Source organism: Pituophis catenifer, unplaced genomic scaffold (assembly GCF_029215685.1).
Source record: "Pituophis catenifer annectens isolate HBS135680 unplaced genomic scaffold, rPitCat1.0.hap2 SCAF_2, whole genome shotgun sequence".
NCBI lineage: Eukaryota > Metazoa > Chordata > Lepidosauria > Squamata > Colubridae > Pituophis > Pituophis catenifer.
In genome coordinates this window covers 33,162,932-33,234,842 of record NW_027256882.1, presented here as the reverse complement: position 1 = coordinate 33,234,842, position 71,911 = coordinate 33,162,932, and the positions used below count along the sequence as shown (strand labels likewise).

General features: G+C 43.7%; 2 protein-coding genes across 2 annotated transcripts in view; one reads left to right on the top strand and one right to left on the bottom strand.

Moving 5' to 3' along the window:
- Window positions 1-5,795, top strand: part of LOC139310084 (vomeronasal type-2 receptor 26-like) — a 14,539-nt gene extending 8,744 nt beyond the window's left edge. Inside the window, exons 5-6 of the mRNA XM_070934241.1 lie at window positions 1,254-1,380; window positions 4,894-5,795. Of these exons, the coding sequence (XP_070790342.1) occupies window positions 1,254-1,380; window positions 4,894-5,795 (1,029 nt within the window). The remainder of the gene's footprint in view (window positions 1-1,253; window positions 1,381-4,893) is intronic.
- A 23,479-nt stretch (window positions 5,796-29,274) lies between these two features.
- LOC139309327 (E3 ubiquitin-protein ligase TRIM11-like) lies at window positions 29,275-53,277 on the bottom strand. The gene is made up of 8 exons (XM_070933383.1): window positions 52,864-53,277; window positions 50,815-50,910; window positions 50,006-50,236; window positions 38,453-38,683; window positions 36,338-36,360; window positions 33,288-33,409; window positions 32,282-32,314; window positions 29,275-30,380 (listed from the first exon to the last, which is right to left on the bottom strand). Exons 1-8 carry the CDS (start codon window positions 53,275-53,277, stop codon window positions 29,866-29,868), a joined length of 1,665 nt encoding a protein of 554 aa, XP_070789484.1. The 3' UTR covers window positions 29,275-29,865.
- Window positions 53,278-71,911: the final 18,634 nt, after the last annotated feature.

The window sequence follows — 71,911 nt, the reverse complement described above, 5'->3', positions numbered from 1 at the left end:
AATCTAAAACAGTGGGGTGTCAAATTCATGTCGTCACGTCATCGTCACGTGACATATCACAACTTCCCCCCCCTTTGGTAAATGAGGGGTGGGTGTGGTCAGCCCATGACGCATCCGGGCCGTGGGCCGGAAGTTTGACATCCCTGATCTAAAACATCACTGAAGCAGACAGGGGACGTAGGGAAAGGTAACAAAGAATGTTACACTGTTGCACTGGCTCCCGGTGGTCTTCCTGGTGCGATTCAAGGTGTTGGTGACCACCTTTAAAGCGCTCCATGGCTTAGGACCGGGGTATATACGAGACCGCCTTCTGCCACTAACAGCCTCCCACTGGCCAATACGCTCCCACAGAGAGCGGCTCCTCAGGGTGCCGTCGGCCAAACAATGTCAACTGGCAACACCCAGGGGGAGAGCCTTCTCTGTGGGGGCACCAGCTCTCTGGAATGAGCTCCTCCTAGAGCTTCGTCTTAGCCCCGACCTGCATATCTTTCGCCGCACCCTGAAGACTCTTCTGTTCCAGCAAGCTGGACTGGCCTAATATGAATTTTATAAGGGGTGTATGTATGTTTTAATTTTTGAGCCAAATTCTATATATTTGATTTTAATTGGTTTTAAATTTTGTAAATCTATGTGTTTTAATATGGCTGTACACTGCCCTGAGTCCTTCGGGAGAAGGGCGGTATAGAAGTCTAATTATAAATAAATAAATGAATAAAATTAATTAAAAAAATTAACTAACTAACTAACTACCTAACTAACTAACTAATTAATTAATTAATTTCAGGGCTAGTTTATATAGGTAGCCCTCGACTTGTGACCACAATTGAGCCCAAAATTTCTGTTGCTAAGTGAGACATTTGTTAAGTGAGATTTGCCCCATTTTACAACATGTCATGCCATCTTTGTTAAGTGAATCACTGCACTTGTTAAGTTAGTTCACCCGGTGGTAAGTGAATCTGAAGTTCCTTCATTGACTTTGCTTATCGGAAGGTCTCAAAAGGGTATCGCATGACCCTGAGACACTGCATCTGTCATAAGTATGAGTCAGAGTCTGAATCTTGATCACGTGACCATGGGGATGCTGCGATGGTCGTAAATGTGAAAAATGGTCATAAGTTACTTTTTCCAGTGTCATTGAAACTTTGAACGGTCATTAAATAAGTTGTGGTAAACCAAAGATTGTCTGTATTAAGCCAAATCAGATAAATAGCTGTTAATATATTTTCCTTGATCTTCTTTGCTTGTGTGATTAGTTTCTGCCTCCCTCTAGGTGTGGAAAAAGTTGTCTCCCTGGATTTGTTAAAGTAGTTCAAGAGGGGAAGCCAGTTTGCTGCTATGATTGTGTTCCATGTGCAGAAGGGACCATCTCAGTTCACGAAGGTGAGTGACTCCAAAGTAGAAGGCTGTCTCAGGGGTTGCCACAAAGAAGAAGGAGTCAAACTATTTTCCAAAGCACCTGAGGGTAGAACAAGAAGCAATGGGTGGAAACTAATCAAGGAGAGAAGCAATTTAGAACTAAGGAGAAATTTCCTGACAGTTAGAACAATTAATCAGTGGAACAACTTGCCTGCAGAAATTGTGAATGCTCCAACACTGGAAATTTTTAAGAAGATGTTGGATAACCATTTGTCTGAAGTGGTGTAGGGTTTCCTGCCTAAGCAGGGGGTTGGACTAGAAGACTTTCAAGGTCCCTTCCAACTCTGTTATTCTATTCTATTCTATTCTATTCTATTCTATTCTATTCTATTCTATTCTATTCTATTCTATTCTATTCTATTCTATTCTATTCTATTCTATTCTATTCTATTCTATTCTATTCTATTCTAATAGACTTCTCCACCTCTTTCCGAGACAAGAATTCTTTAAAAGGACTTTGATCCCTTTCCTGCCATTTTATTCTCAACATTTATTCCCTAAATTGTGTTCTAAAAAATGATTTTAATAGAGAGTCTGATTGAATTGACCAGATCAGTGGTGGGATTCAGCCGATTCGCACTGGCTCAGGCGAACCGGTTGTTAAATTACCCACCCTCCCGCTATCAAAGTGGATCCTGGACGTTGCACTGAGCACAATGGAGAAAGGGGCAATGGAGTGGCTGGCGCGAGGGAAGGAGAAGGCAGCTTTCCCTCCTCCTTCCCTTGTGCTGGCCGCTCCGTTGCCCATTTCTCCATTGCAGCGCAGCGCAACACCCAGGATCCACTTTGATTGCAGGGGAGGGGGTAATTTAACAACCGGTTCACCCAGGGTCAGGTTGGCCATTGCGGGAGGCTTGTCCCTCATGTGTGGTGGAGCTGGAGAATGGGGATGGGCCACACCTCCCATGACAGCCAACCTGATCCCGGGCTAACCGGTTGTTAAATTATTTGAATTACCACTGGACCAGGTGCAGCTTTCCTCAATGCATCGTTTACTTTATCAACTGCAGAAATTTCTTTATGTTTAAGTGGCTAGGATCATGCATTTTCTCAGTGCAGGGACAAGTGTCATAGTAGAAATTAATTTGAGAAAGTTATAGAATCCTAGTATTGGAAGGAGCTAATCAACCAATTAGGGCCAGAATCCAAATGGAAACATCCATGACAGATGATGGTTTGACTCTTGCTTAAGTGCAGGAGGGCTTTGAGCTGGCTCCTCCTATTTAATGATGAATGAAGAAGCTGGATTAAGTACACAGAGTCCCAGGTTCTTTCCATCCTCATCTCTCTGGGGGATTCTGGTCAATCACCCTCTCAGCCCCAAAACAAGGTGATGTAGAGGTATAAAAACTGGAGTAGAAGCAGGAAGACCTAGGGCAGTGATGGCTAATCTTTTTGTTGTTCTGTGCCAAAAGTGTGTGTGCGCATGCGCAACAGCATGTCCGTGTGCAGGCACCCATAATTCAATCTGCGCACTCCCCCATGTGCCCCACCCCCCTGTGCATGTGTGCATGACCCCCCCTTGCTCCCCCCCTGCTCATGTACACATGAAACCCCCCCACCCCGTTTTGGGCCTAGTAGGCTTCCCTGCAGCCTCCTGGAACCAAAAACAGGCCGTGAGGGGGCACTCCACTCCCCCTCGTGCCCTGTTTTAAGCCTAGTAGGCCTCCCTGCAGCCTCCTAGGATCAAAAATGGGCGACAGCACCTCCTGTGCTCCCCCTGTCCCCCGCCCATGCGTGCGTAACCCTCTTGCACATGCACACATGTCTCCTGCATGTGCCCCACCCACGCGCTTGCACGGCAGAGACCTGAAAATCAGCTGGCCGGCGGGAGGCACGTATGCATGCGCGGTGGAGCTGAACTGGGCGATGGCTCGCATGCCCGCAGAGAGGGCTCTGTGTGCCAGCTGTGGCACCCATGCCATAGGTTCGCCATCATGGACCTACGGTCAAAAAGTTCCTTGAGGGGATCTGGGATAGTTCCTTCCTCACAGATTAAAAGCCAGTGTGGTGTAAGTGGAGGAGTTGGACCAGAAGTAAAGAGGTCCAGTTTCTAGTTCCTCCCTCATGTGAGCCGTTTGAGATAGACTAGACTAGGAAACCAAGCTCATGGGTACTAATCAGGGCCGGATTTTCCTATAGGCTAACTAGGCTTCAGCCTAGGGCCTCAAGATCAAGAGGGGCCTACATTCAAATTGTTAGCAAAATTAAAATTACACTTTCACTATAGGTGAAAGGGCCTCATAAGTGGAATAGCCTAGGGCCTCTTTTCATCTAAATCCAGCCCTGGTACTAATATACTTTTATTCTAAGGTTACTATAACAGAATCTTGCAAATCTGAGTGCACCCCCCCCCCCTTGTGAGAATTAGGGAGGGTCACGTTTGAAACACCTTTTCAAATTAAATCTCTATCTCCAGATCAAATTTGTTTTGGCTGGTTGTGTGGCTCTTCCCCTTGCTTCTTAAAGTTATTTCAGGTGTCCAATACACGTCAAGTATGAAAGTTCCCAGGGGAGTTTAACATTAATTGCTTTTTCTTAGTTAAATCCATTTTAGTTCAGATAGGAAAAATTGATTTTAGATTGTACTTAGTTCTAAGTATAAAACGATAACATTGCTAATGCTCGGTTAATGCTAGGGATACTGCATATTAATGACATTGGTTGTGGCATAGTGGTTAGAATACAGCGTTGCAGGCTAACTCACTGCTCACTGCCAGGTGTTTGTTTCTCACTGGTTCAAGGTTGACTCAAACTTCCATCTGTCAATGATCCGACTAATGAGCACAAGCCAATCAGAACTCTGACTAGAATCTTCCTCAAAGAACTTCTTTATTGAGTACATCATATCGGCACTGCTTAAAGAAAAACCAACTGTAAATAATTCCCGCGATTTCATTATAATTAAAATAGGAAATAATCCCATCCCCAAGGATCACAGGACACGTTGGCCAATTAGGTTAATTGGCGGGCTCTCCAGGCACTCCTTCCCCGACCTTATCTGTTACCAGTAGAGATGACTTTGGTTCCCAAGAGAAAGCTCTCTATTGTGTCTAGTAAGGCATTCCAACTTCCTTCTCCCCTGTGTGGCAACTGAGGAACAGGAAAATGGCTTCCGCCATGTTCGGTTTGAAGTTGACACCATCCTTCTGAGGTTGGTAAAATGAGGGCCCAGATTGTTGGGGGCAATATGCTGACTCTGAAAACCATTTAGAAAGGGCTGTAAAGCATTGTGAAATGGTATATAAGTCTAAGTGTTGTTGCTATTGCTATTTGGAAGTCATGGCTGTTGAGGACAGTAGGGTCAATGTTGGCGATTGGGGCATGGGATGAATATTATTATGCAGAATTTTTGTCCCCCCATATAATTAGCTGTGGGTTTTTTCCCCCCTGACTTTTGGTATCATTATAAATTATTGAATGGGGTGGAAAAAACCATGCTGTGACATGGTTCAGATCTAACACTTACTCTTTCAGATGCTGAAAAGTGCAACAAGTGTCCAGAAGATCAACATCCGAATAAGGACAGTGATAAATGTATTTCCAAACTTAAAACCTTCCTTTCTTATGAAGGACATTTGGGCATCATCCTAGCTGCCTTTGCCTTATTCCTTTCCTTAACCACTGGGTTTGTGTTGGGAATCTTCATCAAATTTGTAGAAACTCCAATAGTCAAGGCTAACAATCAAGATCTCTCCTACATTCTCCTTGGCTCTCTCCTGCTTTCCTTCTTGTCTTCCTTTTTCTTCATTGGCCAGCCAAGAAGAGCCACCTGCCTTCTGCGACAAGCAGCCTTCAACATCATTTTTTCAGTGGCCATCTCTTCTCTCTTGGCCAAAACCATCATGGTGGTGCTGGCCTTCCTAGCCACCAAGCCAGGCAATAGCATGAGAAGATGGCTGGGGAAGTCTTTGGGCAATTCCATTGTCTTTTCTTGTTCTGTTGTTCAAATTATGATCTGCACTATCTGGTTGGGCACCACTCCCCCCTTCCCTGATTTGGATATGCATTCCCAGGCTGCAGAGATTGTAGTGCAATGCAATGAAGGTTCAGTCACCATGTTTTACTCTGCTCTTGGCTACATGGGCTTCCTTGCTGTTGTCTGCTTCACAATTGCTTTCCTAGCCCGAAGACTACCTGCAGCCTTCAATGAAGCTAAGCTGATCACCTTCAGCATGCTGGTTTTCTGTAGTGTTTGGATCTCCTTTGTGCCCACCTATCTGGGCACCAAGGGCAAGTACATGGTGGCTGTGCAGGTCTTCTCCATCTTGGCCTCCAGTGCTGGCTTGTTGGGCTGCATTTTTTTCCCCAAGTGCTACATTATTTTGCTCAGGCCGGAGCTGAATACAAAGGAGCAGCTAACCATGAAAGTAAAATAAATCACCTCATGGATGCTAGCAACATGGAGCTATACTAGCAATATTGCTGCTGTGGTGTACCATGAATATTTATAGACTTTTTAATAGAGTTTTTATTTTTATTTCATGGTTTGGGGTTTTCTGTTGTTTGTACTACTCAAGATTGTTGCTGCATATTAACAGCTATATAATGTAGGAGATGACCAGGCTAAGCCTGAGGGAGGAGTCAAACACATCATACGTCACCAGTTCCTGTTCACCTCCAAGAAATCTAGTCTTGAATTCCTTTCTGTCCTTAATTCCTGCGAATTTCCCTTGACTGTTAATTGGCCAGATTTTTGTAGAGAGCTTAAGTTTACAATAAATGAATTGCCTGGATCTCCTAATTTTCCCGGCTCTTGACAAATATTTTAAAATAGATAAATAAATGCCGAATACGAGGGAGAACAGAAATTTTCTGCAGTCTTCCCAACAGAACCACAAACAAAATCTCTACTGGGTATTGTACAATTTCTAGCAAGGATGGGGTAGTTTACAATCTATTTCAGATGCATTTGGAATGAATGTGCTTTGGCCTGATCATGAGTGGTGGAATAAATTCCAACGCATATTTTTTATTTAACACTAAAGCTTTATCCTATGTTCTATCTTCTTAATTGTCCATTTGATGATAAGATGTTTGTTTACAGTTGTGCCAGTTTTTATTTTTCATTTATTTATAAAATGTATAGGCCGACCTTATTTATTTATTTATTTATTTTATTTGATTTCTATACCGCCCTACTCCCGAAGGACTCAGGGCGGTGCACAGCCAAACAATAAAACACATACATACAAAATTTAAAAGTAGAATAAAATCAAATTAAATAATTTTGGCCCCAACAAATTTAAAACCCCAAACTTTTAAAACCAATTTAAAATTGAATGTATAAAATACTAAAAGATATTTAAAAATTAAAAATCTTTTATAAAAGAGGGAGAAAATTAGGCCAGGCCCGCCTGGTGAAATAGTAAGGTCTTTAAAGCGCGGCGGAAGGTGCGCAGATCCGGGATCCTCCGTATCTCTGGGGGGAGCTCGTTCTTACCTTAAGATAATTCTATCTGCCAAAGTTGTATCAATTATCCCAAATATCAATAAAATGTATTCATTTAGTGGGAATAAATAGATTCAAGGATGTGTAATGATTGCCATCTTACTTCTATTTCTTCTGCAGATGAAGATGTTCAGCTTGTTAAAATAACAGACTCTTGGTGCCTCTTGTATATCAAAGCTGCTATACTACATTTCAAATGTTACTGTAATATCCTTATATTTAGAGCCGTGTTTCTCAGCCTCAGAAATTTTAATATATGTGTACTTAACAAATCTAAAATTGCTGAGGTTGAGAAACACTGATTTAGAATAATGTATATATCTCCTTCCCTTATTAGCTGTTTCTTCTTCACATTTGGGGATCTTCACAATATATATATTGTTCTGCAGAGTTTTCACAGGGTTCTATAAGAGGTCTTGACTGAACAAAAAAATTATTCATTGTCTTTTGAATTTCACAGGCTGTACTTTGACCTACAGATATAAGAATTTTTTGGAACATTCTTTCAAAAGTTCCTCCAGTGTAAAATGTTTGAGAAAGGCAAAAGCAGAAAATAACTTTTGACCTTCTGAAAACAATTTTTGGTAACTGACCAGCCAATTTCTGAACGAACAGTTGCCTAAATTTTTCTGGAAGACCAGCAGAATAAATAGGATGCATAATAAACAAAAGTGGTAGTAAGATCATTTCAAAATCTCAATCAAGAGAAAAAGTACGAACAAACAGAAACAGTTACAGGATTTATTAAATCCTGTAACTGTGGGGAGGGGGGTGCTGACCTGGCGGGTATTACGGATACCTGGCTGGGCTTGGAGAGTGGGGTTCCCCTCGTTGAAATGTGCCCACCAGGCTTCCGCACATTCCATCAACCGAGGGCTCAGGGTAAGGGTGGGGGGTTGCGGCTATTATAAAGGAAAGTCTTCTGCCACTGATAGCCTCCCACCGGCCAATACGCTCCCACAGAGAGGGACTCCTCAGGGTGCCGTCGGTCAAACAATGTCGACTGGTGACACCCAGGGGTAGAGCCTTCTCTGTGGGGGCCTCTGGAATGAATTGCCCCCAGAGATACGTATGATCCCCGACCTACATACCTTTTGCCGTGTCCTTAAGACTCTATTGTTTCAACAGGCCAGGCTGGCTTTTTTAATTAAACACCGAATTTTAATTGGGTGTTTTTGGTTTTTTGATACAAGGGCCAAATTATTTAATATGGTTTAAACTGTTTTTTAAATTTTTGGAGATATGTTGTTTTATTGTGGCTGTACACCGCCCTGAGTTCTTCAGGACAAGGGCGGTATAAAAATTTAAATAATAAATAAATAAATAATAAATAAATAAAAATTAAGGTTAGAACAATAAAAAACTAATAAATACTAAAAAAAAGAAAAACAAAATAATAGAAGGTAGAGAAAAAAAAGAAATATATGTATATATAAATGATTTCCCCCTTCATTACAACAAATCTAAACAATTTTAATAACTTGCCACCTTGTCTCAAAATACAACAAATGATCTCTTCTTCCCATATCCAATCTCTTATTTATATATAAAAAAAATCCTTTAAAACCTTAACATTTTGTACTGATTAACAAAAATCCATTAAGGGTTACCAGAGAGAAGAACGTATGTATTTTAACCTGGAACAAATAAATCAACTTTATATTTTTGTTTTCCTTTTTAATAATCTTGATCTTTAGTTGCTTTAAATAATGTCCTAAAACTTGATTTCTTTTCATTTTCTCTTTGTCTCTTCTCACAAAATTCTTCGAAGGTTTCATAAGCCTCTTTTGTAAATCCAATATAAGGACATTATAAAGGCCACTCTCTTGAGGTATTATTTGTATGTCCCTTTTAATTATTTTAACACCAGCTGGTTTCTTTTGTCTGTCCAATGCAGTACAGTATCTTTTTCCTGTATCTTTCTTGTAGCTTGTCATTTTAAAATACATTTTCAGATCAGTCTCAGTCTTTTCTGGTAAAACCTGTCTCTCTTCCATAACATCTTTGAAACACAGTCCATCTATAGAGACAGACAAACTTAAAATTAACATCAGAATCCATGATTCAAAAATAGCATGTCAAATCTATATATATAAAAGCGAAATACCACTCATGCATCATCACGAAATCTGTAGAACCGTAAAGCCTATAAAGTTGAAATTTGGCATGTATGTTCCTATTGGCTTCTAGGTGCTTGCTAAGAAAGGATTTTTCGAAATGACCATCAGATCATTAGTATTTCTTATATTATGATTAACACGTTTTGATGCTAAAGATTTAGACATTCTACTCCCCCTCTCCACCTGAAAAGAGCTCTGTTCCAACTGCCACTTGGGCATGGGTGTTGCCAGAATGTGACTTATCCGACCTGTGGGCTGGGAGTTAGACATTCTACTCCCCACCTGAAAGAGAGAGAAGGGAAGGGAAGAGGAAAGGAGAGACTTCGGTGGGGCAAGTCTGAGGGAGAGAAGGGGAGAGAAGAGGCCGATCAAGCCTGATCACATAGGGAGGGAATCTGGAAGTGGTGCGGCGGCACTGGCTGGGAAAATGCTGGGCTCTGATGAACTTGGCAAAAATCAGCCAGACGAACCGACACTGGGGAGTCTTCAGACCAAAGCTGTCCTGTAGGGACAGTGAAGAAAGAGAGGCAGCTGGGTGTCTAAAGAGGGACAGACAAGTTCCTTGGATAGCCTGAGAAACTCTCTCCGAGCTGGTGATGAGGGGTGGTGATCAGGGTGAATCGCCATGAAGCTGGAGCCTCTGGAGCAAGCGATGTACAGGAGGGAAGATTTGGACAGAGTGCTGGTCTTGGGTGAGTGATTGGCTAACCCACAGACAATAAAAAGAAAATTCTAAATATTTTTAACTACTAAACTATTACTAAAATTAGCCCGGCGTGGAAATTGTGGCTAAATAGCGGCGGGGGGAAATGGCTCACCTGGAGATGCAAGCTAAAATAAGGAAAAATTTCCTGATAGTGAGAAATATTTATCAGTGGAACAGCCTGCCTCCCTGAGTTTTGGGTGCTCCATCACTGAAGGATTCCAATAATAGTTTGGACAACCATTTTGGGGGGATGGTTATGAGGTCTCCTGCCTTGGGTAGAAGATTGGACCAGAAGACCTCCAAGGTCCCTTCCAGCCCTGGGATTCTATGATCTCAACTTCCTGCCTGACCTGTAAGAGTTTGCTGGCTGGCTGCTGAAGCTTCTCTTCTATCTCCTGGATGAGATGGTCAAGAGAGCCCAGTTCCTCCATGTGCTTGGCCAAACCCTTCTCCTTTCTTGCCATAATATCCTTCTCCGTTTCTTCCATTTGAGTCAATAGAAGCTTCTCCTGTCCTTCTAACCAGAGTTGTAGCTCTCTGAATTCAGCCACTACATTTTTTTCACTTTTTCAATGAGATCCTAGAACAAGAAAGAGGAAAAGCAAAAGTCATAATTTTATTTTTTTACTTAATTAATTTTTCTTTTATTTTAATTGTTATAATAATTAAACAGATTTCAGAAGTGAGGTGGGAGAATATCTGAAGGAGACAAAAAACTCATTTGATATTAAAAAGCGTAGGGGGAAAGCGTTTTTTTTTAAAAGGCTCTAGTTTAATGACCTGTCATGAAAATCTTCTTGGCAATCAGGGATTCCAAAAACAGAGATAGAAAAATGTTTGAGTTTGAATTTTTTCAATAGGATGAAATATGGTTTGCATTAATTTATTAAACAAAACAAACCCATTATATAAAACATGGCTCATGGGATAGGGGCACTTAACCCAACTGTGACTCATTCAGTCAATGGTGACACCTTAGTCCCCAGGTTAAGACCAAGTTCTGTACCCTAACACCATCTTTAACTTGAATTTCATTTAAGTCAGAATTTGTACTAAAACACAGGCTGTCTATTATCAAAGATGGCAGACGGTGTTTTCTTTCCTATTAGCTCAGAAGCTCCTCACTGTTGGATCAATACTTACAAGCATCTCCTGCACTGTTTGTTCTGTGTCTCTTTTGTATCTAGCTATTTTTTCTTTCTGCTCCTTCTGAGCCTTCAGGCAATCCTCCACCTTGATCTGAAAAATACAACTTTTAAGTTTCTTTCCCGTAAAGAATTACATCGGAGGGAAGACCCAGTTAGAAGATATATGCAATCGTCATAAATACATGGCAGTTGGCAAGCGTCCAAATTTTGATCATGTGACCACAGAATGCTGCAATGATTATAAGGGTGAAAAACATTATGTCACTTTTTTCATTGACATCGTAACTTGGAACAGTCTCTAAATGAATGGTTTTAAGTCGAGGACTACCTGTAATGGCATTAAAGTGAGCTGCCTGAGTCTCCTGGTTGCAGTCATCTAGAAGCATCACTGAGAAATGAACGTTTGGCCTGATCCAGCAGGAGTGTTTTTCGGGATCTGCACTCAAGACTTTGGAGGAATGACAATTTCGTTCTAGAGCAAATGTGGAAAGGGAGCTGGCAAAGGGAGCCTATTTTGCCCTACAGGCAATTTCCCTTGCTAAGCAAGACAGTTAAGTGATGTTCTTGCTGCAGTTGTTTTTTTTTAAAAATAATATTTATTAAATTTTCAAACATTAAAATATACAGTACAAAAAATAGAAAAGAACAAAAAATAAAAAACTATAACATACAACAAAAACAAACAAAAAGAAACACATCAAAACCTAAGCACTAGTAACAACTTTTCTATATAAGTATCTCTATCCTAATTAACTTCCATATACAAATTCTACTTCTATCTGTCTTAACTTACATCCTTATCTAAGTTACAGTATCTTCTATTCACAATTCGGTTTTGTAACAAAATATCGCTTATATTTTAGATTTACTCTCCAGCCAGGAATGCCATCTATTCCAAATTAAATAGTACTTGGTGTCTTCCCTTTTCTTACGTTCCATAGATAATCTGTTCATTTCTGCGCAGTCATAATTTTTTAAAATTATAAATTGGTCTGGGGGGATATCCGGTTGTTTCCAATTTTGTGCTATGGCAAGTCTACACACAGTTAGTATGTGTAATGTGATATATTGTAATTTTTTTTCCATTTTCCTTTCTTAAATACCGAGGAGGAATAGTTCCGGTTTTTTTTCTATCCTCCACCCAGTTATCTCTTCCAGCCATTTTTTTATCTTCCACCAAAATTTCCTAATCTTAGGGCAGGTCCACCACATGTGGTAGAAGGTCCCTTGGCTATGGCCGTACCTCCAACAATCCGGGGACCTGTTTTGAGAACATCCTTGCCAATCTCGCTTGTGGCAGGTGCCATCGGTAAAACATCTTATAAAGATTCTCCTTGTAAGCTGCTGACATTGTTAGTTTATAGTTTCTCTCCCATAATTTATCCCATTGATCCAAATGAATGTTATAGCCAAAATTTCTTGCCCAGCTAATCATTGTTTCCTTCACGGTTTCTTCTTCCATTTTAAATTTTAACAGAAAATTATACATTTTTGTGATCATTTTTTCTCCTGGTCCTAATAATATCTTATCCAATTCCAATTGTTTTCTGTGTATACCATATTGTTCCCTGTCTTTTTTATATTTTGTCCTAATTTGTAAATATGGCCACCAGTCAATTTTTATTCCTTGTTTTTTTAAATCCTGTTCTGTTTTTTAAAAATTTCCAAGGTCTTGCTAGAGTTGTTAAGTGAATCACTGCAGTTGTTCACTTTTAGTAACACAGTTGTGAAGCGATACTGGCTTCCCAATTGACTTTGCTTGTAAGAAGGTCACTAAATGAATGGTTGTAATTCAAAGACTATGGTAAATCAGCCTTCAAAAAAATTTCAGCCACAGAGGATAAAGCAGGAGGTGAAGGTCTCAGGCTGGAATTAGGGAAGTTTGTTAAAGGAATAGCCGAGGCAGAAAGTTGCAGAGGAGTGTAATAAGACCAGTAACCAATGGGGGGACACATAGACATCAACTTTGGAAACGTCTTATTATAATAATAAAACACACAGCTCTTTTGATAAGAAAGCTAATTAGCACAAATATGCAATGTATGAGGAATGTGAGTAAAGTAGGCCAGGACAAGAACTCAAAAGAAACTCCTGTCAAGGAACCTTAATCTTAACCCTATATTTTGAATTTTTACATCATTCAGGGGTCTTGGCTCCTTTAGCTGCTGAGACCCTTTGCTGAAGTACGTCATTAAAAGTCCCCTGAGCCTCCTCTCCAGTCTGGTTCTAATTTGCATCTGCGCCAGGCTAAACCCAGTTTGTGGACAACAGAAAAAGTAAATTGGTCCAAGGATTGCCAGGAAGACCAAGGATCTGGATGCCCCTCCGCAGCGATTCCTCCTGGCTGACTCCTACCTGGTACTCCGGGAAAGCCTCCTCCGCAGGGATCACCAAGTGGCTCCTGTGCTCTTTGGATCGGTCGCAGACCACGCAGATGAGGGTCTGGTGGTCCTTACAAAAGAACTTGAGGGGCTCCCAGTGCTTCGGGCAGAAGCTCCCTCCTTCCTCGTTCCTAGGACTGCCACATCGCCTGGCCTCTTCCACCAGCTGCGCCAGCTGCCGGATGGGGAGGAGGCTGCGGGGCACAAAGGTCTGCCTGCACTGGGGGCAGGAAGCCTCCGATTCCGACGTCCCCCAACTGCGGGTCAGGCAGCCCCGGCAGAAGTTGTGGCCGCACTCCGGGATGAGCACGGGGTCCTGGAAAAAGTCCAGGCAGATGGAGCAGGTGAGTTCTTCCAGGGAACCTTGCAAGGGCGCTTCAGCCGCCATCGCCGCCTCCTCCGCCGGGACAAAGAAAGAGAAAGTTAAGCTTTGTTTCTTTTCCTCCAAATCAGGTGACCGCCTTTGGGCTCTGCCCACATGGGAAACCGAAATGGATTGCTGTTATTCTTGCGGTCAGCCTCGCTGGCTTCTTAAAGGGGGAAAAAAGTGTTTTATAAACAACAAACTGGAGAGAAGCAAACATTCGCAGGACGGACCCCCGATCAATTATTATTCGCCCAATCAGCTCGTCAAAGGTTTCAAAATAATAATCCTTCTTCTTCCTTTCTTCGTTCTTCCATCTTGGCGATCATGTTGGCTGTTCTGTTCATGGAACAAAGGCTAAAGAAGGGAGGCGAGGCAGGATAAACACTTCACAACATGTTTATTGGCTAACAATAACAGCTAACAGTGACTCGCTCTGATTAGCTAACTACCTTGGAGAGCGAGCAAGGTTTTGAGGCACGGACAGCTCTTTTATACTTCAGCTGTCAGAGGCTGGGCCAATCAGGAGCTGCCAATTTCCCGCCGGCTGCCTGCCGGCGTTTAGACCAATCGGCTGCTCTCTTGGCCACTTGTGCTTGCCGTCCGGACGTAACACCCCTTTCTTCCTGGATGGCACAAATGTACTCAGCGAGATAAGCCGGGCATCTTCTGGTCCTCCCTGATCTGCGTGGCCCCTCGGAGACAGCTGCGGTAGGAGGACCCATGCCTGGCGCCTCTGGAACTCCTGGAGACTGCAGTTCAGCTTCGGATGGCGCTTCGAACGGCAACGTGGGTGCAGTAACAACGGGTAAGTCTGCGGACCCCTCGTTGTCGGTTTGAGCCTCAGGAGGTGACTTGCTTTCAGGAGATGAGGCTCTGGCAGAACTCGGTATGACTAACCCGGATAGGGCTTCGTCTGTGATCGTCCCTTGTGGGGGCAACTGGCGGCGGCGCAGCTGGTCCACGTGCCTCCGCCAGGTACGGCCGTCTCCTAGCTGAACTCTGTATGACCGTGGCCCCGTAACCTCTATAATCTGGCCCGGCACCCAATGGGGATCCCCCCCATAATTTTGGGCATACACCCACTCCCCCTCTTGGAAGGAACGGGCTCCGCCACTTGAATCCCTTGTACTTGATTCCAAATCTCCTGGATCCCAAAACCGGAATGTGATTACCTTGGTAGTCACGAAGCCTAAATGTACAAAAGGATAAACGCTTCCTAGACATCGAGGGCACCAGTCGTTTAAAAGTGCTCCACGAAATTATTGACACAGAAGAGCCAGTGTCGACTTCCATTCTACAAGGTTTACCCTCTAAGAGAACTGTGAGGAAAATTTTTTCCCTCAAGTCCGATTTTGACTGGCCTATAACTATCTCAGGGTGGCAGGCACCCTTGTAAATATTAAAACATTCTTCTTCCCTCCTACTCTGCCTGTTTTGGGGTTGGTAATTTCGGCTAGGTCTAGGAAGACTGTTATAATTATTATTATTATTATTATTATTACTGTTATTAGCCGGTTGGCTAGCTTTACAAACCCTAGCAAGGTGGCCTTTTTGACCACATCGTCTGCAGTCAGCGTTTTTGAATCTGCATGAGGAACGGGAATGATTCCCTCCGCACCCTGCACATGGGGCTTGAGTCCTCAATCCCTCAGAATTCCCACCTTTCTTTTGGGTCGTTTGTAAGCGACTTACATCTTCCTCGCCCTCTGACAGCTGGTCAGACTCGACCTCAATTTCCTCATGGTGAACCATGGTAGTTTTCTGGGCAACTTGCGGGCTGAGGTTCTGCCTTATCTCGGTAGCTGATTTAACTGATAATTCAGAGGCTCTAGCCTCATCTATAGCTATAGCTGTTTGCAATGTAATATCCATTCTAGCTAATAAGCGACGCTGTAAGCGGATATCCCTGACCCCACATATTAACTGGTCCAAAAGGATTTCTTCTAAGTAATCTCTAAAATCACAATACAAAGTGGCTGCCCTTAAGGCTGCCATGTATTGATTAATAGTTTCCCCTTCTGCCTGAAAACGGTGCCGAAATGCAAAACGTCTAGCAACTCTTGAGGGTAGAGGGGCATAGTGGCCTTTTAAAATGGCTAGCAATGTCTCCCAGGGCACATTATGGACTGTCTGAGGTGCTAATAGTGCCCTAGCTGTCTCGAACATATCATGCCCACAGACACTGAGGAAAACAGCTAACTTCCTATCCCCTGGCAGACTTTTATAGTCATTTGCGACCAGGAAACAGTTAAAACGGTTGAAGAATGAATCCCAGGTCTCCACTGCCTGGTTGAAAGGGGCAAATGTAGATAGGGTGGACATCTTCCTGAAGAACAGTGTCAGACCTTAGAATCTGCGATGTCTCGTTGCTGTGGCTCAGCTCAGTGCTTCAGCTCTTCTTCTTTCTTTTTTTTATTGAAAAAGTTTTCAAATACAAATTTTTCCCCCATTTTTCTCCCCCCCTCCCTAACCCCCCCTCACCACCCATCCCCCCGTGACTTCTTCACAACAAAAACCTAATTCATAACAGATTATATAATATTTTACCATCCCCTTACTCCCTCCTCTAAATACTGACCCTTACATGCTAATAATATTATTAATATTATTACTTCCCCCTTTTACCATACATTTCAACATAACATTATATGTTGAACATTATATGTTCTAATTTAGCATAATAATATTATTATAACTCCCAATCTAGCAACAATCTGCCTTTTTTTCTCCTCCCCCATACTTATATATATAACATTTCAAAGCAGCCTTCCCCATAAATCTTAATTTAACATTTATTCAACTCTATCCATTTCCTCCACTCCCCTAAATATATCATTTAAACATCCCTTTTCTTAAACTAAACAATCAGTAAACAACCTATTTCCACCCACTTTCCTACAAAATTGCCATGCACAACAATTCTTAATATCTTTTATCTACTGCCCGCCCTGCTAAAAAAATATATTCCGTTATATAAAAAAAATCAATGACTTTAAATTTATAATCCATATAATATCTTCTTTGATGTCTTTCCACTGGATTGTTGAGTCCATCATCCATATTAGGGTAACATAGCATCCTGGTTGCAACAGTTTGTTCAAAATCCTCAGTCATCATCTGCCCCCATCAGTAATGAATATCCTCATATATATATAAAAAAGGAAAACAACCACCCGAGTGACATTATAATTATATTCCATATAGTATCTGTAATTGTGGCTTTCATCAGGATTATTAATTCCCATCCTCATAATGGGTAACAACCAGATCTTCTGCGTGCCCCAGCGTAGCTCTCTTGCCTTATAGCTCAAGATAAATATAATACATTTATCAATAAAAAAAAGAAATCCGAAATAGATAATTCCAATCCAACAATTTAAGGCTCTTTTCACATCCCAAAGTTACGGCATTGCAGAGGTCCTCAGGATAATGTTAACCAATACTTCGCCTCAACTATCTTTTCATATATTCATTCATTTTTTAAAAATAACTGGCTTCACTGTTGCTTAATTTAGAAATTTTTATTTTTGTGAGACCTATTTCTTTTTTTCTTTTCTTTTTGTGGGTTTGATCTCCATCCTAGTTTCCTTTCTACAAGTTGTATATCAACTGATCAGTTTTCATTCTGCTTTATGACTTGATCTTGTTGGTTTTGCTTTTGTATCTCATATTTCTTTTTTATCAATTGTGTATCAGCTAATTGGTTTCCATGCTTGTCTGTGACTTGATGAATCATCACATTAGAGTCCGATGCCACTTCTCTCATATTTGTAGATAATCCAGCTGAGGTGTCTAAAGAATCCAAAGGCAATTCGTCCACAGCAGCCTCTATAATTTGATGTTTTCCCTTTATTTCCAACTCCTTCTGCTTATCCTGTATTGTGCATAAAGATGTTAAATTCATTTTCAAAATTTTTTGATTAAATTCTTCCGCTTTTTCAACAGTATTTAGTTGGTATCTTTCTCCTTGATATCTCAATATTATGCCAACTGGAGCATCCCACCTGAATAGAATATTTCTTTTTTTAAGTTCAGTCACTAGAAAACCAAATTTCTTTCTTTCCGATAAAATCTTGGGCGGGAGCTCTTTGTAAATCCAAATCTTTCTTCCAAACAATTGCAAAGTAGAGTTGAAGGAATTTTGCACAATATTATTTCTTATTTCTTTATCTGTAAAATAAATCACCACATCTCTAGGCAATTGCCTTTGCTTTGCAGTCCAGGAATTTATTCTATAAACTCTATCGATCCTACAAAATACTTCCTCAGGTTGAACCTTTAAAATCCCAGCCAAAATTTCAGAAGATATTTTCCTTAAATCATCTCTGTTATTTTCCTGCAATCCTCTCAGTCTAATCGCATATTCAGTAAAATTATATTGCATCATTAAAACTTCTCTTTCAATCCGTTGTTGTATGTTTTCTGCATTGTATGTCTTGTATGTCTTTTGATCAGCCTCCATTTTAGGTTTTTCTTCTGAGCTATTGTCTTGAGTATTTGTCAAATCATTTTCAATTTTTTGTATTCTATTGTCCAAATTGTCCTCAATTTCTTCCATTTTAGACTCTAATAAATTAGTATTTGCATCCAACTTGATCATAAATTCTGTAAAACCATTAGCCATTTTTATAATCTTTCGATCCAAAGTATCAAACTTTCATTGCACTAATTCTTTAATTTCCTGCTTAAATTTTTCAAAGTTCTGATTCACAATCTCATCCCTTCTTACAATCTCCTCCAAAAGAAATTCAATTATGTTAAAATCAGTTTTCTGAGACTGGAGATTTAGAACTTGTTCACGTAATTTATTAATGGGGGAATCCCCCCCCCACTGCTTGTTTGTCTGGCTTTGTAAGTTTTAATGCCATGTTTCCACACAGACAAACTTTTTTAGAAAAGAAAAGAGAGGCAAAGAAGAAAAAAAAACTTCTTTCCAACCAAGATCACTATCAGATCTCCAGGAAAAAGAGAACACAAAAGTAGAGCTTTATCTTCAATTGTAGCCAGAGGTATTTATTCTGCTACTTTGTATCTTTTTTTTTTTAAATTTGATTTATATGCCGCCCTTCTCCGGAGACTCAGGGCGGCTTACAATGCGTTAAGCAATAGCCTTCATTCTTTTGTATATTTTATACAAAGTCAGCTTATTGCCCCCACAAACTGGGTCCTCATTTCACCTACCTTAGAAAGGATGGAAGGCTGAGTCAACCTTGAGCCTTGGAGAGATTCGAACCAGCAGAAATTGCAGGCAGCTGTGTTAATAACAGGGTGCACTAAACCCCTGTACTATCAAGGCTCTTAATACTATCTTAATACTATACTTAGTACTATCTTAATAGAAAACGGAACGACTCTCCCTTTCAGCCCCTTCTCAAGCCTCGGCAGTCACCATTTTTAAAAATTCTTTTTTCCTTTTCCTTTTCCTTCTTCAGTAACTGTTATAAAATAAATAAGATACTTGCGATTCAGGGTCACAGGTCCAGCTCACATCCTTTTTAATTATTCTGTTAATTTTGTAGGCTTGTTCTTGTCGCCTAGCTCTGCATAAGCAGAGGTCTCCCAAAGCCCGGAGCGGCGGCGAGGGAAATAGGGAGCTTCGTCTGCTTCGTCCCCAAAAGTAAAAAAAAAACTTTTGGGGCTACGCAGAGAGCTCTACCTGCCCCCGCCAGCTCTATCTCCATTTCCACATGGAAACGGAGTTTTTTCGAGCCGCCTTTCAGTTATAAAGGCGGCTCTTTACAGGCAATGGGGCTGGCGGTCCCGAGGGATCGTCTGGCGGCGGCGAGAAGCAAACCGGAAGCGTGGTTCAGCTCTTGTAGTGGCTTCGCTCGACCTGCCGCCTCAGAGTAATCCCAATCCTTCGTCGCTAGTTGTTCTGTTCATGGAACAAAGGCTAAAGAAGGGAGGCGAGGCAGGATAAACACTTCACAACATGTTTATTGGCTAACAATAACAGCTAACAGTGACTCGCTCTGATTAGCTAACTACCTTGGACAGCGAGCAAGGTTTTGAGGCACGGACAGCTCTTTTATACTTCAGCTGTCAGAGGCTGGGCCAATCAGGAGCTGCCAATTTCCCGCCGGCTGCCTGCCGGTGTTTAGATCAATCGGCTGCTCTCTTGGCCGCTCGTGCTTGCCGTCCGGCCGTAACAAAAAAAAAAAAAAAAAGGACCCCCGATCAATTATTATTCGCCCAATCAGCTCGTCAAAGGGGGGGGGAGTTTTCAAAATAATAATCCTTCTTCTTCCTTTCTTCATTCTTTCATCTTGGCGATCATATTGGCGATCCTATTTTTATCAACAGCCGCACGAAAAAGTGCTGCTTTTTTAAATCTGGGGAGAAGCAAATATTTTTGGGACGGACTCCCAGTCAATTACTGATCCAAGTATCCTGCTAAAGGGAAAGATATTGAAAAATCCTGGGGAGAAAGAAACCTCCATGGGGCTGATTCACCACCAGTTATTATTCAGCCAGCCACTTGTTAAAGGGGAAAATGCTTTTTTAAAAAATGGGAAGAACGAAATATTTATGGGACAGAAATGGAATGGAGTAAAGTTGGCATGGAAGAAACTGGGAGAAACCCTTGATAAAACCCCAAAGCCAATGCTGCAATCGATAGGATGTCTCACAGATAAAGGAGAATGTAGAAATTATAATCCTTCCCCTAACTTCTAATATGAATATCTGGCAAAGGAGGATGTTATGTATGTATCTATTTTGTGCGGAAAATTCAAATGTTCTGTGAGTTGTGATTGGTTAACGGTTGCCCCTGAAAAGTATATAAAGAGGGCTGTTGCCTGTATTCCTTTGCTGAAGTCTCACCCTGAATTAAAGAGCTGTTGTCACTAGCCTGCTTGTGCCTCTCGTTATTCCCGCGCTACAACATTGGCGACGAGGATGGGATTGAGGCCACAAGAAGCAAATCAAAAAGAGCTTGGAGTTTCAGCCAGGGTGATGAGCGAACATGGAGACATGGCAATGTCTGCCTACGTTCCGCCAAAACCCTTCGACCCGGCCTGAGAGAAGTGGGGATCGTATCTGACCAGGCTCGAGTGTTCCCTGGAAGCAAGTGAGATGCAAGGGCTCTCCGCGAACCGAAAAAGAGCCCTATTCTTAAGCCACTGCGGGCCAGATGTATTCGAGATGGCCGAGTCCCTCTGTGAGCCAACCCCAGTCCAGACGGTCCCTTGGGACATCCTTTAAGCAAACCTGAGAGCCCACTACGCTCCAGTTCCTTCAAAATTTGTACAGCGCTACGATCTCCGGCAACGTGTACAAAGAGAAGGAGAACCGGTCAGCGCATATGTGGCCACCCTTTGAAAAGCCACAACGCATTGCGACTACCGGGATCTAGACAATGCGCTACTCGAACAATTGATTTGTAGTGTTAGAGACACTCGTATACAGAGGCGCCTTCTGGTGAAGCCAGATCTAACATTAGCCGGCGCGCTTGACGAAGCCAGAGCACACGAAGCATCCATGAAGGCTTCTGAAGTGCTACAACGGCCACTGCTGAGCAAAGACGGCCCAAAAACAGCCCCCGTTCACAGAGAGGAGGCGCGAACCAGCACGGAGGAAGAGTCAGACAAGGACGTCTTCCACACAGAAAAGAAAAAAAGCGAGTAAAGCCGCCGCCACGAGAACTGTCCTAGCTGTGGCGGATTCACGAGAGACAATCCTGCAAATACAGAGACGCCATTTGCAGGCGTTGTGAGAAGAAAGGCCACCTAGCACGAGTCTGTAGAGCTCAATTTCCACGTAGTCGCAAGCCACGTGACTACCGCGAACAACCAGAACCGGCACGTTCAAAACAGCCAACCAGAGATGACGGCGCGAGAAAACAGTGCGAGATTCAAAAGTGAGAGACCAACAGCATGACAATCGGCCAAGCCAGCATGACTGACAAAGAGAGTCTACACAAAAGTAGAAATCGAAGGGAGACCATGCGAAATGGAAATCGACACCGGGTCTACCCTGTCCATCATATCCTGGACTACACTCAAAGCTCTCCTGCCAAAGATCCAGAAAACCCAGCTGTCATGACAAAAAATTCGCCTCCTCGACTACCAAGGAAACCGAGTTCCTGTGGAAGGCGTGGGCACGTTCCGGGTCACCTACAGCGAGTTCCAGAAAGAGCTTCCCCTGACCATTGTCAGCAAGCCGCTTCCAAGTCTCCTGGGCATGGCGTGGTTCCGAGCTCTCGGCATGGGCTTCACAGGCGTCCACAGCATCGGTGGGCCATCGCTCAAAGAAAACCTCCTTCACGAATTTCGGGACGTTTTTGAGGAGACACTAGCTATCTCAAGCCCGAGTAAGCCGGAATACTTATCAGGCAAGCCAGAGTTCCAGCGCTGCCCCAGCGAGTCGACACTCCCAGCCGGGGATAACCACGCCTCTGGAGAAATCCAGGAGGTTCCATTGGCGGAGCCAGGAGAGATGACCGGCTCGACACCTCTCCAGCAACTGAACTGCGCAGGTCAACCAGAGTAAAGACACGCCCTGGTCACCTGCGTGATTTTGTATGTAAATATGAAAATAGATAGGATAAGTGCCTTCTGGGAGTGGAGGGGTGTTATGTATGTATCTATTTTGTGCGGGAAATTCAAATGTTCTGTGAATTGTGATTGGTTAACGGTTGCCCCTGAAAAGTATATAAAGAGGGCTGTTGCCTGTATTCCTTTGCTGAAGTCTCACCCTGAATTAAAGAGCTGTTGTCACTAGCCTGCTTGTGCCTCTCGTTATTCCTGCGCTACAACAGAAGACCTGCCTGGACTGTTCCTTTCCCAGCCAGCCAATCAGGAAATGGATCAGAAAAGTTCCAAAATTGGGCAAAGACTACCTTGTGGAATCTGCAATATATAGAATGTGGAATGGGATCATTTGCTGTGTGGAAATCTTCAAGTTTGACCAATGAGCTCCCTTAAGGCAAAAGATGGATAGAAAGAGCCATTAGGAGTCTCAGGCCAACCTAGGACAGGAGGACCCATGGGGAGGGAGGGAATCTGGTGGGTGGAGAACATCTTATAGGCCCTTTGTTCAAGGGCTTTTGGGGGAGGCTTCCTTAGTCACAATGGGCTCCCCAAGGGGACATGGACACTCCCAAGCCCCTTCCTTTATCTTGCCATTTCAGAGGTGGCACCTCATTTATGGAATGTCCTCCCCAGAGACCCTCAGTTGGCATCCACAGTGGCCGCATTTTGGCACCAGGTGAAAACCCTTCTGTGTTGGGAGGGAGGGAGGGAGGGGAAGGAAGGAAGGAAGGAAGGAAGGAAGGAAGGAAGGAAGGAAGGAAGGAAGGAAGGAAGGAAGGAAGGAAGGAATCACTAATATGACTGAGGCTACTATGATGCTACTAAACAGATTTAGGGCCTGGAAACTATAGAGACCAAATTTCCATAACATTCACATCTAAATCTCTTTTTGATATCCCATATTTATGTTGCAGGAAAACCTTCAATCTAGGAAGTTTGACACTACACTATCATCTAGTGTGTTAAAGGGAAGTACTGTATAGCAAAATCCTATCTAATTTTTTAAAGTCTGTATTCTAACTAGTAAAATCACTGAAAACATTTCTCTATATCTTGCTGTAGCATCCTTTTTTTTACACTAATGGACACTCTTAGGTAACAATTCTGTTCCTAACTAATTGTTGTCCCCAATTGGGGTCTGAGCCTGGTGCTGAGGCCAATGACGGATGCCAGACACGAGATGCAGGTTTTGATTGCTTTTTATTGGGGTACCCCAAGGAAAAGGGCTCCTGGCCAAAATGCCAAGAGAGCCCAGAACAAAGGATGAAGAAAGCTTTATACATTTTCACTAAAGAAGAAGGCGGGACAAGGCGGGATAGTAAGAAATATCATCTAATAAACATTTTACTAATAATTCTACAATTTGTTCTATTGGTCTCTAGCTGTCCCTATTCCTAAGCCTTGGCTAATGAATGCCCCAGGAGTTATCTAATACCCCTTTGATTTGCTGCAGGCCATCTCTATTCCTAACTTTTAGCTGAGGTCTGTAATTTGCCTAACTCTTGTTACTTTTATCAGCTTTCTAACTACCCAGAATTGTTACAAGCTTTACACATGCATATTTCCTGTGAATCAGCAGCCTTTGTTCTTGCCAGACAGACTCCCCAATTACAGGCTTCCTGACTTACTTTCAAGTGTGTGCCATGACCTGACTTTATTTTAGCAGACGGCCCATCATTTGCCCCCCCTCCCCCTTTGAATCTGAAAACTATTTAATTTTCCAAGATTCACCCAACATCAATATCCCTGTACTGGGAGACCCCATAGCTTGCTTACAGGTGGAAAGGCAAAGCAGAAGGCATTGTAATGCAGAACAGGTGATTAAGAGAACAATGGCTATGCCTGCCAGGGTCATTATTCGGTTCTTAACCAGTTGGAATCAGGCAACCATCCTGTCAGTCAATGTCACCAGCCTTTCCATTCATCCATAGGGGGTGGGGGAAGGAGTTGTAGCTATCTTTGTGATGTGTGCAGTTCAGCTGTGGAATTCCTCTGATTTGTCCATAATCTGCACACAGCATTGTTGTCCAAGTAGGGCACACACACTTCCTTAGGATGCCATATATCTAGAGCCATCCTATTCTGAACTGAACTGTCATTCTCCGAATGGCTTCTTGATCTTTTGCTGCAGCAATAAAGAAACTCCCCAGTCTCATTAGCTAGGATTTCCTCCACTGCCTGTATACGATACATTTATTTATTTATTTATTTATTTATTTATTTATTTATTTATTTATTTATTTATTTATTTATTGGTTCGATTTATATGCCGCCCTTCTCCGGAGACTCAGGGCGGCTTGCAATACGTTAAGCAATAGCCTTCATACTTTTGTATATACCTGCTTAGTAGGGCTTTTGGCCCCCCCAAGCGGTGTTCTTTTTTATACAAAGTCAGCTTATTGCCCCCACAATCCGGGTCCTCATTTTACCTACCTGGGAAGGATGGAAGGCTGAGTCAACCTTGAGCCTGGTGAGATTTAAACTCGCAGTAATTGCAGGCAGCTGGCAGCTAAGTGCTATTTAATAGCACTTTAGTCCGCTGCGCCACCAAGGCTCCTGTAGCTGGCATTATTGAGGGTCCAGAGCCCACTGAACAAAGTAAGAGTTGGTAGTTCTTCAGGTACTTTCTGGATTGTTCAAGGTCCCTCTGGTTTCTAATCTTCCTTTCAGGTAAAGTGGGTATAATATAGGTGGGTGGGAGGAGCACAGTTACATAACAAATCATATGGTCTCATCCTGACAGTAGTTAAGTCTACTTGGTTTAATATCTTAGCCTTCACATACACACACCCCAATCAGCTATTAGGAGCTAACTCTCCTAATTCTAGTGTGGGGAGCTACAAATACCTTTTGGGGAAATTTCCTAATTGAGAGCAGAACTATGGGAGATGGTAGTTCTCCTCTCACGCAACGATGTTTCCGGAGGCTTTTGTTTCCAGAACAATAACTTAAGTCCCAGCTCTTCTACTGAGGAAGTCACAGGCTGCACAGTCCAAGAATCAGATGGTGGGTATTTCGTCACTCTGGAAGTGATCTATCCAAGATGCCAGGCCTTCCACTTTTAGTGCCACATGGGTGGTCAGAAGCACTTGAAACGGTCCCTTCCACTTCTGATCCAAGGAGGCTGTTAATCCCCATGTCTTTACAAGCACCCAGTCTGCAGGCTGAAACGGATGTACTGGATGATCTAGTCCGGGGTATTGATTTTCCTGCAGATAACGGGAAAGAAAATTCACAACCCCAGGGAGTTGACTTACATATTGGTACAAGGTCAGTTCGCCCACCAGTGGGATGGACCTCTCCTCTGCCTTTAGGGAGGGATGTGGTCGCCCAAAAAGGGCCTCAAAAGAGGCTCAAGCACATTCGAGGTGCAATGTGAAGCCCTAACAACATGAGTGGCAAAGTTTGCGATGAGGACAGGTGAGCCTCCTGGCATAAGTGAGCTAGCTGTTGTTTTTTTAAAATCATTACCTTTTTCTGCCATAGGACTACTTGCCAGGTGGTAGACTGAGTAAAGCTTCCGAGTGATCTTTAACTGTTCACACAAACCTTAGCTGTGAAATATGGGTCACAATCAAAGGATATACTATTTGGCAGCCCAAACACAGGAATGATTTCTTCCAGTAGGACGTTTACTACTTCATGCTCTCTATTAGTCCTGCAAGCAAAAGCCTCAGGCCATCCTGTGAAGGTCCATGCTAGTCCCACAACATACTCAAAAGCTTGCTTTCTAGGTAATTCAGTGAAGTCTATTTCCCAAATTGTCCCTGGGTAGTTGCCTTTAAGTTGGACTCCTAAGGGGTGGGCGCCTGGCTACTTTTGGATTATTTCTGGCATAGATCAGACAAACTGCTACAGCTTGGGAGGCTGCGGAATAGAGACCCTTGTCTACTACACAGCATGTCACTTAGTCTACCAGTGCCTTTGACCCCCCAATGTGTGCTGGCATGTATTTGTTATAAATGAATCCTCTGAGGTGTATTTGGTAGAATAGGTCTGCCCTCTACCTTCCACCACCCATCACTCCTCTCCCTGCCTCCAACTGATGTGGCCCATGTCCTACCCTTGGGAGTCCAAGAGAGTGGAGAAGTGGGTAGGGAGAAATAGGAATGAGGTAGGCTGTTCATTTTAAGTGTGGTAGGGAGGCTTCCTTAGCAGCTCCATCTGCAGCCCAATTTCCTTTTGTGTAAAGGGGAATCTTAGAATGTCCCTTGACATGTAAGACTGCTACTTGTTTTGTTTGCCAAGCAGCCTCCAATACTTTTAAAATTTGTGGGCTATATTTAACGGTTGATTCTCTTGCATTTAATAATCCTCTTTCCTTCCATAAGGCTCCATGGGCACGCAAGGCTCCAAAGGTATATTTGCTATTAATGTTTGTCCCACAGCCAGCTGTAAGGCTCTAGTTAGAGTGACCAGTTCAGCCAGTTGGGCAGAAATGTTTACTGGTAATGGGTTGACTTCTCCAACTTCCCATGCTGTCACCACTGCATATCCGGCCTTTCTCTGGCCTTCTACCATAAAGCTACCACCATTCACAGTCAGCATTTGGAATTGACTGATCACAAGTCTACCCGTCTGCCAAGCCCCCGCCGGTAGGTCTTTGGACCTACCCTGTCCTGTAGGGACAGGGGGATAGAGAGGGACCCCTCGGACGGCCGAGAGGAATGGGCAGGTTCCTGGGGCCGGAGGCTTGCCCTCTGCGCCGGTGGTGGTGGAATGGCGGCCATGGCGGCTGGCCTGAGACCGCGGCAACCGGGATACAAGAATGTGCAGGAGGAGAAGAGGAGAAGCGTTTGAGCAGGGGGCTAGACTAGAAGACCTCCAAGGCCCCTTCCAGCTCTATTCTGATTGATTGATTGATTGACTTCCAGAATTTGTGAGCCAGCTGGCTCAGGAGTTTTTGGAGCTGAAGTCTGCAAATTATAAAAAGGCCATCAGTTCCCCCCCCCCAATTGCTAAAGGGAAAGATTTTGAAAAATCCTGGGGAGAAAGAAACATCCATTGTACAGATTGCCAAACAATTATTAAGGATCCAATCAGCTTGTTAAAGGGGAAAATGCTTTTTTTTTTCAATAGGAAGAAGGAAACATTTATGGGACCGGAGGGAGTAAACTTGGGACTGAAAGAGACAGTAAGAAGCCCTTGATAAAAGCCCAAAACTAATGCTGCAATTGATGGGATGTCTCAGAGATAAAGGGGAAATTAAACTCTTTTCAGTCACTTTTAATTGGAATATCCTGCAGAGAAAGAACTGCCTGGACTGCCCCCTTCCCAGCCATCCAATCAGGAAACGGATCAGGAAAAGCTCTAAAATTGGGCAAAAGTCAACCTGAGGAGGCAGCCTGGATCACTCTGTGGAAGGGAGACAGAGAAGACTATCTTGTAGATGTAGAATATGGAATATGTAGAATGTGGGATAGGATCATTTGCTGAATGGAAATCTTCACGTTTGACCAATGAAATGCCTCTTAAGCCAAAAGGTGGATAGAAAGAAGCATTAGGAGTCTCAGGCCAACTTAGGACAGGGGGACCCATGGGGAGAGGTGGGGGGATCTGGTGGGTGGAGAACATCTTATACACCTTTGTCCTTTGTTCAAGGGCTTTTTGGGGAGGCTTCTTTAATCCCAACACGGTCTCTGAGGGGACATACAGAGTCCCAAGCCCCCTCCTTTATCTTGCCTTTTTGTTGGTGGCACGTAATTTCTGGAATGACCTTCCCAGAGTCCCTTAATTGGCACCCACAGTGGCCTCAGTTTGGCACCAGGTGAAGACCTTTCGAAGGAAGGAAGGAAGGAAGGAAGGAAGGAAGGAAGGAAGGAAGGAAGGAAGGAAGGAAGGAAGGAAGGAAGGAAGGAAGGAAGGAAGGAAGGAAGAAAAGGAACCATGAATATGACTGCAACTACAGTACTACTACTAAACAGGTTTAGGGCTGGGATCTAATTTACAGAACATTCACATCTAAATCTCTTTTAAATATTTCCCAGAAGTGGGGAGATGCAAAGCAGAAACAACCCTAGAGGGAGTCAACAAAGACCTAAGGGAGGGAAGCCCCACCCCTTATTTACATATAAGGAAAAGGCGGAGCTGGCTGCCATCTTGAGTTTGTTGACATGCCTTGGGATACCATGGCCGTAATCCCCATCCCTTTCGATAATCTGTTGGGCTAGATCAGTGGCTCCCAATTTGACATATGTGAAGTCAAATAATAAGCATTTTAACATTTCTCATTTTTAATGTATATAGACATTAAAAAGTGCTTTATGAGAGTGTTTCACACTTATGACCATTGCAGCATCCTCATGATTACTTGATCAAAATTCAGTCGCTTGGCTATTGACTCATATTTATGATGGTTGCAGGGTCCTCGAGTCATGTGATAGATTCCCCTTGCCTTCTTTTGCAACCATCCAGGCGCCTTCCCCTGGTACAGTCCATTCCTTGTGGCTGCCACTCCACTCAGCTCCCTCACATGGTTGGGTGGGGGTCAGATGGCTATTCAGCCAGTTCTCCCTCTCTCTCCTCTCTCCCCCGCCCCCTCCTGCTTGCTGGTCTCTCCTGCCACTGCCTCTGCTCCTCCCGTGATTCCCCTGCCTGCCTCCCTTTCTCTCCATCTCCTTCCTCCTCCTCCTTTCTCAACCTTTCCTCACACACTTTTCCCTACCTTTCCCCCCACTCCTTTCTCTCCCTTTCCTCAACCCATCCTCATGTGTCGCTTCCCCCCCTCACTTGGTGGGATGGAGGCCAGGTGAGCCAGGAGGCTCCACTTCCCTTCTCTCCCTTCTCCCTCAGGTTTGCCCCCAAAGAGACCCACCTATCCCTCTCGCCCTCTCTCTCTATCCACTGCTCCCCTCCTTCTTCCTGCCAAAACCTCCTCCTTTTCATTCCCTTCTTCCCCCGTGAGAGTTAAAATGGGGCAAAGCTCACTTAACTGCTGTCTCACTTGGGAGCAGAAATTTGGGGCTCAATTGTAAGTCCAGGACTACCTGTATTAGGTATGTTCATTAGGATTCCTCATTTGCTCCTTTGCCAACAGCAGCTTGTCAATCTTCAGTTCTTTAGATGCTTTGAGGGGTTCCAGAGATCTGCTGTCAGCATTCAAAGTCACCATAACAGAGTTAAGTTTCACTCCCCTTATTTATTTTTATCTCGCCTTTATTATTTTTACAAACAACTCAAGGTGGCAAACATATCCAACGCATCTTCCTCCTCCTATACCTGTGAGGCTATAAAGCTTATATCGAGTGTAATACTTGCTGAAGCCCTGCTAGGGTTCCTTGGATTATGACAATTATGTGTTAAAAGGAAACGGGAGGAAAAAAGGGGGAAGGCAAGAAAAAAAGAAGGGGATGATTATAGAATATATGGAGTTATGGACACCTACACAATCATTGATTGCAACTAACATGAAACAAACAAGCATGATCCATAAATGGGATGAAGAGCTGTGACAGACATATAAAATCACGATTGACAGGCTTAGCTGTAATACTGATACACCTGAACACAGGATGCTAAAGCCGATAAAGCTCCTAGGACACTTCATTTTTTTTTATCCAGACAAATAGAAATGCTGATCAGGTTATTCCTTTATAAGGACTGATTGACTGACCAGGGTGGCATAGAACAATAAAGGAAGCTGAAGTAGCAAAAAGCTAAGGAATCTCTGCTTTAAAGGCTTTCGGAGATCCCTGCTTGGCAAATAGGGATTTTTCCAAATTTTTGTTTATGGTTATCTCTTCTTTTAGGGGAGTGTCATGCAGACGCCCTCCCACAAACAGAAACAGGGCAGAAGGGTCTCTCCAACCAAGGAAGTGTGTGAGAATGTATGGAGCAGAGTTGCTGTGCTGGCATCAAAAAAGCTCACTTGTCCCCCTTCGCAGTTGAGATAGATGCGGATCCTCGTGGGCTCCTCAGTCAGGAACAGGTCAGAGCGTTTTGATGGAGATATGGCTTCGTATTTCCCTTCCCATTTCACAAACTCCCAGAGCCTGATCTCCTCATCAAGATTTGTTAAGTTCACTGGCTTTTTGGCAACCCCTACACCCCATATTCCTTTACCTCCTACAATTACTTCCCAGAAATGTCTCCCTGTGGAGAACTCCTGACAGCCAAGAACACAAGGATAATGTACAAATCTCATGGGGTCTGAGACAGGATATTTTCCTTCAACTAGCTTAACTCTTTTGACACTTTTTCGATCTTCAGAGACTTCAAGGCAGTCAAGATGGGCTGTGTCTGGATCCAGAGTTACATTCTCTGTAAGGGGGAAGAGAAGAAGGAAGGAAAAAAACAAGAGTTTCAGCTGCAGGCCTGGTTTGTGTCTTCATCCCCAAGAGTTTAACCCTCTTGTGTGAATGGAGTTCAGCTTCCAAACACCTCCCCCCCCAGGACTGGAAGACTCATTATTTTTTTTAAACTACACCTAAGCATTGCCTGGTCAAGAGTCCTCCAACTTTGGCAACTGTAAGACTTGTAGACTTCAACTAACAGAATTCCAATGGCTGATGGGGCTGATATTGTCCAGGTCCCTCTGCTCCCTTTTCTCCAAGCACTCGGGCTCTCCCACTGTCTTAGTCCCATCCTCTGTTAACTGCCGGCCTCTTCAGCACTCCTCTGGCCTTCTCATTCCATTCACTTAGGTTGCCTTCGCCATCTTCCAGTCCATCTGCCTCCCCTTCAGCTGCCACTAAGCTGCACACCTTCAGGATACGTTGACTACCTGTACAGCTTTTGGCTCCTCCCCTCAGCTCTTCGTCTCTTGGCTCCACTGGTCAATTCCCCTAGTCTCTAGTCTCCCATGTGGCCACCACTCTGCTGATTACCGTCCAGCTTCGCCATCCTGGATGGGGAATTCTGGGAACTGAAGTCCACAAGTCTCACAATGGCCAAGTCCTTCAAACCCTTCATAGCGCTCCACCTCTTCCAGAAGATCAGGCAGAGCCAGAGGCTGCCATGTTTCAATTCTGAACTGGTAAAAGTCAGAAGGATCCCCCAGAGGTAACTTAGGACACATGATGGGATGGGAGGAAGCTCCGTCTTTTTCTCTACGAGCATCAGGGTATCACAGGGATGTACAAAAGGGGAGGATCTTATACAGGAAACCTCTGCTTTCATCAGTCTGATGGCCCACAGAGTGGAGGCAACCCTGATGCTCCAACTTTGCTATTTGCTTTGACCCAAAGGACCTAATTTCTGCTCCCAAAGACCTGGTCTCTCACCAACTTATAGTCAGGCAGTAAAATCAAGAGGATGTTATTAGCTTGGTAGGAATTCAAGATTCCTTTCACTCCCAGGTCATATTTTCCCATTTGTCCAGGTATTTCATTCTACACCAAGATTGGCTTCAGTTTTTTAGATTACCGTATTTTTCAGAGTATAAGACGCCCCAGAGTATAAGACACAGCTTAGTTTTTGGGGAGGAAAATAGGAAAAAAAAATCTGCCTACCAGGTATTCATCTGGCTATCGTCCTTAGTCTGGTCAGCTTCAGCACATTAGTTTGCTGGTTTTTTATCCCCTGCTTGGGGATAAAAAACAGCTTCCAAGGCACAGCTGAGAGGAAGCAGCAATGAGAAAAGCAGGCAAAGCATCACTCAGCTGGTACCTGGTTAGGGCTGAAAAAAGCTTCTAAAGAACAGCTGAGAGTCGGAGCAAAGCAGGGAGACCGCTTCACTCAGGGAGTTGAGGGAGCAGGCAAAGCTGGGAAGATTGCTTGCTAGTGCTTCATTAGTGCCTCGGTGGGGCTGAAAAAAGCTTCCAAAAAGCTACATACGGAGTATAAGTTGCACCCAAATTTTCAGCTTCTTTTAGGGGGGAAAAGGTTCGTCTTACATTCCAAAAAATATGGTATGGATAGAACGGAACGGAGCAGAGTAGCAGTAGAGGAGTAGAACAGAACCGAACAGAACAACCGCTTTATTTGGCCAAATGTGATCAGTCACACAAGGAATTTTTCTCCACTGCATTAGCTAATATTGTACATATAAATGGCAAGTAATAGTTCATAAATCATATAATCATTAAAGTTTACTGGATCATCATAGTCTTATATAGTAATTAATCCTATATTTTTCTTTTTGATCTATTATGTTTCTCTTCACGTTACTGCATCAGAGCTTAAAATAGCAAGGAAATCCAATTCCTATAACTCATATTTACCTTCCTGTAGTTGAAGTCCACTTTCCAGAGTATCTGGGGAAGAAAAGGGAGGAATTCAGCATCTCATCACTGGAATTGGAGCAACAGAAGGGCCTCCCTCAGATTCCCTGGTTTGCTTTCCTTTGACTCAATTCAGGAAATAAGGAATAGCGAAAGCTACAAGCCAGAATGTCATTGGTGGCTATATATATTCCATCAGGTATAAATATATTCTACTATACATTCCGTATACAGGTAGCCCTCAATTTACAACTATTTCTTTATAAAATTATAACAGCACTCACAAAAGTGCTTTAGGACTGGTTCTCACACTGATCACTGTTGCAGCCTCCCCAGTAACGTGTTCAAAATTTGGGCACTTGGGGACCAGCTTGTATTTACGATGGTTGCAGCATCCCATGATTCTGGGATTGTCCTCTTCAATCTTCCTGGGAAGCTTCTCACATGCAAAGTCAATGGAGGAATCCAAATTCATTTATCAACCGTGAGTCACTTAACTGCTGTGATTTTCTGAATAACTCTGGCAAAAAAGTTCGTAAAATGGGGCACAGATCACTTAACAACTGCCTTGCTTAGCAACAGAAATTTTCAGCTCAACGGAGGTCGTAAGTCAAGAACTACCTGTATGTATTCCATTATACTTAGTGGAAACTTATTCTGCTTCCCCAGTGATCAGAGCATATGGATTTGGGCCAGGGGTGGGCTCCACTTACCTTCGCTACCGGTTCACAATGTGCGTGCGTGCGCAGAGTGTCTGTGATGATGTCCAGGTGGATGGGCGGAGCCTCCCGCCACCGCTACTACCAGTTTGCAAGATCCAGAGCGAACCGGTAGGAACCCACCACTGATTTGGGCTACGAAGACTACAGGTAGTCTCCATTTACAATCCTAACTGAGACAGTGATCCTGAAATCGATCCCTCTTTGATCCATGTGACATTGACCCAGAATCTCTCTTGGATGCTCAAAATGTCATCCAGTGTAAAACCCCAGCGGCTGTTTTTTACCTCTCAGTTTTTTCATGGCGCTTTTCAGAAGCTCAGTCATATCACTGTAATCCCAGATTATTGTCCACTTTGGCCCTAGAAGTAAATCCACCGGATTTTCATATGTTTCCTTTGCCTGGTATCTGGCAAGACAAAATAGCAGAACAACAGAGTTGGAAGGGACCTTGCAGGTTATCTAGTCCAACACACATACACCAGCATCAAAGCAGGAGACCCCACACCGTCTCTGACAGATGGCAGTCCGGCCTCTTCTTGAAAGCTTCCAGTGATGAAGCTCCCACAATGTCTGAAGGCAAAGCTCTTCCAGTGGTTCATTCTCCTCAGTCAGAATTTTTCTCTTATTTTCAGGTTGAATCCCTCCTTGATCAGTTTCCATCCATTATTCCTTGTCTGGCCTTCAGGTGCTTTGGAAATCAGGTTGACCCCCTCCTCTCTGTGACAGACCCTCAAATATTGGAACACTGTTGCTATCATGTCTCCCCTGGTCCTTCTCTTCACTAGACTAGCCATGCCCAGTTCCTGCAACCGTTATCAACCTGCCAATAGAAGCTTTCTAAACCATCAGATGGTGCTTGAGGATTGGCTAGCTACAGGATCCAGTCTGAGTTGGTCACTGGAGGTTTTGACTTCTGAGCTTTCAGACTCGTGCTGGAACCCATCCTTAGGGAACTTCTCTCTCTCTCTCTCTCCAGAATGTGTGCACTGGGCTGTTCTACGCATTGTATTTATGTGGTGCCTGGTTGTGTGTGGTTTTTAGTTGTTAAGTGGGGTGTTGATGGACAGCTATTAACTCATTGATTGTCGTTTTCTTGTGTTGCCCTGTCCTCGGATCCTAAGTACCTGGTAAGCTGGTGGGAAATCAGCATTCCTGTTGACTGAGAAGGGACCTGTTTCCATGGCTTCAGTCATTTCTCTGGCTAGCTATTCAAATATGGGTACCATGTGTGACTCAGTGGATCCTGATCCAGAACTGCACTCATCCACCTTCATCAAGTTAAAGGAGAGATCTAGTAAAGGCCAATAAGTTTCAGTTTTGGGGCTCCCTACTCTTGAAAATTCTTGTGAATCTCTTGGCCAAAACAATGGATTGTATCTTACCAAATGACTGATGACACATGACTACTATGGGTGACGTAGGTAATTAGACGATGGATATAACATTCAAACTGATCTTGATGGGTTTTAGTTCTGCATTTAACACAATTCTTCCACATAGACTAGTGTCTATCTAAACTTAAGGACCTTGGACTTTCTCATTCAATCTACCTTTGGATTATGGATTTCCTGTCTGGCCGCTCTCAAGAGGGTCAGATTAGGTAATCACACCTCCTCGGCCCTTATTCTTAACACTGGTACACCACAGGGTTGTGTGTTGAGTCCCTTACTCTATACTCTTTACGTACATGACTGCATTCTCACTCACGCCAGTAATACTATTATAAAATTTGCAGATGATAGAACAATGGTAGGACTGATCTCCAGGGGGTGGGATGAGTCTGCCTATTGAGATGAAGTGGACCAGTTGCTTTCACTGTGTGGAGACAATAATTTGGTCCTTACCACCAATAAGACCAAGGAGTTTATAGTGGACTACAGAAGGAACAGATCAGATATCCAGCCCTCGCTTATCAATGGAGACCAGGTGGAGCAAGTGGCCAGGTTTAGATTTTTGGGTGTTATCATAAAAGAGGATCTGACCTGGGGTGCTCACATTGGAGCACTGGTCAAAAGGGCCCAGCAGAGATTATACTACTTGAGACTACTCGGGAAAAAACAACCGAATGAAAAACTGCAGGTGACCTTCTACCGCTGCACTATAGAGAGTATCTTAACTTACTGCACCTGTGTATGGTTTGCCAATTGCACCGTGGCAGATAGGACAGCGCTCCAGAGGGTTAAGATCATTGCCCAGAGGATCATTGATTGCCCCCTCCCCTCCTTGGAAGAGCTTTATAGCTCCCGCTGCCTTAAGAAAGTTCAAAACGTTCTTAAAGATCCATCTCATCCTGGGCACCCCTTTTTTTGAACTATTGCCATCTGGCAGACGGTAAATAAAAACAAGGACAAATAGGCTGAAAAACAGCTTCTATCCCAGAGCGGTAACTCTGTTGAATTCTACTGTATAGTGCAATACTAATGCAGTATCACAGGTTTTCAATTTAATTGTGTAGAATGTGAAGGATATGTGGTTTTGTTTTATTATTATTAGTAGTAATAATAGATGTACACTGAAGATGGCATTTAATTTCGTTGTACGAGGTGCAATGACACCAAAGTAAACTTAAATTTAAAGGTAATGCAATGAAATTGCAGATAACATCTGTCACAATGTCCCTGTAATCACAATTCAGGTGCTTGGCAACTGGCATGTATTTATGACAGTTGCATTACTTGGAATAGCTTACATCCTACAATACCTTTAAAACCATCAAACATCTGTCTCTTCTTAGAAAGGACTCAATAGGTGAAAAAAAAATGCCAAATTAAATCTAAACGTCTGGTTGAGTGTGTGACGGACTATAACAATTCACCATATCAAATACTGCTAATTATGTCCTGTTGAGGTTGTCTAAGGAAATTGATGAGTATTTGTTAGCAACCAGTTACAACTGCTCTCAAAAAACTGACTCACAACCATTTTCACACTTAACATCTGTCACAGTTTCCCTGTAATCACTATTCTGGTGCTTGGCAACTGGCATGTATTTATGATAGTTGCATTACTTGGAACAGCTTACATCCTACAATGATACCTTCAAAACCATCAAACATCTGTCTCTTCTTGGGAAGGACTCAATAGGCAGATAAAACGGCCAAATTCAGTCTAAACGTCTGGCTGACTATGCAACCAACAATAATTGATCATCTCAAATATTGCTAATTATATTGTGTTGAAGTTATCTGAGGAAATGTCTAAAAAGCCCTGAAATACAGTACGCAATCTTTACATTAAAATACTGTGAAATACAGAAAGACCTTTCCAAAATAGGAAAACTGTTGGAGGAGCTGCTGATCTCTGAGACTGTAAAGAAAAGGGTAGATTTACTTACTTCTTCAAGATGCTTCCAATGTCCTAAAAAAAAGAGAGACAACGCATTGAAAGGAGCCATTTCCTAGGCAGAAAATTAAATTCTTACATTTACAAAACAAATGAGTGAAACCTCTGGACAACTAGACACTAACAGACATATAAAGTACTTCCATTTTTTTAAAGAAAAAAAATCCCATTGCTCTTTTTTCCTCAGCTGTTCAACCTCTTTTGGAGAGGTATTGTTTTTACTTTTTTGCCTGAGAAAAATTATACCTCAGTTGAATTCAACACAATTATAGAATATATATATATATATATATATATATGTATGTATGTATGTATGTATGTATGTATGTATATGTATATGTATATGTATATGTATATGTATATGTATATGTGTATGTGTATGTGTATGTATATGTATATGTATATGTATATGTATATGTATATATATATTTGTTTTCTCAGGTTTTCGCGGGTGTTTGTATGTAGGTCTTTGGTTATTCAGGTCTTCTCCCACGTAAAATTGGAAGTGTCTTGGCGACTTTCGACGAAGTCTCATTCGTCAACTTCAGGCTGGTGTTCTTGGCTTCGTGCTTCCAGGTTGCTCCCGGAAGCACGAAGCCGAGAACACCAGCCTGAAGATGATGAATGAGACTTCGTCGAAACGTCGCCAAGACACTTCCAATTTTACGTGGGAGAAGACCCGAATAATCAAAGACCTACATATATATATATATATATATATATATATATATATATATATATATATATATATATATAACATAATAGCAAAAAGAAAAGACCATTTGAAAAACAAAACAGTGCATCTATAGAATAAAAACATGCCCTGCATTTATGCTTCCAGAATGAAGGCACTTTGGAAAATCCAGGTGGTTATAATACTTTGTAGAAAGTCATCAGTGTTGGGTTTCTCCTTGCCTGGAGATTAAGGGGAGGGGGAGACCCTACAAAGAACACCCACCACCATAACCTTCAATAGGGGACAGGAACCTCAAATTGTGAAGAATATAGAGACAGTGACCAGTACTTTGAATTCCTGCTTTTTGCATGGCCTGCTTTTTCTGTATCAAATTATGTATCCCTAATTTAAGCCAATACAGTTAGTCCTTGACTAAATAGCTCATTTGGTGACCGTTCCTTTCCATAGAAAGAGTCAAATGCAGCCAGAATCCTACATGCAGACATGGGAAGGTATATCAACCTCCACAAGAGAAGAAGGGATGGAAAAAGTGATGGAGCTAGAAAAAATGACAAAATTGACTGCTTTAATTAGATATGACCCATTGCTTCTACTTGGAAGCTGCTTCTAAACTTTCTGCTTGAGATAGAAAAAAAAAGAACTCTTGATACTTGAGTTTTCTTATTAGACTAATCTGTTTTTATACACATGGCTAATAATGAGTAAATATAAAAAAATAACTTGAGGCTGTAATTTTATTTTGTATTTTACTGTGCTGAAAATGTTTTGTTTTCCCTTTATCTGACACTTCTTTCCCATTCTTATCCTTCTCCGTTTCCCTATTTTCTTTATTTCCATTGGTACTTTTCACTATTATAATTTCAATTAAATTTCTGGGGAGGGGGAAGGGAAGAGTCAAAAAGAGTATTCTGTGGAGGGGCTAAAGCAGGCTATTCCATTTCATCATTGGTACACCATGATACCAAAAAAATGCTGAGACAGAGAGGAGCAATAAAGGTGATAAGGGCTCTGGAGGCCAAACTGTACAATGAATGGCAAAGGGGAAACGGTAGGCTCAGCCTAACAAAGAGAAGGCTTAGGGGAGACCCTACAGCCATCTTCCAATACTTGGAAGGCTGTCATAGAGAAAAGGGCATGATTTAGTCTCCGTAGCACCTGAAGGCAGGACAAGAGGCATGGGGTGAAAACTCATCACAAAGACATCCAACCTAAAATACAAAAGAATTTCCTGACAGTGAGAAGTATTTATCAGTGGAACAGCTTCCCTCCCAGACTTCTGGGTGATCCATCACTGGAGGCTTCCAATAATAGATTTGTTCCGGATGGAATAAGGACTCTGCCTTGGGCAGAGAAGACCTCCAAGGTCCCTTCCAGCCCTAGGATTCTATGATCTCTATGATACAACCTGACCTGTAAGAGTTTGCTGGCTGGCTGCTGAAGCTTCTCTTCTATCTCCTGGATGAGATGGTCAAGAGAGCCCAGTTCCTCCATGTGCTTGGCCAAACCCTTCTCCTTTCTTGCCATAATATCCTTCTCCGTTTCTTCCATTTGAGTCAATAGAAGCTTCTCCTTTTCTTCTAACCAGAGTTGTAGCTCTCTGAATTCAGCCATTATACTTTTTTTCACTTTGTCGATGCGATCCTAGAACAAGAAAGAAAAAGCAAATGGCATAATTTTATTTTATTTTAATTATTTTATTTAATAATTTTAATTTTGTCATGATAATTAAATGGATTCCATGAAGAATCCAAAAGTGAAGTGGGAGAATTTCCTAGGGAGAAAAAAACCCTTTTGACATTAAAAAACACAAGGGGGAAAAGTTTGTAAAAAGAAAAAAAAGGCTCCAGTTTAAATGATCTCTCATGAAAATTTTCTTAGCAATCAGGGATTTCAAAAATGTAGACATAAAAATGTTTGTGTTCACAATTTTTTCAGTGATGAAATATGATTTGCCTTAATTTATTAAGGAAGCCAAACCTATTGCATAAAACACAGCTCATGGGATAGGGGCACTTAACCCAACTGAGACTCATTCAGCCAATGGTGACCTCTCAGTCCCCAGGTTAAGAACAAGTTCTGTGCCTCACACAGTCTTTAACTTTGAATTAATTTAAGTCAGAATTTGTACTTACAAACAGGCTGCCTATTATCAAAGATGGCGACTGAGGTTCTCCTTCCTATTAGCTCAGAAGCTCCTCACCGTTGGATCAATACTTACAAGCATCTCCTGCACTCTTTGCTCTGTGTCTCCTTTGTATGTAGCTATTTTTTCTTTCTGCTCCTTCTGAGCCTTCAGGCAACCCTCCACCTTGATCTGAAAAATATAAGTTTTGAGTTTCTTTTCTGTAAAGGATTACATAGGAGGGAAGACCCAGTTAGAAGACCCAGTATATTCAATCATCATAAATACATGACAGTTGGCAAACGTCCAGATTTTGATCCTGTGACCATGGAATGCCTGCAATGATCACAAGGGTAAAAAACATTCTGTCACTTTTTTCATTGCCAAGGACTCCCTGCAAGGGCATTAAAGTGAGCTGCCTGAGTTTCCTGGTTGCAGTCATCCCAGAAGCATCACTGAGAAATGAAAGTTTGGGCTGATCCAGCAGGACTGATTTTGGGGGTCTGGACTCAAGATTTGGACTCCATGACAATTTCGCTCTAGAGCAAATGTGGAAAGGGAGCTGGTGAAGGGAGCCTATTTCTTCCTACAGGCAATTTCTGTTGCTAAGCAAGACAGTTAAGGGAAGTTTTGTCTCATTTTACAACCTTTCTTCCAAATGTTGTTAAGTGAATCACTGCCGTTGTCAGGTTAGTCACACAGCTGTTAAGTGAATCTGGCTTTCCCATTGACTTTGTTTATCAGAAGGTGGCAAAGGGTGAACACAAGAGCCCAGGACAACACAATACAATTGACAAGCATCTGAATTTTGATCAGTGACAACAGGGATGTCAACCTGTTTTTTAAACATTGCAGGCAGGGAGATAAAGGGTGGGATAAAGCAAGAGGAAGCAAGTAAACTAGTAAAAAGACTGCGAGGGCTGGCACTGGATGCCCCTCCGCAGCGATTCCTCCTGGCTGACTCCTACCTGGAATTCCTGGAAAGCCTCCTCCGCAGGGATCACCGAGTGGCCCTTGTGCTCTTTGGATAGGTAGCAGACCACGCAGATGAGAGACTCATGGTCCTTACAAAAGAGCTTGAGGGGCTCCTGGTGCTTCGGGCAGAAGCTCCCTCCTTCCTCGCCCCAAGGACCTCCGCATCGCCTGGCCACTTCAGCCACCCACGCCAGCTGCCTGTTGGGGAGGAGGCTGCAGGGCGCGAAGGTCTGTCCGCATTGGGGGCAGGAAGCCTCCGATTCCGACGTCCCCCAACTGCGAGTCAGGCAGCCCCGGCAGAAGTTGTGGCCGCACTCCGGGATGAGCACGGAGTCCTGGAAAAAGTCCAGGCAAACGGAGCAGGTGGCTTCTGCCATCAAATCCTGCAAGGACGCTTCGGCTGCCATCGCCGCTTCCTCCGCCGGGACAAAGAAAGAGAAAGATAAGTTTCGTTTCTTTTCCTCCAAATCAGGTGACCGTCTTTGGGCTGTGCCTAGGCGGAAACCAAAATGAATTGTTGTTCCTCTTGCGGGCATCTTCGCTGGCTTCTTAAAGAAGAACTGCAGTATGTTGAAAGGAACAAATTGGGGAGGAGTAAACAGTCGCGGGACAGACCCCTGATCAATTATTATTAGCCCAACCAGCTCGTTAAGGGGGAAATTGTTTTAAAAACTGGAGCGAAGGAAGCATCCCTGGGACTAATCACCAATCAATTACAATCGATCCCAGCATCCTGTTAAAGAGAAAAAAAAGTTTTTAAAAACTGGAGAGAAGCCAAAATTCATGGGATGCTCCCCCACCCCATCAAATATTGATCCAAACATTCTGCTAAAGGAGAGGTGGGGAACCATGGCCCCTTTATGACTTGTAGATTTCAAATGGTATATACAGGGTCTCCTGTTTGAGCAGGGGGCTAGACTAGAAGACCTCCAAGGGCCCTTCCAGCTCTATTCTGATTGATTGATTGATTGATTGACTTATTCGTGAGCCAGCTGGCTCAGGAATTTTGGGAGCTGAAGTCTGCAAATTATAAAAGGGCCATAGTTCCTCCCCCCACACATACACTTGCTAAAAGGAAAGATATTGAAAAATCCTGGGGAGAAAGAAACATCCATAGGACAAATTCCCAATCAATTATTATTGATCCAACCAGTTTGTTAAAGGGGAAAATGGTTTTTAAAAACTAGGAAGAAGGAAGCATGTGACCAGAGGGAGTAAACTTGGAATGAAACAGACTGTAAGAAGCCCTTGATAAAAGCCCAAATTTAATGCTGCAAATGATGGGAAATTAATCTCTTTTCTTTGGTCACTTTTAATACAAATATCCAGCATAATTACAACTACCATAGCCAGAAAGATTTAGTAACAGATACCCCACCTACAGACAAGAGGGGGAAACACCCTCATAAGCAATTCTTTGCTACAGCCAGACAAACAGTAATTGACCATATTAATTCATTTCTGAGGATGGAGTCGCATTATTGTCGTGCTAGAACTAAAAAAGAGTACCTCGAATCTTCATTGAATGTAAGCATCATGTATGAGCTGTATAAAGAAAAAAGCAGCGAAACAGGAACTGAACCAGTCAAACTTACTTACTATCAAACAGTATTCAACAATAAACTTAACCTGGCATTCCACGTACCCCAAAAAAATAGCTGAGACCTTTGAGAGTGTAAGGTCCGGCTATACGCTTAAGCTCTCAGTGAACCAAAAAGAAAGACTTAAACGGAGGCTTGAATAAGAATCAACATTTAATCTTTGATCAAAGACAAAAGGCTGGGTAAAACCATTCCAAACACATACAAAGAGATATGTATATGGGAGGGTTCACATCTTCAGAGAACTGCTGTGAGACATGCGATGAGCTCAGCTCGTTGAACAAGTTTCCACACCATTTGTTGAGGGAGCTGGATTCTGTTCTGAACGACCCACCACCCATCACACCACTTGCCATCAGGGTGTAGCTGGTCCCTAGTATCATATAGGGCAGGAAGGTGTTGCGTGGGGTCACAGGGAAGCAAAGCTGAGAGATTCTTGGGATTGACAGCAGGGCCTGATTCAGCAGCTTGGCGGGCCCAATAGTCAGCAGCCCGGTTCCCACGAGAGATTTCACTGTGGTCTGTCTGGTGTCCTCGACAATGAATGATAGCTAGCTGGGATGGCTGTCTGACAGCTGTGACAAGTTTTTCTAGCAAGGGCTTCATCTTTAGGCTTTTTCCATCTGCACCAGTAAAGCCACGAGCCTTCCATAGAGCAGCATGAGTGTGTGCAGCCAAAAATGCATAACGACTGTCAGTATAGATATTAGTGCGTAGTCCAGCTGACAGATGGCATGCCTCGATCAGGGCTAAAAGCTCGGCTGCTTGAGCGGACCAGTGAGAGGGGAGTTGTCGTAGGAGGAGGGGGCCATCTCTGCAAACTACAGCCAGTCCTGTGTATCTTTTCCCATTTTTTACAAAAGAAGAGCCATCAGTCCAGAATTGGGACTCAGGATTGTCAAAAGGTTCAGTCCTAAGATCTGCATGAATGCCTACCACGGATTCCAAGACGGCTAAACAGTCATGCTGTGGACCATCCTCGGGGGGGGGGGGGGGGGCAAGGCAAAAGGGTAGCTGGATTTCACATCTATGAAGCTGAACAGAGTCTGATTCTAAAATCTGGCTTGCATACTTAGAAATCCGGCATGAGGTGGCCCATGCTGGGAGTTTCTGTTCGAGGAGAGCTTGAACTGAATGAGGCGTATAAACGTTAAGGGGAGCCCCCAAAGTTATTTTATGAGTCTCCTGGATGAGGATGGCTGTGGCTGCAACAGATCGGAGACAGGCTGGCCAGCCTCTGGCCACTGGATCCAGGATTTTTGAAAGGTAAGCCACAGGAACTCTTTTGGGGCCCAGTTTTTGCAATTTCCTTCTTATATCGGGAGCACTTTGTCCCACAAAGGTCATTTTCAGCAAAACATCATTAGCTGGGCTATCAGGGTCGAGGTCAGTAAACCTCCGAAATCCATCTTTCAAACGGTTCAAAAAATCAGTGGGGGATTCCTTTGGATTTTGAAGGATCTGATGAACACCGAGCCTCAGTCCTTGAAGGATAGCATCCCTGGCTCTCTGGAGGATGAGGGCACCCTGATCTGTGTTGGGATCAACCTCATAGCTGGGGCTAAAAAGAACCAGGGGTTCAGGCCATAAAGCTGGGGCATCGTTATTAGTTTGAATGCCATGTTCTCTAGCAGCTTTGTAGTGTGCTGTGGTGGCTTTAAGAACTTGTTGTTTTTCCTCAGTAGACAGGAGTGCTGATAAGAGAGTAAAAATATCAGGCACATTAGGTCTATGAGTGGCCATCATACGTTGAACGAGTTCAACATAACTTTGGGGGGATTCCCTGTAAGAGGGAAGTCCTGCTTTCCAATTGAAAAGATCATTGGTAGTAAAAGGTGTGTGAACAAACACCAATTCATCTTTCATAGGAACTTGTCAAAGGGGGGCTAGGACTGAGGGACCTGGTTGATCAGCAGGTGCGTAAGTCTGTCCCGTCCTAGTGTGAGGAGGATTTAGAGCCATCAGATCTGGATACAGAGCTTGGGCTGCCTTTGTGGATTAGCCTGGGATGGCTGTGATGTTGTTGGGAGCACCTGAGCTTGTGGATTAATCTGAGGGGCAGTTGGACGCACCTGATCCTGCACAGCAGATTGTGCTGTTGCCTGAGGTGCCTGAGCCATTAAAGGCACAGCGTTTACATCAGGGGAAGGGGGAGCAACATAATATGGTGGGGGAAACTCCTCTTCTTCTTCAGTCACTTTGGATAGCTTTTTCTTTTTTGCAAAAGTGACAATGGGGCAAATTTTAGAAGAGGGTGTTGGAGTGAGCCCACATGCTTTCTGGGTGTCTGGGCGACAAAGGAGATTGGAGAAGAAGCTAATGTAAAGCTCCTCTTCAGTTCGTCCTATGGCAGACAGAAATTCAGCAAATTTGTTGACAAAATCTAAATCAAGGCTGCCTTCTGGAGGCCAGGTTCCTATGTTAGGACCAATTAAGTACGTTGGCCAGATGGATGTGCAGAGGGCTTTCAGCTTATTCTTTTTTAGAACAATCTTTTTTTCTGCAATAGGTTTTACTGTGTCCCAATGGGCTAACACGCAGTCCAGAGGGGAACACGGCTCTGTTTTTCTTACAAAGTTACTCATTCCGAATGGACTACCAGCATGGTTGCCCATTTTCCAGGGGATTCCTTTCTGTCAGCTCAAAGCCTGACTAGACTTTCTCTGTCTCCTGAGGAGATTTCCCACACCTTTCCGTCGGTGCGAAGCCTAACCAAACCCTCTCTTTTTCCCTAAGAGATTTCCCAGACCTCCCCTGCGGGTCCGAAGTTTGGTCAGAGCCCTCTCCTGCACTACAGATTCTTATTCCAACAGTCACACTCCTTTCAAAGCGATCGTCTCTGGCTGATCTCCTCTCGGATAATCAGAAACGCAGATTGGATCTCCGCACGTCGCTTCGAGGGCAAACCTCTGAGGAATTTCCCTTGTCTCATTCACACACTCACAAAGCAACACTCCCCTCCCCACCCAAAAGAAAAAGTCTCTACTCACCTAGCAGAGGACAATCTTCCCCAATACCCAATTCAAGCCTCAATTAGGGCGTTCAGGTCTGGCTGGAAACAGAATCTGCCGATGGCCGACCAGGTCGAAGTCACCGGTTTAAACTTCCCGGGAGCGCTCTTGACGTCGTCTCTGGTCCTCGCCGGTTTCTTCCGTACACCGTTGGTGAAGGCAGCCAAACCACAAGGGGGTTGGCTGTATGGGGGGGCCAAATGTGGCAACCTTGAAGGAAAACTTTGCCTTCAAGCCCCACGTTCGTTGGGCGCCAGAAATGTAAGGTCCGGCTATACGCTTAAGCTCTCAGTGAACCAAAAAGAAAGACTTAAACGGAGGCTTGAATAAGAATCAACATTTAATCTTTGATCAAAGACAAAAGGCTGGGTAAAACCATTCCAAACACATACAAAGAGATATGTATATGGGAGGGTTCACATCTTCAGAGAAGATGTAACCACGTTTTATACCTTTAAAGCATCAGTTAGATCCCCAATTCTGGCCCCTTAATTTATGTTTGTGTATTCTTTGTTGCCCTGCAAAGGAATCTAAACTTCCAATTAGTCTTATCTTTGTTTACTTAATTGGCCACTTAGCCCCTGGCTCCTGAAGACCAGATCTTATGGGTGGGTTCTACACATTGTATTTATGTGGTGCCTGGTTGTGTGTGGCTTTTAGTTGTTAAGTGGGGTGTTGATGGACAGCTATTAACTCATTGATTGTCGTTTTCTTGTGTTGCCCTGTCCTCGGATCCTAAGTACCTGGTAAGCTGGTGGGAAATCAGCACTCCTGTTGACTGAGAAGGATTCTGTTTCCATGGCTTCAGTCATTTCTCTGGCTAGCTATTCAAATATGGGCACCATGTGCGACTCAGTGGATCCTGATCCAGAACTGCACTCATCCACCTTCGTCAAGTTCAAGGAGAGATCTAGTAAAGGCCACTAAGTTTCAGTTTTGGGGCTCCCTACTCTTGAAAATTCTTATGAATCTCTTGGCCAAATCAATGGATTGTATCTTACCAAATGACTGATGACACATGACTACTATGGGTGACGTAGGTAATTAGACGATGGATATAACATTCAAACTGATCTTGATGGGTTTTAGTTCTGCATTTAACACAATTCTTCCATATAGACTAGTGTCTATCTAAACTTAAGGACCTTGGACTTTCTCATTCAATCTACCTTTGGATTATGGATTTCCTGTCTGGCCGCTCTCAAGAGGGTCAGATTAGGTAATCACACCTCCTCGGCCCTTATTCTTAACACTGGTACACCACAGGGTTGTGTGTTGAGTCCCTTACTCTATACTCTTTACGTACATGACTGCATTCTCACTCACGCCAGTAATACTATTATAAAATTTGCAGATGATAGAACAATGGTAGGACTGATCTCCAGGGGGTGGGATGAGTCTGCCTATTGAGATGAAGTGGACCAGTTGCTTTCACTGTGTGGAGACAATAATTTGGTCCTTACCACCAATAAGACCAAGGAGTTTATAGTGGACTACAGAAGGAATAGATCAGATATCCAGCCCTCGCTTATCAATGGAGACCAGGTGGAGCAAGTGGCCAGGTTTAGTTTTTTGGGTGTTATCATAAAAGAGGATCTGACCTGGGGTGCTCACACTGCAGCACTGGTCAAAAGGGCCCAGCAGAGATTATACTACTTGAGACTACTCAGGAAAAAACAACCGAATGAAAAACTGCAGGTGACCTTCTACCATTGCACTATAGAGAGTATCTTAACTTACTGCACCTGTGTATGGTTTGCCAATTGCACAGTGGCAGATAGGACAGCGCTCCAGAGGGTTAAGATCATTGCCCAGAGGATCATTGATTGCCCCCTCCCCTCCTTGGAAGAGCTTTAGAGCTCCCGCTGCCTTAAGAAAGTTCAAAACGTTCTTAAAGATCCATCTCATCCTGGGCACCCCTTTTTTTGAACTATTGCCATCTGGCAGACGGTAAATAAAAACAAGGACAAATAGGCTGAAAAACAGCTTCTATCCCAGAGCGGTAACTATGTTGAATTCTACTGTATAGTGCAATACTAATGCAGTATCACAGGTTTTCAATTTAATTGTGTAGAATGTGAAGGATATGTGTTTTTTTTATTATTATTATTAGTATGATGTACACTGAAGATGGCATTTAATTTTGTTGTACGAGGTGCAATGACACCAAAGTAAACTTAAATTTAAAGGTAATGCAATGAAATTGCAGATAACATCTGTCACAATGTCCCTGTAATCACAATTCAGGTGCTTGGCAACTGGCCTGTATTTATGACAGTTGCATTACTTGGAACAGCTTACATCCTACAATACCTTTAAAACCATCAAACATCTGTCTCTTCTTAGAAAGGACTCAATAGGTGGAAAAAATGCCAAATTAAATCTAAACGACTGGTTGAGTGTGTGATGGACTATAACAATTCACCATATCAAATACTGCTAATTATGTCCTGTTGAGGTTGCCTAAGGAAATTGATGACTATTTGTTAGCAACCAGTTACAACGGCTCTCAAAAAACTGACTCACAACCATTTTCACCCTTAACATCTGTCACAGTTTCCCTGTAATCACTATTCTGGTGCTTGGCAACTGGCATGTATTTATGATAGTTGCATTACTTGGAACAGTTTACATCCTACAATGATACCTTCAAAACCATCAAACATCTGTCTCTTCTTGGGAAGGACTCAATAGGCAGATAAAACGGCCAAATTCAGTCTAAACGTCTGGCTGACTATGCAACCAACAATAATTGATCATCTCTCTACATGGGGCTCCCCTTGAGAAGCACCCGAAGGCTCCAACTGGTCCAGAATGCGGCCGCGCAGGTGGTAATGGGAGCAATGTGGCGCTCTCATGTAACCCCCCTCCTGCGCGAGCTGCACTGGCTCCCAGTGGTCTTCTGGGTGCGCTTCAAGGTTTTGGTTACTATCTTTAGAGCGCTCTATGGCTCAGGACCAGGGTACTTACGAGACCGCCTCCTGCCACCAATAGCCTCTCACCGACCAGTTCGCTCCCATAGAGAGGGACTCCTCAGGGTGCCGTCGGCCAAACAATGTCGACTGACGGCCCCCAGGGGGAGAACCTTTTCTGTGGGGGCACCTACCATCTGGAACGGGCTTCCCCCGGAGTTACAAAACATCCAAGAGTTACGCATATTCCGCCGTGCCCTGAAAACATTTCTATTCCAACAAGCTGGTCTGGCCTAACTCTCTCTTTTTAATTGGCTTTTAAACTGGCTTTTAAATTGGGTTTTAAACCTCTTTAGATAAATTTGGATGTTTTTAATCTTTGAGCCTAAATTACTTAATCTGTTTCTTAATATTTTTTAACTTCTATATGTATTTGTATTTATTATGGCTGTTCACCGCCCTGAGTAGGGCGGTATACAAATATGAAAAATAAATAAATAATAAATAAATAAATCTCAAATATTTCTAATTATATTGTGTTGAAGTTATCTGAGGAAATGTCTAAAAAGCCCTGAAATACAGTACGCAATCTTTACATTAAAATACTGTGAAATACAGAAAGACCTTTCCAAAATAGGAAAACTGTTGGAGGAGCTGCTGATCTCTGAGACTGTAAAGAAAAGGGTGGATTTACTTACTTCTTCAAGATGCTTCCAATGTCCTAAAAAATAGAGGGACAAAGCACTGAAAGGAGCCATTTCCTAGGCAGAAAATTAAATTCTTACATTTACAAAACAAATGAGTGAAACCTCTGGACAACCAGACACTAACAGACATATAAAGTACTTCCATTTTTTTAAAGAAAAAAAATCCCATTGCTCTTTTTTCCTCAGCTGTTCAACTTCTTTTGGAGAGGTATTGTTTTTACTTTTTTGCCTGAGAAAAATTATACCCCAGTTGAATTCAACACAATTACAGAATATATATATATAAAACATAACAGCAAAAAAAAAGACCATTTGAAAAACAAAACAGTGCATCAATAGAATAAAAACATGGCCTGCATTTATGCTTCCAGAATGAAGGCACTTTGGAAAATCCAGGTGGTTATAATACTTTGTAGAAAGTCGTCAGTGTTGGGTTTTTCCTTGCCTGGAGATTAAGGGGAAGGGGAGACCCTACAAAGAACACCCACCACCACATCCTCTAATAGGGGACAGGAACCTCAAATTGTGAAGAATATAGAGACAGTGACCAGTACTTTGAATTCCTGCTTTTTGCATGGCCTGCTTTTTCTGTATCACATTATGTATCCCTAATTTAAGCCATTACAGTTACTCCTTGTCTAAATAGCTCATTTGGTGACCGTTCCTTTCCATAGAGTCAAATGCAGCCAGAATCCTACATGCAGACATGGGAAGGTATATCAACCTCCACAAGAGAAGAATGGATGGAAAAAGTGATGGAGCTAGAAAAAATGACAAAATTGACTGCTTTAATTAGATATGATCCATTCCTTCTACTTGGAAGCTGCTTCTAAACTTTCTGCTTCAGATAGAAAAAAAAAAGAACTCTTGATACTTGATTTTTCTTATTAGACTAATCTGTTTTTATACACATGGCTAATAATGAGTAAATATAAAAAAATAACTTGAGGCTGTAATTTTATTTTGTATTTTACTGTGCTGAAAATGTTTTGTTTTCCCTTTATCTGACACTTCTTTCCCATTCTTATCCTTCTCCGTTTCCCTATTTTCTTTATTTCCATTGGTACTTTTCAGTATTATAATTTCAATTAAATTTCTGGGGAGGGGGAAGGGAAGAGTCAAAAAGAGTATTCTGGGGAGGGGCTAAAGCAGGCTATTCCATTTCATCATTGGTACACCATGATACCATAAAAATGCTGAGACAGAGAGGAGCAATAAAGGTGATAAGGGCTCTGGAGGCCAAACTGTACAATGAATGGCAAAGGGGACACAGTAGGCTCAGCCTAAGAAAGAGAAGGCTTAGGGGAGACCCTACAGCCATCTTCCAATACTTGGAAGGCTGTCATAGAGAAAAGGGCATCGATTTAGTCTCCGTAGCACCTGAAGGCAGGACAAGAGGCATGGGGTGAAAACTCATCACAAAGACATCCAACCTAAAATACAAAAGAATTTCCTGACAGTGAGAAGTATTTATCAGTGGAACAGCTTCCCTCCCAGACTTCTGGGTGATCCATCACTGGAGGCTTCCAATAATAGATTTGTTCCAGATGGAATAAGGACTCTGCCTTGGGCAGAGAAGACCTCCAAGGTCCCTTCCAGCCCTAGGATTCTATGATCTCTATGATACAACCTGACCTGTAAGAGTTTGTTGGCTGGCTGCTGAAGCTTCTCTTCTATCTCCTGGATGAGATGGTCAAGAGAGCCCAGTTCCTCCATGTGCTTGGCCAAACCCTTCTCCTTTCTTGCCATAATATCCTTCTCCGTTTCTTCCATTTGAGTCAATAGAAGCTTCTCCTTTTCTTCTAACCAGAGTTGTAGCTCTCTGAATTCAGCCATTATACCTTTTTTCACTTTGTCGATGCGATCCTAGAACAATAAAGAGAAAAAGCAAATGGCATAATTTTATTTTATTTTAATTATTTTATTTAATAATTTTAATTTTGTCATGATAATTAAATGGATTGCTTGAAGAATCCAAAAGTGAAGTGGGAGAATTTCCTAGGAAGAAAAAAACCCTTTTGACATTAAAAAACACAAGGGGGAAGTTTCTAAAAAGAAAAAAAAAGGCTCCAGTTTAAATGACCTCTCATGAAAATTTTCTTAGCAATCAGGGATTTCAAAAACGTAGACAGAAAAATGTTTGTGTTCACAATTTTTTCAGTGATGAAATACGATTTGCCTTAATTTATTAAGGAAGCCAAACCTATTGCATAAAACACAGCTCATGGGATAGGGGCACTTAACCCAACTGAGACCCATTCAGCCAATGGTGACCTCTCAGTCCCCAGGTTAAGAACAAGTTCTGTGCCTCACACAGTCTTTAACTTTGAATTAATTTCAGTCAGAATTTGTACTTACAAACAGGCTGCCTATTATCAAAGATGGCGACTGAGGTTCTCCTTCCTATTAGCTCAGAAGCTCCTCACCGTTGGATCAATACTTACAAGCATCTCCTGCACAGTTTGCTCTGTGTCTCCTTTGTATGTAGCTATTTTTTCTTTCTGCTCCTTCTGAGCCTTCAGGCAATCCTCCACCTTGATCTGAAAAATATAAGTTTTGAGTTTCTTTTCTGTAAAGAATTACATCGGAGGGAAGGCCCAGTTAGAAGACCCAGTATATTCAATCATCATAAATACATGACAGTTGGCAAATGTCCAAATGTTGATCCTGTGACCATGGAATGCCTGCAATGATCACAAGGGTAAAAAACATTCTGTCACTTTTTTCATTGCCAAGGACTCCCTGCAAGGGCATTGAAGTGAGCTGCCTGAGTTTCCTGGTTGCAATCATCCCAGAAGCATCACTGAGAAATGAAAGTTTGGGCTGATCCAGCAGGAGTGGTTTTTGGCCTCTGCACTCAAGATTTGGACTCCATGACAATTTCGCTCTAGAGCAAATGTGGAAAGGGAGCTGGTGAAGGGAGCCTATTTCTTCCTACAGGCAATTTCTGTTGCTAAGCAAGACAGCTAAGTGAAGTTTTGTCTCATTTTACAACCTTTCTTCCAAATGTTGTTAAGTGAATCACTGCCGTTGTCAGGTTAGTCACACAGCTGTTAAGCGAATCTGGCTTTCCCATTGACTTTGTTTATCAGAAGGTGGCAAAGAGTGAACACAAGAGCCCAGGACAACACAATACAATTGACAAGCATCTGAATTTTGATCAGTGACAACAGGGATGTCAACTTGTTTTTTAACAAGTTTGTGTTGGCAGGGGGGCAGAGGTCGACCTCGAGGCCTCTCATCTGTGGAGTGCCGCAGGGATCGGTCCTCTCGCCCCTTCTGTTCAACATTTATGTGAAGCCGCTGGGCGAGATCATCCGTGGCTTTGGGGTGAGATACCACCAGTACGCTGATGACACCCAGCTGTACATCTCCACCCCAGGCCACCCCAACGATACCCTTGAAGTGATGTCCCAGTGCCTGGAGGCTGTGCGGATCTGGATGGAAATGAAAATTCTCATGAAAATTTTCTTGGCAATCAGGGATTCCAAAAAAAGAGATGAGTTTGAGTTCACAATTTTTTCAATAGGATGAAATACGGTTTGCATTTATTTATTAAACAAAACAAACCCATTGCATAAAACACCGCTCATAGGATAGGGGCACTTAATCCAACTGTGACTCATTCAGCCAATGGTGACATCTTAGTCCCCAGGTTAAGAACAAGTTCTGTGCCCTAATACCGTCTTTAACTTGAATTTCATTTAAGTCAGAATTTGTACTAAAACACAGGCTGCCTATTATCAAAGATGGCAGACGGTGTTTTCCTTCCTATTAGCTCAGAAGCTCTTCACCCTTGGATCAATACTTACAAGCATCTCCTTCACTGTTTGCTCTGTGTCTCCTTTGTATGTAGGTATTTTTTCTTTCTGCTCCTTCTGAGCCTTCAGGCAATTCTCCACCTTGATCTGAAAAATACAAGTTTTGAGTTTCTTTTCTGTAAAGAATTACATCGGAGGGAAGACCCAGTTAGAAGATATATGCAATCGTCATAAATGCATGGCAGTTGGCAAACGTCCAAATTTTGATCATGTGACCATGACTCTATGACAATTTTGCTCTAGAGCAAATGTGGAAAGGGAGCTGGCAAAGGGAGCCTATTTCGCCCTACAGGCAATTTCCGTTGCTAAGCAAGACAGTGAAGTGAAGTTTTGTCTCATTTTACAACCTTTCTTCCGAATGTTCTTAAGTGAATCACTGCAGTTGTCAGGTTGGTCACACAGCTATTAAGCAAATCTGGCTTCTCTATTGAGTTAGTTTATCAGAAGGTGGCAAAGAGTGATCACAAGAGCCCAGGACAACACAACATGACAGTTGACAAGCATCTGAATTTTGATCAGTGACAACAGGAATGTCAACCTGTTTTTTTAAAAATTGCAGGCAGGGAGATAAGGGGTGGGATAAAGCAGGAGGAAGCAAGTAAACTAGTAAAAAGACTGCGAGGGCTGGCACTGGATGCCCCTCCCCAGCGATTCCTCCTGGCTGACTCCTACCTGGTAGTCCTGGAAAGCCTCCTCCGCAAGGATCACCGAGTGGCCCTTGTGCTCTTTGGATCGGTCGCAGACCAAGCAGATGAGGGTCTGGTGGTCCTTACAAAAGAGCTTGAGGGGCTCCCGGTGTTTCGGGCAGAGGCTCCCTCCTTCCTCCCCCCAAGGACCTCCGCATCGCCTGGCCATTTCAGCCACCCGCGCCAGCTGCCTGTTGGGGAGGAGGCTGCGGGGCGCGAAGGTCTGTCTGCATTGGGGGCAGGAAGCCTCCGATTCCGACGTCCCCCAACTGCGGGTCAGGCAGCCCCGGCAGAAGTTGTGGCCGCACTTGGGGATGAGCACGGGGTCCTGGAAAAAGTCCAGGCAGATGGAGCAGGTGGCTTCTTCCAAGAAATCCCGCAAGGACGCTTCGGCCGCCATCGCAGCTTCCTCCGCCGGGAAAGGAAAGAGAAAGTTAAGTTTTGCTTCTTTCCCTGCGAATCAGGTGACCGCTTTTCGGCTCTGCCCAGACGGGAAACCGAGATGAATTGTTGCTGCTCTTGCGGGCATCTTCGCTGGCTTCTTAAAGAAGAAGGACAGTATTTTAAAAGGAAGAAATTGGGGAGGAGGAAAAATTCAAGGGACGGAGCCCCGATCAGTTATTCTCAGCCCAACCAGCTCATTAAAGGGAAAATTGTTTTAAAAACTGTGGAGAGAAGCAAACATCCCTGGGACGAACCCCGATCAATTACAATTGATCCTGTTAAAGAGAGTAAACAAGTTTAAAATATTGGAGAGAAGCCAACATTCATGGGATCCCCTCCCCCCCATCAATTATTGATCCACACATTCTGCTAATGGAGAGGTGGGGAATCATGCCCCCTTTATGACTGGTGGGTTTCAAATGGTATATATAGGGTCTCTTCCAATTGGTTGATTGATTGACTTCAACACCCGAAAGGGCAACTGGGGTCCGGGCTCCCCCTGCCCTCTTTTCCTACCATCCAGGCGCCCTTCCCTGCTTTGGTCCATTCCTTGTGGCTGCCACTCCACTCTGGTCCCTTTGCTCAGGCCCCTCCACTTGCCCTGCTCAGCTGGACTCTGCTGTCTTCTCCTTCGAACTGGACCCCTCTGCAGTCTCCTCTCAGCAGGCGGATCAGGCAGTGGTGGAGGTGATCAGATGGCCAGTCGGCCCTTCTCCCTCCCTCTCTCTCTCTCTCTCTCCTGTCTCTGCTCCTCCTTCGATTCCCCTGCCTGCCTCCCCTTCTCTCCATCTCTTTCCCCTTCCTCCTCCTCCTCCTCCTCCCCTTTCGTTGTATGGGTATACTGTGTATACCCGTACAATGACAATAAAATTATTATTATTATTATTATTATTATTATTATTATTATTATTATTATTATTATTATTATTATTATTCACAAACTTGATAGTATACACAGCAAACAAGATAACCATGCTGGATTTCGTATCTCAAATCATCATTATCATCATCATCATCATCATCATCGTCGTCGTCGTTGTTGTTGTTGTTGTTGTTGTTACATCAGATGGTGCTTGAGGATTGGCTAACTACAGAATCCAGTCTGAGTCGGTTACTGGGATAAGGGAGGTTTATTCTTCCAAGCTTTGAGACTGGTGCTGGAGCCCATCCTCAGGGAACTCCTCTCTCTCTCTCCAGAATGTTTGCACTGGGCTGTTCTACACACTGTATATCTGTGTATCCTGAGCCGGAACCTGGAACTCATCCACCCTCATCCAGCTAAGTGAAAAGACTAATAGAGACCCTCATGTTTCCGCTCTGCGCCCCCTACTCTTTTAAATCCTTGTGCATCCCATGGAGAAAAAGATGGATTACAATAATACATTACCTTTAAATTAAATTACTGCTAAATACAAACAGAAGTTTCCAAAATCGGAAAACTGCTGGAGGAGCTGCCAATCTGTAAAGAAGGCGGGGGGGATTCACTTACTTCTTCAAGGTGCTTCCAATGTCCTAAAAAAAGAGAGACAAGACACTGAAAGGAGCCATTTTCTATGCAGAGAGTTAAATTCTTAAACTAATATCAGGAATGTACAAAACCTCTGGACAACCAGATACAAAACAACATATAAATTGTACTTCCATTTTTCTTAAAAAGAAATCCCATTGCTCTGTTTTCCCCAGCCGTTCACCTCTTTTAGAGAGCTATTGTTTTTATTTCCTTTTCTTACAAAAATTATACTCCAGTTGAATATGACACAATTATGCAGAACGTAACACACCCTGCATATAAACAAACAAACAAACAAATAAATAAATAAATAAATAAATAAATAAATAAGTAATAAAACACAACAGCAAACAGAAAAGACTATTTGAAAAAAAAATACTGCATCAATAGAATACAAAAATGCCCTGCATTAATGCTTCCAGAATCAAGGCACTTTGGAAAATACAGGTGGTTATAACTTTGAAGAAGGCCATCACTGTTGACCCTGGAAATTAAGGGGAGGGGGACACCCTACAAAGAACCCCCACATCCCCTAAAACATTGTGGTCCGCCAGCAGCCTGCGGAGCTGGCAGCGGAATCGGACAGCGATGAGGCTGAGGAAGAACATGGGCCAGTCCTGGAGGCTGGGGAAGGCCCGGATGATGGCTCTGCGTCAGAGGCAGAGATGGGGCCAGGGCCATCGGGGAGTGATGTGCGGACTTCGGAGCCTCCAGAGGCTGACAGTAGAGAGCAAGAGGAACAGGAGAAGCCTGTATGAGAAGAGCTGCCAGAAGGCAGGAGCAGCTAAAGCAGAGAGGACGACTCGGGAGTAGGGCCAAGAGATGATTGGCCCCTCCCATAAGGCTTAAAAGGCCAGCTAGGGCTCTTGGCCTCTTTGCTGGAAAACAACCTTTGAGAGAATTGCTTCTTGTTTGGCTGTAGTTATTTCTTCTGTTCCTGAACTGTTGCCAAGAAAAGCCTTTGGCAGTTTGCCTAATTATCCCAAGGTCAGAGGTAAACTAAAGACTGGTGTTTTAAGGACTTTGCTTTCATTTCATTTAGAATACACTAAGAATGAGTTAATTCTCAGCTTCTTTTAATAAAATCTGTTTGTTTTTTGGAACTGTTTTGCATTTAACAGTTTAACATTTTAACATTTGTCATTAACAGTTTAACATTTATCAACTACGTGGGCCTGGGTTACAACATAAAAGGAGAAAGGAACCCTAAGTAGGCATTCTTAAAATCATGAATCGCATGGCTTGGTTTTTCTGAATTACAGTATTTTTCCTAATATTAGCCATTACATGTGGTCCTTGACATTCAACAGTTCACTTAGTGACCATTCAAACTTACAATAGTACTGAAAAAACTGACTTATGACCATTTTTCACATTTATGACTGTTGCAGCATCTCCATGGTTACATGATTCAAATTCAGCTGCTTGGCAACTGATTCATATTTATGACGATTACAGTGTCCTGGGGGTCATGTCACCACAATTTGTGCCTATCTGACAAGTAAAGTCAATGGCGAAGTCAGATTCATTTAATAACCGTGTTACTAACTCAACCACTGCAGTGATTTACTTAACAACAGTGGCAAGAAAGGGAGTAAAATGAAGGAAAATTCACTTAACAACTGTTTTGCTTAGCAACAGAAATTTCGGGCTCTATTGTAGTCATAAGTCAAGGACTACCTGTAGTCTTCATACTTTCCAGTTTCCTTTCCATAGAAAGAGTCAGAAAGATTAGTAAACAAGGAGTTGAAAAAAGATGTGGAACTTTGTTTCTGTTTACGTTGAGTGCAGCCAGAATCCTACATGCAGACATGGGAAGGAATATCAATCTCCCCAACAGAAGAATGGATGGAAAAAGTGATGGAGCTAGATAGAATGAAAAAAATTGACTGCTTTCATTAGATATGAACCTTTGTTTCTGCTGCTTCTGAACTTTGTGCTCTAAATAGAAAAAAATGAAATCTTGACACATGATTTTTTTTATTAATTTGTTTTTATACAAATTAAATCCTAAATACTAAACATGCAAATGTAAAAAAGTTGTAATTTTATTTTGTATTTTACTGTGCCGAAAAAAGATGGAAGTCAATGCTTTTTTTTTTCTTTTCTCTTTTTCCTACATTTCTTTCCTTCTTATCCTTCTCCATTTCCCTATTTTCTTGATTTGCATTTGTACTTTTCACTATTGTAATTTCAATTAAAATTATGAAAAAAAAGGAAAAATACGAAAAAAAAAAAAGTATTCTGTGGCAGGACTAAAGCAGTCTATCCCTTTTCAGCGTTGATACAAAACTCTATACATCATTCTGTTACACCATGGAAGAAAAAAGATGCTGAGGCCCCAGAAAGAATGCAGAGAGGGGGCAATGAAGATGATAAGGACTCTGGAGGCCAAAGTGTACAAGGAGTGGCTAAGGGAACTTGGTATGCTTAGCCTAACAAAGAGAAGGCTTAGGGGAGACACAACAACCATCTTCCAACACTTGAAGGGCTCTCATAGGGAAAAGGGGTGGAAGCTCATCACACGGAGATCCAACCTAAAATAAGGAAGAATTTCCTGACAGTGAGAATTATTAATCAGTGGAACAACTTCCCTCCCAGAATTCTGGGTGCTCCATCACTGGAGGATTCCAATAATAGATTGGACAACCATTTCTTCCAGATGGTATAAGGACTCTTGCCTTGGGCTAGAAGACCTCCAAGGTCCCTTCCAGCCCTAGGATTCTATGATCTCAACTTCCTGCTTGACCTGTAAGAGTTTGCTGGCTGGCTGCTGGTGCTTCTCTTCTATCTCCTGGATCAGATGGTCAAGAGAGCCCAGTTCCTCCATGTGCTTGGCCAAACCCTTCTCCTTTCTTGCCATAATAGTCTTCTCCGTCTCTTCCATTCTAGTCAATAGAAGCTTCTCCTGTCCTTTTAACCAGAGTTGTAGCTCTCTGAATTCAGCCACCACATTTTTTTTCTCTTTTTCAATGAGGTCCTAAAACAAGAAGACCGAAAGTGAAAAAGGGATGTTTTTATTTTAATTTATTTACTTAATTACTTTTATTGTTATAATAATTAAACAGATTCCATGAAGAATCTAAAAGTGAGGTGGGAGAATTTCTTAGAGAGAAAAAAAAAACCCTTTTGATATTAAAAAGTGTGGGGGTGGATGGGTTCTTTTTTAAAAAAAGGATCCAGTTTAAATGACCTCTCATGAAAATTTTCTTGGTAGGAGTTCCAAAAAAGTAGACATAAAAATGTTTGAGTTCACAATTTTTTCAATATGATAAAATATGGTTTGCATTAATTTATTATGCCAACCAAATCCATAATATAAAACATGGCTCATGGGATAGGGGCACTTAACCCAACTGTGAGTCATTCAGCCAATGGTGACATCCCAGTTCCCACGTTAAGACCAAGTTCTGTGCCCTAACACCGTCTTTAACTTGAATTTCATTTAAGTCAGAACTTGTACTTACAGACAGGCTGACTATTATCAAAGATGGCGGATGGGGTTCTCCTTCCTATTAGCTCTGAAGCTTCTCACCTTTGGATCAATACTTACAAGCATTTTCTGCACTCTTTGCTCTGTGTCTCTTTTGTATGTAGCTATTTTTAATTTCTCCTCCTTCCGAGCCTTCAGGCAATCCCCAACCTTGATCTGAAGAGAAAATTTTGAGTTTCTTTTCTGTAAAGAATTACATCAGAGGGAAGACCTAGCTAGATGATACATTCAACAGTCATAAATACATGACAGTTGGCAAGCGTCCAAATTTTTGCAACCATGATGGTCATAAATGTAAAGAATGGTTTTAAGTCATTTTTTCATTGCTGTTAAAACTTGGAACAGCTATTAAACGAATGGTTGAAAGTCAAGGACTATGGTAAATCTCTCTTCAAAAAAATTGCAGGCACAGAGCATAAAGCAGGAAGTGAAGGTATCAGATTGGAATCAGGGAAGTTTGTGAAAGGAACGGCCGAGGCAGAAAGTTGCAGTTGAGCGTAATAAGAGTATAACGAATGGTGAGACACTACTACCTCAACAAGAAAGTTATCAGGACTTCATTAGAAGGATGCTAGCTAAGGCACATAGACATAAACCTTGGTAACTTCTAGCCTATTATAAAAATAAAACACACACCCATTTTGATCAGACATCTTATTAACATAAATGTGCAATGTATGAAGGATGAGGGTAAAGTAGAAGAATCCAATAAAAAGTAACCTATGAAGGAACCAATGAGTGATTCTTAGAGTGTTAACTTCCTTAATCCTAAATGTACAAAATTTGTATTTGTATGTGGTTCAGGGTCTCAGCTCTTTTAGGTGATGAGATCCTTTTGGAGTACTTCAATAAAAGTTCCTTGAACCACCTATCCAGTCCGGTTCTGATTGGCATCTGCACCAGGCTAAACACAAAAGATGTTGAGACTCTAGAAAGTGCAGAGAAGAGCAACAAAGATGATTAGGGGACTGGAGGCTAAAACATATGAAGAACGGTTGCAGGAACTGGGTAGGTCTAGTTTAATGAAGAGAAGGACTAGGGGAGACATGATAGCAGTCTTCCAATATCTCAGGGGTTTCCACAAAGAAGAGGGAGTCAAACTATTCTCCAAAGCACCTGAGGGTAGAACAAGAAGCAATGGGTGGAAACTAATCAAGGAGAGAAACAATTTAGAACTAAGGAGAAATTTCCTGACAGTTAGAACAATTAACCAGTGGAACTACTTCCCTCCAGAAGTTGTGAATGCTCCAACACTGGAAATTTTTAAGAAGGTCACCATTTGTCTGAAGTGGTGTAGGGTTTCCTGCCTGGGCAGGGGGTTGGACTAGAAGACCTCCAAGATCCCTTCCAATTATGTTATTCTATTCCATTCAATTGGCAGACAACAGAGAAAGCAAATTAAAGTGATCTAAGGATTTCCAGGAAGGCCAAGGATCTGGATGTTCCTCCACAGCGATTCCTCCTGGCTGACTCCTACCTGGTAGTCCTAGAAAGCCTCCTCCGTAGGGATCACCGAGTGGCCCTTGTGCTCTCTGGATCAATCGCAGACCATGCAGATGAGGGTCTGGTGGTCCTTACAGAAGAGCTTGAGGAGCTCCCAGTGCTTTGGGCAGAAGCTCCCCCCTTCCTTGCCCGGATGGCTGCTGCATCGCCTGGCCTCTTCCACCATTCGCGCCAGCTGCCAGTTGGGGAGGAGGCTGCAGATCCTGAAGGTCTGCCTGCATTGGGGGCAGGAAGCCTCTGATTCCGACGTCCCCCAACTGCGGGTCAGGCAGCCCCGGCAGAAGTTGTGGCCGCACTCCGGGATGAGCACGGGGTCCTGGAAAAAGTCCAGGCAAATGGAGCAGGTGGCTTCTCCCACCAAATCCTGCAAGGACCCTTCGGCCACCATTGCCGCCTCCTCCGCTGGGAAAGGAAAGAGAAAATTCAGCTCTGCGCCTTTCCCTGCTAGTCAGGCGACCGCCTTTGGGCTCTGCGCAGGCGAGAAGCCGAAATAAACTGTTGCTGTTGTGATCAGCTTCGTTGGCTTCTTAAAGACTTGCAGTATTTTAAAAAGAACAAATAGGAGAGGAGCAGACATTCGCGGGAACGGACCCTTGATCGATTATTATTGTCCCAATCAGCTCGTTAATGGGGAACTTGTTTTAAAAACTGGAGAGAAGCAAACATCCCTGGGAGAAACGCCCTGTCGATTAGAATGGATCCCAGCATCCTGTTAAAGAGGAAAACAAGTTTAAAATATTGGGGAGAAGCCAACATTCATGGGATTTTTTTTTTATTTTTTATTAAATTTATATACCGCCCTTCTCCCGAGGGACTCAGGGCGGTGTACAGCCATGATAAAACAATAAACCATACAACATTTAAAACCCATTTAAAACAGAATTAAACAAATTTGGCCTTGTCAGTTAAAAACCCATAATTTAAAATACCCCGTCCAAATTTTTAGTCAGCCAGGCCAGCCTGTTGAAATAACAGGGTTTTAAGGGCCCGGCGAAAGGTGCAGAGATCAGGAATCGTACGTATCCCAGAGGGTAGTTCATTCCAGAGGGCAGGTGGCCCCACAGAAAAGGCTCTCCTCCTAGGGGTCGCCAGCCTACATTGTTTTGCTGACGGCACCCTGAGGAGCCCCTCTCTGTGGGAGCGCGTTGGTCAGTGGGAGGCTATTGGTGGCAGAAGGTGGCCGCATTCTGGACCAGTTGGAGCCTCCGAGTGCTCTTCAAGAGGAACCCCATGTAGAGAGCGTTGCAGTAGTCCAGATGGGATGGGATGAGGGCGTGAGTGACCGTGCGCAGGGTGTCCCGGTCCAGAAAGGGACGCAACTGGTACATCAGGCGAATCTGATAAAAAGCCCCCCTGGCCACAGCCATCATATGTTCGTCTAAAGACAGCCATGCACCCAGGAGGACACTGAGATTGTGCGCCCTCTCCGAGGGGGCTAACATTTCACCCCTAATAGCCAACGATGGAACCAGCTGGCTATACCGGGACGCTGGGGGCCATAGCCACTCAGTCTTGGAGGGGTTGAGTCTGAGCCTGTTTCTCCCCATCTAGATCCGCATGGCCTCCAGACAGCAAGACATCACGTCAAGGGCATCATTAGGGTGGTCTGGGGTGGAGATGTACAGCTGAGTATTGTCAGCATACAGATGACACTCCACCCCAAAACCATGGATGATCTCCCCTAGCGGCTTCACATAAATGTTGAACAACAGGGGCGAGAGAACAGACCCTTGTGGCACCCCATAGATAAGGTGCCTCGGGGTCGATCTCTGTCCCCCTGCCAACACAGACTGCGTCCGACCAGAGAGGAAGGAGGAGAACCACCGCAAAACGGTGCCCCCCACTCCTAACCCCTCCAGCCAGCGCAGCATGATACCATGGTCGATGGTATCAAAAGCCGCTGAAAGGTCCAATAGGACTAGGACAGAGGAGCAACCCCTGTCCCGAGCCCTCCAGAGATCATCAACCAATGCGACCAGTGCCGTTTCCGTGCTGTATCCCGGCCTGAAGCCCGATTGGAACGGAACTAGATAGATTGCTTCATCCAGGTACCGGGGAAGCTGTTGCACCACCACACTCTCAACAACCTTTACCACAAAGCGAAGGTTGGAGACTGGACGGTAGTTTTCTAATACAGCCAGGTCCAGAGAAGGCTTCTTGAGGAGGGGCCTCACCACCGCCTCTTTCAGGGCGGAGGGGAGGAAACCCTCACTCAAAGAAGCATTTATAATCTTCTGGAGCCAGCCTTGTGTAACCTCCCTGGAGGCCAGCACCAATCAAGAGGGACATGGGTCCAATAAACATGTGGCAGAGCTCTACCTACCCAGAATCCGGTCCACATCCTCGGGAGCCACAGAGTCAAACTCCTCCCAGGTAACACTCTCAAGACACACCCCCGTCACTCCCTCTGGACCCACCCAATTGGAGTCCAAGCCTTCCCAAATCTGAGCGATTTTATCATGCAGGAATTGCGCAAAATCCTCAGCCCTATCCTGCAAGGGGTCTTCCCGCGCTCCCACATGAAGGAGGGAGTGGGTCACCCTAAACAGGACGGCTGGGCGGTTCTCTGCAGATGCAATAAGAGCGGAAAAATAGTTAGATTTTGCTGCTTTTATTGCCACTAGGTAGGTCTTGATATAAGACCTCACCAGTGTTCGGTCGGATTCGGAACGGCTGGCCATCCAATCACTCTCCAGGCATTTTTCCGGTGCTTCATCTTCCTCAGCTCCTCCGAAAACCAGGGAGCTAATTGGGATCGGCACTGGGTCAGAGGCCGCAAAGGCACGAAACGGTCCAAAGCTCCAGCGGCCGCCCTTTCCCGGGCGGCCACCAGTTCTTCAGTCGAGTCATGAGCCAGAGCCTCAGGGAATGGCCCAAGCTCCATCAGGAACCTATCAGGATCCATCAGGCGCCTGGGACGGAACCACCTGGTCGGTTCCGTCTCCCTGCGGCGGGGGAAAGCGGCTCAAAAGTCTAGTTGAAGGAGTGAATGATCTGACCATGACAAGGGTATGGTAACTAAATCCCCTAATTGCAGATCATTCAACCACTGACCAGAGACAAAAATCAAGTCCAGAGTGTGACACCCCCCCCCCCATGTGAGTAGGGTCTTGAACTAACTGGGTCAGGTCCATGGCCGCCATGAACTCCTGAGCTGTCCCTGATGTTTCACCGATGGATGGCAGGTTAAAATCCCCCATGACCATAAGTCTGGGGGTATCCACCGCCACCCCGGCTATTACGTTGAGCAGCTCAGGCAGGGTTGCCGCCACGTGGCAGGGAGCCAGGTACGTAGTCAACAAACCCATCTGCACCGCACAGCCGCACTTCACAAGGAGGGACTCACATCTGGCTATCTGAGGAACAGTGGCCTCCTTCGGACAAAGATGCCCCCCCCGATCAATTATTGATCCAAACGTTCTGCTAGAGGAGAGGTGGGGAACCATGGCCCCTTATGAGTTGTGGGTTTCAAATGGTATATAGGGCCTCCTGTTTGAGCAGGGGACTAGACTAGAAGACCTCCAAGGCCCCTTCCAGATCTATTCTGATTGATTGATTGATTGATTGATTGATTGATTGATTGATTTCAACTCCCAGAACTTGTGAGCCAGCTGGCTCAGGAATTTTGGGAGTTGAAGCCTGCAAATTATAAAAGGGCCATCGGTCTCTCCCTCCCCCCCACCACTTGCTAAAGGGAAAGATTTTGAAAAATCCCGGGGAGAAAGAAACATCCATTGTACAGATTGCCAAACAATTATGATGGATCCAACCAGCTTGTTAAAGGGGAAAATGCTTTTTTTTTTTAAATAGGAAGAAGGAAACATTTATGGGACCAGAGGGAGTAACCTTGGACTGCAAGAGACAGTAAGAAGCCCTTGATAAAAGCCCAAAACTAATCCTGCAATTGATGGGATGTCTCAGAGATAAAAGGGAAATTAAACTCTTTTTGGTCACTTTTAATAGGAATATCCTGTAGAGAAAGAACTGCCTGGACTGCCCCCTTCCCAGCCATCCAATCAGGAAACGGATCAGGAAAAGCTCTAAAACTGGGCAAAAGTCAACCTGAGGAGGCAGCCTGGATCACTCTGTGGAAGGGAGACAGAGAAGACTATCTTGTAGATGTAGAATATGGAATATGTAGAATGTGGAATAGGATCATTTGGTGAATGGAAATCTTCACGTTTGACCAATGAGGTGCCTCTTAAGGCAAAAGATGGATAGAAAGAGGCATTAAGAGTCTCAGGCCAACTTAGGACAGGGGGACCCATGGGGAGAGGTGGAGGGATCTGGTGGGTGGAGAACATCTTATACGCCTTTGTCCTTTGTTCAAGGGCTTTTGGGGGAGGCTTCTTTAATCACAACAGGGTCTCTGAGGGGACATAGAGAGTCCCAAGCCCCCTCCTTTATCTTGCCTTTTTGGTGGTGGCACCTCGTTTATGGAATGCCCTCCTCAGAGACCATCAATTGGCAGCCACAGTACCTTCATTTTGGCACCAGGTGAAGATCTTTCTAAGGAAGGAAGGAAGGAAGGAAGGAAGGAAGGAAGGAAGGAAGGAAGGAGGGAAGGAAAGGAACCACGAATATGACTGCAACTACAATACTACTACTAAACAGGTTTAGGGCTGGGACCTAATTTACAGAACATTCACATCTAAATCTCTTTTAAATGTTCCCCAGAAGTGGGGAGATGCAAAGCAGAAACAACTCTAGAGGGAGTCAACAAAGACCTAAGGGAGGGAAGCCCCGCCCCTTATTTACATATAAGGAAAAGGCGGAGCTGGCTGCCATCTTGAGTTTGTTGACCTGCCTTGGGATACCGTGGCCGTAATCCCCATCCCTTTTGATAGTCTGTTGGGCTAGATCAGTGGCTCTCAATTTGACATATGCAAAGTCAAATAATAGGCATTTTAATATTTCTCATTTTTTTTTTAATTTTTTATTGTAAACAAACATACACATACAGACATAAACGTTTAAACAAATTAAACATAAACTAACTATACAATGAAATCAAGTCATAGAGCTTGAGCTTTGAAAATAGAGTTACTTCGGTAATTATATATCTATATATCTATATATATTATCTTTCATCTTCTATCAATGTTTATATAACGATATTTCATTTTATTTCCTTATTTTTATATCATTGGGTGGTATTCCCTTATTTCGTGTCTTTTTTATCTAACCAGTTGTACCATTCTTGCCAAATTAAGTAAAAGTCTGTATCTTCTTTTCCCTGTATTTCTTTGGTCAGTTTATCCATTTCTGCACATTCCATTGTTTTTTGTATTATTTTTTCTTCTGGTGGCGTATTTTCCAATTTCCACATTTGTGCGAAGACGATTCTAGCTGCAGTTAGGATGTGTGTTATCAAGTATTGTGTCTCTTTTTTATAGTCCTTTGTCAGTATACCCTGGTACAGTCCATTCCTTGTGGCTGCCACTCCACTCAGCTCCCTCACATGGTTGGGTGGGGGTCAGATGGCTATTCAGCCAGTTCTCCCTCTCTCTCCTCTCTCCCCCGCCCCCTCCTGCTTGCTGGTCTCTCCTGCCACTGCCTCTGCTCCTCCCGTGATTCCCCTGCCTGCCTCCCTTTCTCTCCATCTCCTTCCTCCTCCTCCTTTCTCAACCTTTCCTCACACACTTTTCCCTACCTTTCCCCCCACTCCTTTCTCTCCCTTTCCTCAACCCATCCTCATGTGTCGCTTCCCCCCCTCACTTGGTGGGATGGAGGCCAGGTGAGCCAGGAGGCCCCACTTCCCTTCTCTCCCTTCTCCCTCAGGTTTGCCCCCAAAGAGACCCACCTATCCCTCTCGCCCTCTCTCTCTATCCACTGCTCCCCTCCTTTTTCCTGCCAAAACCTCCTCCTTTTCATTCCCTTCTTCCCCCGTGAGAGTTAAAATGGGGCAAAGCTCACTTAACTGCGGTCTCACTTGGGAGCAGAAATTTGGGGCTCAATTGTAAGTCCAGGACTACCTGTATTAGGTATGTTCATTAGGATTCCTCATTTGCTCCTTTGCCAAGAGCAGCTTGTCAATCTTCAGTTCTTTAGATGCTTTGAGGGGTTCCAGAGATCTGCTGTCAGCATTCAAAGTCACCATAACAGAGTTAAGTTTCACTCCCCTTATTTATTTTTATCTCGCCTTTATTATTTTTACAAATAACTCAAGGTGGCAAACATATCCAACCCATCTTCCTCCTCCTATACCTGTGAGGCTATAAAGCTTATATCGAGTGTAATACTTGTTGAAGCCCTGCTAGAGTTCCTTGGATTATGACAATTATGTGTTAAAAGGAAACTGGAGGAAAAAAGGGGGAAGGAAAGAAAAAAAGAAGGGGATGATTATAGAATATACGGAGTTATGGACACTTACACAATCACTGATTGCAACTAACACTAAACAAACAAGCATGATCCATAAATGGGATGAAGAGCTGTGACAGACATATAAAATCATGATTGACAGGCTTAGCTGTAAGTAAAGTATCTTTAATACTGATACACCTGAACACATGATGCTAAAGCCGATAAAGATCCTAGGACACTTCATGTTTTTTTATCCAGACAAATAGAAACGATGATCAGGTTATTCCTTTATAAGGACTGATTGACTGACCAGGGTGGCATAGAACAATAAAAAAAGCTGAAGTAGCAAAAAGCTAAGGAATCTCTGCTTTAAAGACTTTCGGAGATCCCTGCTTGGCAAATAGGGATTTTTGTTTATGGAGGTCCCTTCTTTTAGGGGAGTGTCATGCAGGCGCCTTCGTACAAATAGAAATAGGGCAGAAGGTTCTCTCCAACCAAGGAAGCATCTGAGAATGTATGGAGCAGAGTTGCTCTGCTGGCATCAAAAAAGCTCACTTGTCCCCCTTCGCAGTTGAGAGAGATGCGGATCCTCGTGGGCTCCTCAATCAGGATCAGTTTAGAGCATTTTGATGGAGATACGGCTGTGTATTTCCCTTCCCATTTCCCAAAACTCCATTGCCTAATCTCCTCATCAAGATTTGTTAAATTCATTGGCTTACTGGCAACCCCTACACCCCATCCTCCTTTACCTCCTACAAAAACTTCCCAGAAATGACTCCCTGTGGAGAACTTCTGACAGCCAAGGACACAAGGATAATGTACAAATCTCATGGGGTCTGAGGCAAGATATTTTCCTTTAACTGGCTTAACTCTTTTGACACTTTTTCGATCTTCCGAGACTTCAAGGTGGTCAAGATGAGCTGTGTCTGGATCCAGAGTTACAGTCTCTGTAAGGGAGAAGGGAAGAAGGAAGGAAAAAAACAAGAGCTTCAGCTGCAGGCCTGGTTTGTGTCTTCACCCCCAAGAGTTTAACCCTCTTGTGTGAATGGAGTTCAGCTTTCAAACACCTCCCCCCCCAGGACTGGAAGACTCATTATTTTTTTTAAACTACACCTAAGCATTGCCTGGTCAAGAGTCCTCCAACTTTGGGAACTGTAAGACTTGTAGACTTCAACTAAAAGAATTCCAATGGCTAATGGGGCTGCTATTGTCCAGGTCCTTCTGCTCCCTTTTCTCCAAGCACTCGGGCTCTCCCACTGTCTTAGTCCCATCCTCTGTTAACTGCCGGCCTGTTCAGCGCTCCTCTGGCCTTCTCCTTCCATTCACTTAGGTTGCCTTCGCCATCTTCCAGTCCATCTGCCTCCGCTCCAGCTGCTAGTAAGCTGCACACCTTCAGGATACATTGACTACCTGTACAGCTTTTGGCTCCTCCCCTCAGCTCTTCGTCTCTTGGCTCCACTGGTCAATTCCCCTAGTCTCTAGTCTCCCATGTGGCCGCCACTCTGCTGATTACCGTCCAGCTTTGCCATCCTGGATGGGGGATTCTGGGAACTGAAGTCCACAAGTCTCACAATGGCCAAGTCCTTCAAACCCTTCATAGTGCTCAACCTCTTCCAGAAGATCAGGCAGAGCAAGAGGCAGAACAGAACAGAACAGAACAGAACAGAACAGAACAGAACAGAACAGAACAGAACCGAACAACCGCTTTATTTGGCCAAATGTGATCAGACACACAAGGAATTTTTCTCCACTGCATTAGCTAATATTGTACATATAAATGGCAAGTAATAGTTCATAAATCATATAATCATTAAAGTTTACTGGATAATCATAGTCTTATATAGTAATTAATCCTATATTTTTCTTTTTGATCTATTATGTTTCTCTTCACGTTACTGCATCAGAGCTTAAAATAGCAAGGAATTCCAATTCCTATAACTCATATTTACCTTCCTGTAGTTGAAGTCCACTTTCCAGAGTATCTGGGGAAGAAAAGGGAGGAATTCAGCATCTCATCCCTGGAATTGGAGCAACAGAAGGGCCTCCCTCAGATTCCCTGGCTTGCTTTCCTTGGCCTCAGATCAGGAAATAAGGAATAGGGAAAGCTACAAGCCAGAATGTCATTGGTGGCTATATATATTCCATCAGGTATAAATATATTCTACTATATATGCACCTCAGTGGTGCAGCGGACTAAAGTGCTATTAAGTGCTAGCACTTAGCTCCCAGCTGCCTACAATTAGTGCAAGTTCAAATTTCACCAGGCTGAAGGTTGACTCAGCCTTCCATCCTTTCTAGGTAGGTAAATTGAGGACCCGGATTGTGGGGGCAATAAGCCAACTTTGTATAGAAGAACACCGCTTGGGGGGGGGCAAAGCCCTAATAAGCAGGTATAGACAAAAAGGAATGCAGGCTGTTGCTATAATGCACTGTAAGCCGCCCTGAGTCTACGGAGAAGGGCGGCATATAAATTGGACTAATAAATAATAAAAATAAATAAATAAATTCCATATACAGGTAGTCCTCAATTTACAACTATTTTTTTAGTGACGTTATAGCAGCACTGACAAAGGAGCTTTATGATTGGTTCTCACACTTAGGACTGTTGCAGCCTCCCGTCACGTGATCAAAATTCGGACACTTGGGAACCAGCTTGTATTTACGATGGTTGCAGCATCCCATGATTCTGGGATTGCCCTCTTCAACCTTTCTGGGAGCTTCTGACATTCAAAGTCAATGGGGGAATCCAGATTCATTTATCAACCATGATTCACTTAACTGTCCTGATTTTCTGAATAACTGGCAAAATAGTTTATAAAATGGGGCACTGATCACTTAACAACTGCCTTGCTTAGCAACAGAAATTTACAGCTCAACTGAGGTCGTAAGTCAAGAACTACCTGCATATATTCCATTATACTTAGTGGAAACTTATTCTGCTTCCCCAGTGATCAGTGCATTTGGGTTTGGGCTACGAAGACTACAGGTAGTCTCAATTTACAATCCTAACTGAGACACTGATCCTGAAATCGGTCCCTCTTTGATCCATGTGACACTGACCCAGAATCTCTCTTGGATGCTCAAAATCTCATCCAGTGTAAAACCCCAGCGGCTGTTTTTTACCTCTCAGTTTTTTCATGGTGCTTTTCAGAAGCTCAGTCATATCACTGTAATCCCAGATTGTCCACTTCAGTGCTAGAAATAAATCCACCGGATTTTCATATGTTTCCTTTGCCTGATATCTGGCAAGACAAAATAGCAGAACAACAGAGTTAGAAGGGACCTTGTAGGTCATCTAGTCCAACACACACAACCCAGTGCCCAAGCAGGAGACCCCACACCATTTCTGACAGATGGCAGTCCGGCCTCTTCTTGAAAGCTTCCAGTGATGAAGCTCCCACTACTTCTAGAGGCAAAGCTGTTTCATTGGTTGATTGTCCTCAGTCAGAAAATTTCTCCTCATTTCTAAGTTGAATCTCTCCTTGATCAGTTTCCATCCATTATTCCTTGCCTGGCCTTCAGGTGCTTTGGAAAACAGATTGACCCCCTTCTCTCTGTGACAGACCCTCAAATATTGGAACACTCTCTCCAGAATGTGTGCATTGGGCTGTTCCATGCCTTGTATTTATGTGGTGCCTGGTTGTGTATGGCTTTTAGTTGTTAAGTGGGGTGTTGATGGACAGCTATGAAGTCATTGATTGTCGTTTTCTTGTGTTGCCCTGTCCTCAGATCCTAAGTACCTGGTAAGATGGTGGGAAATCAGCACTCCTGTTGACTGACAGGGGCCCTGTTTCCCAGGCTTCAGTCATTTCTCTGGCTAGCTATTCAAATATGGGCACCATGTGCGACTCAGTGGATCCTGACCCAGAACTGCACTCATCCACCTTCATCAACTTAAACAAGAGATCTAGTAGAGGCAACTGAGTTCCAGTTTTGGGCTCCGTACTCTTCAAAATTCTTGTGAATCTCTTGGCCAAAACAATGGATTTGTCAGAGTTTGCAGCAATCCAACCAGCACACAAGTAAATAATTCAGCAGGATTCATTTATACAAGAAACTTCTTTATATACAATAATATAGAGCATGATGCATGTATACAATACCCATGCAGTAGAAGCCAGGACCAGAATAACCAGAACTCAGAAACACAGAAGCTATATTGCAAGGACAAAGTAACTCATATATATATACAGATCAGTCAAGCTAAGCCCCGCCCAGGCTCCGAGCCATCTCCCATGGCTCACAATAGATCCTGTTTGTTAGTCACCAAACAGTTCCCATTGGCTGTCTTGTTGTTATGGCTATTGCAGCTCATAATTTCTTATACACTGACAGGATTGTATCTGACCAAATGACTGATGACTAATATGGGTGAGGTAGATAAACAATTAGAAGATGGATATAACACTCAAACTGATATTCATAGATTAAACCAGTGGTTCCCAAAGGGGGCGGGATGAATTAGGGGGCGCTAAGAGGCAACGGGGGTTCACAACCCAAAGCTCAGATCATCAGACTAGCTGGCCAGTGCACATGTGTGCATCAGAAACTGAAAGTGTGTTTCCCGGGGCGCGCATGCCAGTGGGCAGCTCCTCTTACCACGCGTGTGAGGCTGAACTCTTGGATGCTCTCTTATTGCTCTCCTTGCTTGCTATCGGTCACTGGTTGCCCGAACCACTCGGCCCAGGCCCAGCTGCTCTGCTCCTCGCCCGCTTGACTGCCGTTGCCTTCCTAACTTTTGGTAAGTTGCAGGTGGGCATCTGCGGATGGGGGAGGGGCTGGGGGGCAGCATGCCTGGCTGGCTGCTGCCACCAGTGATGTGCTGCCCAGGAAGGAGGAGGGCTGTGGGGGAGGGGGGAGGCCTGGGGAGGACAGCAGGCCTGGCTGGCCGCCGCCAGTGCCATGCTTCCCAGGATCAAGGTAAGCTGCCACGCGGGGTGGGGGGGGCAGGCCTGCCTGACTGGCTGGTTTGGGAAGAGAAAAAACGCAGCCAAATTAGGCGGGACACCCCCCCACCCAGATCCCTCCAAACTGGTCACCCTTCGGTAGCCTCCCCACTGAACTACGCGACCCAACAGTGATCACCCACCCAAACGGAGCCCGCTCTTCCGAGCGCCCGCTCTTTCTTGCAGCGAATGAGCTGGGGGTGCCAAAAGCATTTCCTGCTTCTCTACCTGCATATGTTACTGGCTCTCCACCCCCCCCCCCGCCAAGACCAACAAGATGCTGCTACCCGGGGCCACCAGCCGCTACCTGGGTGCAGAGCCGGTAACAGAATGCAGGTAGAAGAGAAGCAGGAAAGCTTTTCAGCAGGGAGGCTACCGAAGGGAGACCCGTTTGGAGGGATCTGGGGGGGGGGTGTCTTGCCTAATTCGGCTGCGTTTTTCCCCTTTCCAAACAAGCTCCAAGCAAGCGCTGCAGGTGGCGGCGCAAGAACTTTTGAAGTTTGCCCACCGCAACCCGTCCCTGTACAACAGTAAGAAAGAGGCATTTGGAGAAATCGGGAGCTTTGCTGCAGACCCCGATATCACCAGAGGCCTTCCCGGGGTGGCTAGTAAGCGGCCAGCCAGGCCTGCCACTCTCCTGCCAAGGATCCAGGTGGGCTGCTGTGGGGGGGGGGGGGCTGTTGCTGCTGTCGTCGCCACTGACGCTGTTCCACCAGGAAAGCCAGGGCCAGTATCAGTAAGAGTTGGAAGGGACCTTGGAGGTCATCTAGCAACTCCCTTCTCATGCAGAAGGACTATACTAGGGATTTGAACCACGTTTTAATTCTAGACA

Coding starts and splice junctions, on each gene's coding strand:
- LOC139309327 (XM_070933383.1), bottom strand. CDS start 53,277: ATGGCGGCCGAAGCGTCCTTGCGGGATTTCTTGGAAGAAGCCACCTGC. Junction 50,237..50,814: donor AAACTGTGCAGGAGATGCTT/GTAAGTATTGAT, acceptor TTATTGTTCTAG/GATCGCATCGACAAAGTGAA. Junction 32,315..33,287: donor CGCCATGAAAAAACTGAGAG/GTAAAAAACAGC, acceptor TTTCTTCCCCAG/ATACTCTGGAAAGTGGACTT.